The sequence below is a fragment of the Pyrus communis genome, chromosome 15 (genome assembly GCF_041283825.1).
Source record: "Pyrus communis isolate YQ-2024b chromosome 15, ASM4128382v1, whole genome shotgun sequence".
NCBI classification, from domain to species: Eukaryota; Viridiplantae; Streptophyta; class Magnoliopsida; order Rosales; family Rosaceae; genus Pyrus; species Pyrus communis.
Genome location: NC_142579.1, coordinates 8218753 through 8289676, shown reverse-complemented (window position 1 = coordinate 8289676; position 70924 = coordinate 8218753). Strand labels below are relative to the sequence as shown.

General features: G+C 37.7%; 7 protein-coding genes and 1 pseudogene across 11 annotated transcripts in view; 6 read left to right on the top strand and 2 right to left on the bottom strand.

The window, feature by feature from the left end:
* The window catches only part of LOC148690485 (cytochrome b-c1 complex subunit 9, mitochondrial-like), a 1793-nt gene extending 10 nt beyond the window's left edge, over positions 1 to 1783 (top strand). The window contains exons 1-3 of the mRNA XM_088686964.1: positions 1 to 110; positions 1054 to 1098; positions 1730 to 1783. The exon at positions 1 to 110 is cut by the window's left edge and continues 10 nt beyond it. Coding sequence (XP_088543090.1) covers positions 1 to 110; positions 1054 to 1098; positions 1730 to 1783 — 209 coding nt within the window. The remainder of the gene's footprint in view (positions 111 to 1053; positions 1099 to 1729) is intronic.
* A 20744-nt stretch (positions 1784 to 22527) lies between these two features.
* LOC137740521 (transmembrane 50A-like protein) lies at positions 22528 to 24579 on the top strand. Of its 2 annotated transcripts, none has more exons than XM_088686850.1 (5): positions 22528 to 22651; positions 22989 to 23141; positions 23232 to 23319; positions 23645 to 23797; positions 24274 to 24579. In XM_088686850.1, the coding sequence occupies exons 2-5, from the start codon at positions 23009 to 23011 to the stop codon at positions 24305 to 24307; spliced, it is 408 nt and encodes a 135-aa protein (XP_088542976.1). In that variant the 5' UTR covers positions 22528 to 22651; positions 22989 to 23008; the 3' UTR covers positions 24308 to 24579. The 2 variants fall into 2 exon arrangements, with proteins under 2 accessions (XP_088542976.1, XP_068336473.1); XM_068480372.2 differs by having other exon boundaries at positions 22555 to 22722.
* A 3710-nt stretch (positions 24580 to 28289) lies between these two features.
* Positions 28290 to 30182, top strand: LOC137746968 (putative eukaryotic translation initiation factor 5-2). Its single transcript, XM_068486974.2, has one exon. It carries the CDS (start codon positions 28591 to 28593, stop codon positions 29920 to 29922), a length of 1332 nt encoding a protein of 443 aa, XP_068343075.2. The 5' UTR covers positions 28290 to 28590; the 3' UTR covers positions 29923 to 30182.
* A 5450-nt stretch (positions 30183 to 35632) lies between these two features.
* LOC137709984 (auxin response factor 17) lies at positions 35633 to 39600 on the top strand. Its single transcript, XM_068448959.2, has 3 exons — positions 35633 to 36987; positions 37883 to 38626; positions 39361 to 39600. The coding sequence occupies exons 1-2, from the start codon at positions 35929 to 35931 to the stop codon at positions 38585 to 38587; spliced, it is 1764 nt and encodes a 587-aa protein (XP_068305060.2). The 5' UTR covers positions 35633 to 35928; the 3' UTR covers positions 38588 to 38626; positions 39361 to 39600.
* Positions 39601 to 42322: 2722 nt separating this feature from the next.
* On the top strand, positions 42323 to 45303 carry LOC137708984 (uncharacterized). Its single transcript, XM_068448136.2, has 3 exons — positions 42323 to 42763; positions 43297 to 43809; positions 44805 to 45303. Exons 1-3 carry the CDS (start codon positions 42494 to 42496, stop codon positions 44991 to 44993), a joined length of 972 nt encoding a protein of 323 aa, XP_068304237.2. The 5' UTR covers positions 42323 to 42493; the 3' UTR covers positions 44994 to 45303.
* A 4722-nt stretch (positions 45304 to 50025) lies between these two features.
* Positions 50026 to 54074, bottom strand: LOC137712062 (pentatricopeptide repeat-containing protein At1g19720). 3 transcript variants are annotated; one of them, XM_088686975.1, is made up of 2 exons: positions 50942 to 54074; positions 50026 to 50728 (listed from the first exon to the last, which is right to left on the bottom strand). In XM_088686975.1, the coding sequence occupies exon 1, from the start codon at positions 53917 to 53919 to the stop codon at positions 51703 to 51705; it is 2217 nt and encodes a 738-aa protein (XP_088543101.1). In that variant the 5' UTR covers positions 53920 to 54074; the 3' UTR covers positions 50026 to 50728; positions 50942 to 51702. The 3 variants fall into 3 exon arrangements, with proteins under 3 accessions (XP_088543101.1, XP_088543100.1, XP_068307312.2); XM_088686974.1 differs by having other exon boundaries at positions 50026 to 50628; XM_068451211.2 differs by having other exon boundaries at positions 50026 to 50573.
* A 5435-nt stretch (positions 54075 to 59509) lies between these two features.
* LOC148690484 (uncharacterized) lies at positions 59510 to 61351 on the bottom strand (annotated as a pseudogene). Its single transcript, XR_015956121.1, has 3 exons — positions 61130 to 61351; positions 59792 to 60112; positions 59510 to 59667 (listed from the first exon to the last, which is right to left on the bottom strand). The product of XR_015956121.1 is annotated as an uncharacterized LOC148690484 (transcript).
* Positions 61352 to 62763: 1412 nt separating this feature from the next.
* On the top strand, positions 62764 to 67577 carry LOC137746983 (serine hydroxymethyltransferase 7-like). The gene is made up of 4 exons (XM_068486988.2): positions 62764 to 63989; positions 65573 to 65978; positions 66751 to 66852; positions 67198 to 67577. The coding sequence occupies exons 1-4, from the start codon at positions 63039 to 63041 to the stop codon at positions 67416 to 67418; spliced, it is 1680 nt and encodes a 559-aa protein (XP_068343089.2). The 5' UTR covers positions 62764 to 63038; the 3' UTR covers positions 67419 to 67577.
* Positions 67578 to 70924: the final 3347 nt, after the last annotated feature.

Here is a 70924-nt window from a genome sequence, read left to right as displayed (position 1 = left end):
CAGCCAAAAAAACCAGCGAAGGCCTTTTCGAAGGGCTCTACAGGGTCATCATGGGCTGGAACTCAGTCTACGTCACCTTCGTCATTGTCGGCACTTTCCTCGGTGAGTGGGTGAGCCTCTCAACTCTCAGATTTACGGCTTCTTCACTAATTAGTCGTTTTGGTCTGTTTGGCGATCTGTTTTTGTAATTTTTTGTTTGGTTGCTCAGAAAATCTAAGGAAATGAAATTTGCCTGATTTGCTACTATGTAAACTTTGGCTAGTGTAGTTGCGAGCTCATAAATAACCCATTCGCTTTATTATGGATTAGTATTCTGTTTGTGAGAAATGGATTGAAAGTTGATATTGTTTTGTAGGGATTTATTCAATTTTTTTTTACCTTTAATTCGACTATTGTTAGTCATGTCATAGTCATATGCTTGCGCAAGTGAGAGATTTAAATTACGACAATATTTGGTTTCTATATTCTGCTGGTTGCGAAATTTTATGCAGTAATCTTATGCCGTATGGCCAATCAATTTCTAACCTCAATCGAGTTGAGGGTCATACATTGTGGAACCATTGAGATGTAATTCTTGGCTATCTAACGGAGACCAAGCAGAATTTAGGCCTCGTTTGGCGGCTAGGGGGTATTTTACTGGATTCAATGTTTGTTGAAGGAAGAGATGGGTGCTAAATTTTGTCCAAGTGTAAGGAAGAAGATGGGTTGGACATGACAAAAAGTTTGTTCCTTCCAAATACTACCAATTTTATAGGGATTTTAAGGGACGCTAATCCGTCTTAGACCTTGAATTGGAAGTTGACAGCTATTTGTTTATTCAACATACAATGAATCTTGTGAGTTATCATATCCAGTCATTGACACCAAATGAGGCCATATAAAGTCCGATTTTGTGCTTTAAAACGACTACCATGCGTGGTTCTGTATGTTTTTTTTCCTTTTCTTTCTGAATTGTTTTGTATTATTTGATGTGGCATTTGGTTTCTTCTCCATTCTTTTTACGAAAGAAGAACAATTTTCAGAGCTCTTATGTATTTCATTTGCTGGTTTCAGGCCGTGGATTATGGAGTTCACAAATTGTGGGAGTACAACAACATTGGGATATGTCCACGATTATCATTTTAGTATGTTATGCATTTTTGTATTGTTCAAAATATGTGCTAGATGTATACAAATATAGTTGATTGAAGAATTATATGTGTGCATGTATCTTCGTGATATTGTACGGGTTAGATACAGAATATTGTATTGCATCTACATGTTCTTCCTTCTTTTAGTGCATGTTAGTTTTTCTCCGAAGACAAACTTTTGCCCATTGCTGGAGCCGTTGCATACTACTAGGTCATATGCGTGTTTGGATGTATATTGAACCTGCATGTTCATGTTCGGAGAGCAGTTAGCCTGTTAGAGGAACTTTTATTAATCTAACCATCGTTGATATGGGTGGATTTTTTTTGCACATCCATGTCCTAGACAATGTATATTGAATTGCAAATGCCTTTCATGCAGTTGAGATTCTTTCTTCCATACTAAGTAGCTTTACAACATTCTTGATATTGAACTATTTTTGGGTAAATTACATTTTATACCCTTAAGTTTGGGCATCATTTTGCTCTCACACCTCATCTTTACAACATTACAATGCCATCCCTAAAGTTATTATTTTGTTGCAGTATCATACCTCCGTCATCCGAGTTTTACATTTGAACCAAATGTTCTCTTTTGAATGCAGAAACGGTATGAAGACATTCCAGTTTTGGGGCAAGGGCAATCAGAAGAATGAGTTATCAACTCTCTCCTCTTTCACTCTTTCACAAGGGCAATCGGAAGAATGAGTTATCAACTCTCTCCTCTTTCACTCTTTCATAGTCTTCATACTTTTGGAAAATTGGAGTATTCAATCGTGCATTAGGTACAAATTCTTGTTTCCGTAATAAAAGTTTGAATGGACCAGACTTACTAATCAAGCATGTTCCTTTCGATTGGGTGTTTCTAAGTGCTGAACAATTTCTGTATGCTCAGAGTGACTCTAACAATGGTTTTTGTTTACTTGAGAGATATTTTTTCAGTTCTTTGGCGCCCTCTCCCGCGTGCAGTTGTTCTGTTGTTTGCATAAAGGCTGATAAGAGCGAAAATAGGTTGCTCCAGTACCTCGAGAGTTGTTATTACCGCTCTAAAATAATTATAAGCCCTTCCTCTTCCCATACTTTTTACATTAGGTACATGTAAATAGACAATCGAAGGTTCTAAAAATAAATAAATAAATAAATAACATGATTGACATTAGGAGTAGAAATTTTATTTTGAAGAGTGATCCGCTTCCCCCCCTAAAACAAACCTTTTAGGTTTGAGGCCATGTGGTTGAACCATACCACAGAAGCTTGGTCCACTAGGTTCATATCTCTCAAAAAGTTACTGAATTTGCTACTGTTGCTCAGAAGCGAAATGTTGGTAGTGCATGGAAAGGATCCTTTTCACCAAGTTCACTCATTCGGACTATTAAAATTTAATTCAATGGTTAAAGTTATAATAACTTTTAAAGGGGTCCCTGTTTGTAACCGTTGGATCAAATTTCAATGGCCTCGGATAAGTGGACTTGGTAAACTTGGTGGAAGGGATCCGGAGAGGATCCCATCTCCATAGTGCATGAGTATTTTGAAGTGTCACAAACAATTGTTTCTGGCTACTACCATTTTGTTTCCCTGTGTTTTCAAATTACATGGTAATCAAATATTTTTCTTTTAGCAATTATCCTCAAAAGTGAATTCATGGAGTTGAAATATAGGAGGGGTAAGCTTTTATAGAAAATTATTTCTTTTATACAAGCGAGACGAGACGAGACGACTTAAGGTGCAAGACTGAATAAGGTACAGGCTCTTTTTGATACAGAAGAAAAAGAAAAATTAGAGAAAAATTTAATCAAGTAAAGTCCTTTTCAAATAATTCATGCACCTATTTTTATAGGAAAATTAATGAAAATGGTTTGAAAATTTTGAGTTTTAACGATAAGGACAAAATAAAAGGTAAAGTGAATAGTATCATGATTGACTTTTTAGTGTAAAAATGTGATTTTTTGTTAAAGTGAACAATACCAGGAGCTTTTGGTTAAAGTTCTCTATTTTTTTATCTCTCAAACACTTTTGTTAATGTTTTGCCAGTGATCTTCTTCAGTTCATTCGACCTGACGGTCAAAAATTAAAAGGGATTTGAGAAGTAAAGATCAGTGTGTGAATACCATTATTGTAACATCCCACATTGCCCAGGGGAGTGGATCCTATAAGCCTTATATGTATAGTCATATCTCTACCTAGCACGAAGCATTTTGGGAGCTCACTGGCTTCGAGTTCCGTCGAAACTCCGAAGTTAAGTAAGTTCGCAAAAGAGCAATCCCAGGATGGGTGACCCACTGGAAAGTCTTGTGTGAGTTCCCAGAAACAAAACCGTGAGGGTGTGGTCGGGGCCCAAAGCGGACAATATCGTGCTATGGTGGAGTCGAGTCTGGGATGTGGTGGGGGCTTGGGCCGGGATGTGACAATTTGGTATTAGAGCCAATCCTTGGCCGGAAGTGTGCCAACAAGGACGTCAGGCCCCTAAGGGGGTGGATTGTAACATCCCACATCGCCCAAAGGAGTGGATCCTGTAAGCCTTATATGTATATTCCCATCTCTACCTAGCACGAGGCCTTTTAGGAGTTCACTTACTTCGGGTTCCATCGGAACTCCGAAGTTAAGCGAGTTCGCACGAGACCCAATCCCAGGATGGGTGACCCACTGGGAAGTTCTCGTGTGAGTTCCCAGAAACAAAACCGTGAGAGCGTGGTTGGGGCCCAAAGCGGACAATATCATCCTACAATGAAATCGAGCTCAGAATGTGATGAGGGCCTGAGCCGAGATGTGATAATTACTCTTTGAGTAAAGCTGTACTTTTTGTTTTCCATCAAATAAAAATATTCAAACCACTATCCTTCGATTGAAATCGTTGTCCTCCACATTATAAAATATTGTTTGTAACAAAATTATGATTATTGACTATTGACAAAACATATATATTTAATATTTCAAAATTTTGGTGTCATGAAACTAATTTTATTAGAAACAATAAATAAAATTAAGTATAAGAAATAAATAAATAAAATTATTTAAATTGATATTTCCGTTTCCATTACTTCTTTACGTTAAAATTCTGTTACTTATCATTGATTTTTAGTTAATTGATCTTAAATTTGACTCGTAGGTGGTCAGGTCAAAGCACCTTTAAAGAATATGTCAAAATGTCAAAATCAACACTAATAGTAAAAAAAGGCAACAACAATGTTTTTTAATCAAAAAGTCAAATATGATATAGTATGACATTAATTGGCAGTCCTCACCCATGTTGCCAAAATTGACAGCAGCTTCAAATCTTTTTTAATTGATTATTGAATGCAATTTTATTAATTTGATTCTTTTTTTCTAATTGAATATTAAATGCTTTAATTTAACATATCGGGTGGAGAGTAAATCTTTATAAGATGTTAAAGTGTCACCTACATTGTCAAATTAAATTTTTTACTTGAAATTTGATATCTCCTTTAATGATGCTCTCAAGTGCTAATATGCCTGAGAGAGAGAGAGAGAGAGAGAGAGAGAGAGAGAGAGAGAGAGAGAGAGAGAGAGAGAGAGAGAGAGAGAGAGAGAGAGAGAGAGAGAGAGAGTTATACCAATTCATTATCCTAGTTGGCACCATTGGGTTGGTAACAAGAAACTAATAGTAATAAAATAATGATAATTTACTACAATAATAAATTAAAAGCATGACTTTGCCCTACGTTTATTGACACACCCCGACTGAAATCAAGGCGTACTGGCCATCACGTGAGGGTGACGTAGCTATGTGCACAGTGCGGAAGAAAAAATAATAATAATAAAATTATGAATAAATAGAAACCAACTACTAAATAAGCTAATTAAAAACCAGTTCAAGATTAAGTGTGATAAATATAATCAAAGCAAAATAACCTAAGTGCAGTCCAGAGGAACAAATACTAACTAAACACACCCAAAGGTGGTCCTACACTGGTGATAATTTGTCAGGGATGCCATGGATTCCTCGTAAGCCACCAAAAGAGCAATCCAAACTAGAACATGGAAGGGCGCAAAACAGAAAGTGTGAGTGGGCAAAAACAAAGCTTTTCAAAATCATTAAACTTCTCAAAAGTTCTAACCCCTCTCCATAAAACCTGTATAATTTCCTAGAAAATAGAATATATACATATATCGAAAATATGTTCAGAAATATGCCATGTCGAATGCCTCAACATAAAAATATAAGTAACCCAGGTAATATCAATCAATGTCAATAACATGTCAGCCGAAGTCACCTAATGTGACTTGTACGACTGAATCTAGAGCTCAAATCCACATCTCACTAACTCTACCTGCACACGAGTCGGAACCACCTAAAGTGGTTTATACGACAGGATTGGGTGTAAATAAATACACTCAAGTGCTACGATCACGTGAAGACTGGGCGAATAATTGCGGGTCACCTATGAGTCAGAACCACCTATAGTGGTCTGTACGACAGGACTGTGCACCTAACTTGGATCTAAGGTGAGCGTATGGTGCGGAAGGTGAACATCACGTGAAGGACTGTGCCCTAACTCTGGGCGGAAGCACTAACACCGAGGGTGCAGGTTATGAGCTCTCTATGCATCTTACATAACTACTACGTCACAACCATAAACTATAACTTACCTGGCACTTACCTGTGTGTCTGTAGCACCAAACATACATATATGCTACTACTCATGCATAAATAAATATGCAACCACTATGCATGGCATTTAAAACATATAAACATTCAATTTCATTTTCTGGGAAAAACCACAAGTATATAAGTATATACGGAAAACCAAAAGCCCACTCACTGATATGTGGAAGGGTCGTAACCCCCGAGCCTTGAGTGACTGCACTCGTCATCAGGATAGGTCTCACCTATATACGAAACAACTATAAAAACGTCAATTAAAGCACATAACCAAAACTAGGTAATAACTTCTCAAACAATGCTTAAATTGGGTGTTTGAATACACCAACGTGATCTACTCAACCTCACGAACATCCTCATATTTTTAAAATAATTTTCTAACCTCCCACGCGCCGCCACGCGCCGGCCAAGGCACGGCCAGACGTGTCTGCCATGCGCGGGCACATGCCTGGTATACGTGTGGTAACCCTAACGGCGTTAGGGAATATTTCATCCAAAAATGGAATATACCGTTATATATACCTGACGCCGTTAGTATATTCCGTCAAAATTAACAGAATATTCCTTGTCTTCTCCGGTGAGTCTCGCTGGTCGCCGCCGTCTGCAACTCAAATTCTCGTCGGAAACTGGAAAATTTTCAAAACTTCATATCTTCTTCATTTCTCAACCAAAATCCATGAAATTTGTACCAAAATGAAGCTTACAACTAGTAGAACAAAACGTTACCACTTTGAAGTCCCAAAAATCACAGAATCTCACAAGAGAAACTTCGAAATTCCGGCCACCTCTGTAACTCGCCACTCCTGGCTTTCCCGACGTCTAATTTCTTCCAAAGTACTTCTCCGAGCTTCGTGAGAGTGTACTAAAGCTTCCTATGACCTTAAAAACTTCTAAAAACCTCACGATCACGTGTGCATGAACAGTGCATGAAAACTGGGTTCTTGGGTTTTCGAGGGTTTCACGTCCAACCAACACCACCAATCGACTCCTGAGCTCGAAGGGAGTCCAAAAACACCAACAACAAACACAATCCGTGCCAGAAATGGTTGGATGGAAGTTGTCCGTACACTTTGTAAAGAAAATGGAAGAAATTCCGAGAGAGAAGAGAGAGAGAGACATGGGAATGATATGGGTGGGTGTGTGTGTCCTATAGAGTCAACCCCCAACATAACAAAATAACAACCCAAAATGACAAATAACCACCAAGGGCAAAATCATCATTTCACACCTACGGTATGAATGATTTGGGACCGGCTGTCACATTTACCTTCTCACATATGGCATATGAATTCTTGGATAATACTTAGATACGCACTAATGAGTATCATATATATCACTTTTTGAATGACTAGATAAAAAAATGACATGTGTTTCTTGTTTTTAAAGTCCAAGAAAAATTAAATCCTTCCCAGGAAAGGAAGAGTCACTGAGACATTTCAACATCCTTCTAACCACCATCGTGTGATTTACTAGCAGCATGAATCGAACCTAAACGTGTTGTATGAAATACAAGCATGAAATTCATTCTCAACCACTGCACCATCCATGATGGTTGTTTTAGAAAACCATGCATATGTTTTATAATTCTTTTAGATTTTAAAAATAAAAAATACATGTTATTTTTTATTAGTTTAAATAATATTCACTTATTATTTTTAAAATGGCAAAAATATGTGTTAAAGAAACCTTTAGGAAAAGGAATCTTCATTTTTAATAAAAATAAGGATTAGTTGTGGGGTCCACACCATATAGAATTTTAACGATTTGAACTAGGGTTAGGCACGGGTTGGGCCAAACCCAATTTTGAAGGGACTGGACTAGACCTGGGTTTAAAATAAACGGGCCAGTTCAGGCCGAGTCTATGAATCCTTTGTTTTTTTTTTTTTTTTTGTGAATAGTAGCAGAGATAGGAGATTCTGCCAGAGACAGCTGTGATAACTCCGAAAGGAGTAAGAAAGCTAGACTTCGATTGCACACATGCAACCACAAACCTAGCCCTGTCATTTATAAATTATAAATAAATAAGATATTGAAAACGTGAATAAAATCATCACAAATGAAAGAAAGTCTAATTATTTGATAAAAACTGTAACGCCCTGACCCGAAATTTTTTATTTCGGAAAATAATTACAGTGATAGGCCAAAAAATTAAACTCTCGTTCAATTAACTACCATTAATCACAATTCTTTATTTAAATTTCCTAATCACTCACAAAATCTATGACCAAAATTTATTTACCAAAAACATAAGATTTAATTTTTCAAATAATTCACCATAATTCCTTTTCTTCCTTCAAATTTCCAACAAAAGATTAATCTCAATTATATAAGGCTGCATCTAAACCCTGCTAGACTACCTACCCATGGGATCAAACCTTCCGTAGTTCACATTCATTCTTTTATCCATTTCTGAAAATATTTTAGTAACGAAAATATTCAACATTAGTTTCCACAATCAAATGACAACACATGGGTCCCAATTAGGGATTTAAAAATATCAAAATTTGCATGAAAAGGCAGCACCAACCCACCGGCCACACTTCGCCGCACGTGGCGGTTTTCGGCAAACGGAAACCCAAGTTTCTGACTAACTCTAAAAATTACCAAATTTTACAGGCAAGTAGAGTTCAATGAGAGAAACAACTTTCATACTTGGGCTGAAGTCCAATTCGGCCGAGAAATACCTCAAATTGCCCTCGAACCGCCGGAACCCTAAAATTGGGTGTGTTTCGATTCGACCTCCATACTCACTCCGACACCTCCATCACTTCTTGGGCTTTCTTCTTGGGGTTGAGGGGAGCCTATTGGTGGTGGTAATTGGTTGAGTTAGCTTCACGATTTGGGGAACGCCGCCATACACTCACACGGACCACCATCCGTTTTTCCCCAAAACCACCACCAAATTCCTTCTAATTTTGGGTGGAAATGGAAGAAGGAAGGCTAGGGAGATGTTTCCAGGTGGTGATTTGCCTCAAATCGCTGTGAATGCCATCGAAAAACCTTGTGCTGCCGTCTGGTCGGGCCAGGTAGGACACCCGTTCCCCTTCCTTTTTCGTTCTCTCTCAACCACACACGTGGCACCATATCCACATTCCCAACAAATTTGGAGCGTTCTAGATTAATAATTAAATTACCAATTTTGCCCCTAACTTCGTTCGTTATAACTCCGTTTCACAAACAATTTGTACCTACGCGTTCGTGAGATCGAGCTCTATCCAACTATGCCAAGAAATATGATAAAATATGTCCTCGTATAATTACGTTAAACCAACTAGGGCCATTTTCATCTTTTTCACTTATCGATACATTTTACGACATAAATTATAATAATTTCCATTAATAAAATTTTAAAATTTCTCAATTAAATTTTCACAACCATAAATCGATTTATTTTCAATTTTCTCCACATATTCTTAATTATGAATATCAACTCATATACTTAAAATTTTCAGGGTATTACATTCGACCCCCAATAAAATAAATCTCGTCCCCGAGATTTCCAACCATCGAATAATGAAAAGGGATTTAGAACTAATCACACCGTTCCATTTATAGTGAATAAAATCATAACCTCATTCTACGATTTTATTCAAGCTCAAAATAAATAATTCCACGAATTAATTATCATGATTTTCACGCATATACTCAGATTTCCAGCCACATTAATTGGATAAATATTAGAAACTCTAGACATACACATTGGCAAAATAAATATCAAACATCAAACCGCAATCCTTGTTGGCTAAATAAATACCAGATTATCCAACCATATCTACCATTTGCTAGATAAATGCTAACATAAGAACCCCAATCATCAATAAAACTACTTACTATCATTGGCTACACATAGCCGTTACCTTGATTCTTTCTCAAATTTTCAAGCCACAACCACTGGCGACACTAGACATTAAATTTTTTTTTTTTTTTTTTTTTTTTTTTTTTTTGCAAAAAAATTATCATACATTCCATCGTAGTCATCATCGGTCAAATAAATATAAGAATTTCAAGCCGTAATCATTAGTGGCTAAGTAAACATTACAATTTCAAGTGAAACCAGCATAATTAGCAACCCAGATGTCAGAAATTTCAGCGAAAATCATTGGAACTTCTAATCACCCGCAATTTCCGTTTACATTAAACGGACTCAATTTCTCATTCTATTATTCATGTCCTCCAATAATTCAACAAATGAAGAAATCTCCATGGTTGTGTTCCACCATTCCAATTATAATGATCAATTCATAACTTCAATTTATGATTTCTTCCCCGTTCGATAAATTTCATCTTGATTTTCGTAAATATTAAAATTTTCAGCCATAAATATCATTGGCAAAACAACAATTTCATCATCATTTTTTTCTTTTATCCCAAAAGGTGACTAGCAACTGGAAAAGATCGTAATATACCTGGTCGATACACATCATATTGATAACTCATTTTCACAGCCCACACATGGAGCTTTTCTCCTGGAAACACTTGGTCATTGTGCCCATTCAATTATTTCTCCACATTTCACGGGTCATTTCGTCCAAATCAACATTCACGGGCCACTTTGCCCAATCAAACATCCACGGCCATTTTGTCCAAACAAACATTCCTCCCATTCCATGGGCCATCACGCCCAAATTGACATCCACGGGCCTTTTCGCCCAAATCAACATTTCTCAATTTCACAGGTATAATACGACTTTCTCAACTACTTGTCACAATTAAACAATCCTCTTAACGTTCAACATTTTGATAATGCATAACATAATATCAACCTAATTCAAGATTAATCCGAGACTTTAATTAAGTGCTCATCTTCAAAGCTATAACATGAATACGATATTTTAAAATTTCCTACTCCCATTCAATTTAATTCATGATGATTCATAATATATGCATTCCACATAAATTCCTTCATACTCATTGAACTTATGCAATTCATAATTTACAATTCACATCCACAAACACCAATAATATCCCACATTGTAAGGTAGGATCATTTGCTCTGATACCATTTTGTAACGCCCCAACTAAAATTTTTTATTTCGGAAAATAATTGCGGTGATAGCCAAAAAATTAAACTCTCGTTTAATTAACTACCATTAATAACAATTCTTTATTTAAATTTCCTAATCACTCACAAAATCTATAACCAAAATTTATTTACCAAAAACATAAGATTTAATTTTTCAAATAATTCACCATAATTCCTTTTCTTCAAATTTCCGACAAAAGATTAATCTCAATTATATAAGGCTGCATCTAACTCCTGTTAGACTGCCTACGTACCCTTCAACGGGATCAAGCCTTTCATAGTTCACATTCAATCTTTTATGCATTTCCGAAAATATTCTAGTAATGGAAATATTCAACATTAGCTTTCACAATCGAATCACAACACATGGGTACCAATTACGGATTTAAAAATATCAAAATTTGAATATAAAGGTAGTGTTGGGCCACTGGCCATAACACACCCCGACCAGAAATGCTCACTAGGACTCCGAGTCGAGCTATACTGGTTGACACCTAGAAGGTGACGAAGCCATAAAGGGTAGTGATGTGGAAAATGTGAATAAATTTAAACCTAAAAGGGCCTATGTATAAGAGTGCGCTAGTGAGAGGGAATGAACCCATTTCACACGTGATGACAGAGCATAAGTACAGTATAGTAAATAGGGTGAGGAGTTATACCATTATACCATTGAATGTAATCATCTACACCATGACTTGCCAAGAATCCTCCTCTATACGAAAGTTCAGCTACTAAAACCTGGAAGGGCGAAAAAATAAGGGTGAGTGGGCCTGAAAATAAAGTTTTAATAAAAACCTTTTGAAAACGTTATAACCCATCGCCGTAAAACAAGTATAGTTTCCCGAAAATCATACTACGTATAAGTATGAAATCAAATGCATGCCAACAATAAATACAGAAATATGTGATAGCAGAATATCTCAACAGCAATATGAATATAATCATGTGCTCAACAATCTATACTAGTACGCAAGTCGGAGTTACCTAATGTGACATGTATGAATGCACCTATGGCTCATCAATCTATGCTAACACACGAGTTGGAGTTGCCTAATGCAACCTGTACGACAGGCTAGCACCTACTTGGATCCAAGGCGAGCATGCGGTGCGGGAGGTGAACATACACGTGAAGGACTGGCCCTGGCTCGGGATGGGAGCACTAACACCAAGGTGTAGCAATGATGAGCGAACTACATGAATATGAGCATGCCATAATGATACAACAATTCCAATCCACATAATAAACTTACTTGAACTTACCTGCGCATCCCGTAGGGTTACTTTAGCATTTCACAACAATACAATATTTATGAGCAGGTAAAATGGGCATGCATATGCCATGATAGTATATAAATCTCAACCACGTAACACCATTTTTAAAACTAAATAAATCATGGCATAATATGCATAAACCAATTTAAAAGCATTTGTGGCAACCATAAAGTTTATATATACATACTATAAAAAGGAAAAGACCCACTCACCTGAGGTCCGCACTACAACTCCCTAGCATGAATATCCAGGCATCTCGAACGATCGGCGTCTAGAACAATTATCAAATCACGTCTCATAATTCTTATCGGTAGAACACGTAACTTACATAAAACATATCCCCAAGGACATTCTAGAATGACTTGAAACCCATCGACCAAAAGTCAACTGTCAATCACAGGTCATCTATATGATCCACAACCATACGTAATTCGATCCGAAAGATCTGAATCTTGGATTTCTGATCTGTAACTTCCAAAGATCCACATTATGCTTCTAGAACATCATACTAAAATTTCATTACGATCCAACGGTTGAATCTCCACCAATTGCAAATTCAAGTGGCAGTCAACGTTTGACTTTACGAACTTACAAATCCAATTCGGGAAGATCCATACATCAAATTCCCGATCCATAAGTTTCTAATATCCTCAAATATTACGTACTATAACGTATTAAAGTTTGGTGACAATCCAATGGTCTGATCGTCAATTCATATAAGGATCAAGTAGCGGTTTCTATCAAAACTATGTTCAAACAATGAGATTTCATCAATCGGACTTCACCTATGGAATTGGGGTATTAAACTTAGCTTAGGAAGGTGAGGGGGTGCCTCGGCCACCCGTCGCCGCACACGGCGGTTGGCCGCCCCAACTAGCCAGAAAAATCAACTATTTCTAAAAATTCTCAAATTTCACAAAAATGAAGATCTCAATGAGTAGAGCAAGTTTTATACATGTGGCCAAGTCCAATTTGGCTGGAAAAAGCCTCAAATCGCCATGAACCTGTTAGAAACCCTAGGTGGGTGTTCATTGATTCGACTTCTCCAGTGTTCCAACGCCCCTATCGCTAGTTGGGTCTTGTTCCTGGGTCCAAGGGGAATCGCCGTCGAACACCTCCAGTCCTCCGTTGAGGTTCTACACGGTTTTGGACCTAAAAACCTTCGAATTTAGGTCGAGATGGTAGAGGAGAGGTTGTGGAAGAGATTGCAGGTGTTAGATGATGGTGGTTCGATGGGAAAAATGGTGGAAACCGCCGGAATTTGGTCGAGTGGGTGCACGGATAGGTCGACAGAAAGGGAAAGCTAGAAGTTTTCTCTCCTTTCTCCTAATTGGCTATCTCTCTCTTCTCTAATTTCTGATTGGTCATTCCCCCTTTAATTTGATTGGTTACAATTCCAACATGGTGGGAGTTTAGTTAGTTTATAAACTAAAATTTGAGTAAACAATTTCAAATATCAGTAACTATACCGTTATAATTTGGACTCGCAAACGGTTTTCGCTTATGCGTTCATAGCTTCAAGATCTATTCGGAAACATTAATTGTGACTTCGAACGGTCAACGAAAGTCAAACATCCTCACCTTTAAGGGTATTTTTTGTAAAATCACTATTTTAAAATTTATAAAACTTAAAATTAAGGACAGGTTGTCACAATCTACCCACCTTAAAAAAATTTGGTCCCCGAAATTTAAAATAATTTGTTATACAAGAATAGTGAAAAGACAATAGAAAAACAGTTATGTAAAGAAGATATCAAGTTAGAGCGGTTGCATAAAAGAGAATATCATTTCGTCGCGATCGGAGTGCAGTGATTCCTCTTTCATGCCCTTAAACTCGTACTTTCTTCTCCTTTAGCACAATACTAAAATATAATACTATAGTATAAAATCCTTTATGAAAACATCATGCCAAAAATAGATATACAGTAACATATCATCAAAATACATATATCATATAACGTGCCATTTAAAATAGTTGTACTGGAATCAAAACTAAACATAGATTATTTTTTTTCACCTATGCACTCGTTGCGTCACGTATTCCGAAGGTAAGCATGTAGTAACCTTAGGTCAAGACCAAACAATAAATAAATAACTAAACGTATAAATCAATAAAATCCTAAAGTAGACAGACCAAGATGTCCACTTGTTTAATGAATCCTACAAATAAGTTCTCAATATTATGGTATGCAGTCTGCAATACTAACAACTCACTATGTCTCGATAAGCAAGTAACAAATTCCCGAGGGTGCAATATTACCATCATGCCCCCCATTGGGAAATACACATACAACGTCTGATCAAAGCCATGATCATATTCACGCACTACCCATTTCGAGCAACATCATCAATATCATAAAATTTTATATATTTTAACCTCGGTTATTCAAATACCTGTTTACAATACTCTTTTGTCAATCATATAATGTGCATAAAGTCTCCATGCAACATTTCAAACAGTGCAATACTCAAAATCAAAATTTGTAACTATAGTTACATGCCTCTAAAATAAAGATAACTGCATTTTACAACCATGCTAATTGTAGAACGGACAAATTGCAACACGTCCACTAAGGTCTGAGTAGTTCGTTTCAGACTAATTGTTAGCTTAAAGGTAAAAATGTGATACTAGCATAATCTTAGTACACATGGCCTTCAAGAGGACTGCCAAAGACTTGGAAGTAAAACACGTGTCACAGTGAGATATAGTAGTGACACACACACCATATAGTCGAACAATGCAGTTCACAAAGTCATAGTGAGCCAATTCATGTAGAATTCTTCTCGAATTTAGCGAAGAACTATGTCAAAGGCTAAAAGAAATTTGAGGGTCAAAACAAGTCCATCAAATTTAGAGTTCAAGATATCTAGGTTGATTGCATGCCATCACACTACAAAAGCAACTTCCAGAAAATTCAATCACCAACGGTAACAACCCATTCAACGGAGTATTTGTTGGGTGATTGAAGAATTTATGATCACAACTAGATTTCAATATCCGAGCAATTCTTCTAAACATTCTACCTACCTTCAAAATAGTACGAATTGCAGTAGAACATACACGTACCCAAAGTTGACTAGAATGTCTTATAGCACAAAGAGGTGGTTAAGGCATCATGGTCAAAGTAAATGGTGATAAAAACGCCATAAAACCTGATAAATTCAAGAATGAGCAATTTGCCAAAAGATCTAAAATGTTGTTCATCTGGACCAACGAAAATTAGTTGACTTGTCAAGTAGATCTATAATCATCGAAACATCATCATAATCTCCACATGTACAAGATACCTCGTACCATGAGCTTATGGTGATATTTCCCAACTCCATTCATTTACAGGAAATAATTATAACCACTCGAACGATTTCTTAATAATTCAGAAATAACGTCAAATCGATGCTTGTGAACTCCAGCTAGAATGGGATAGGGAAAGCTGGAAATGTTCAAGTGTAAATATATTTTTCGTCACAGTGAAGCGTAATTACGTATGCATGACCAGGGTGATACACAATGGTGCAATCATAGATGTTGATTTGGTTCCTCTGTTGCCATTATCAGAAATCTAACTCTTTTCAAATGAATATGTACTTGAGATACACATTTCTCCACAGAGAAGTGTCATCCGGTTTTCGATGAAGGTGACAACTGTTGACTCTAGGTCATGCATAAGACGGTTCATTTCGAACGGTTCTAACCATTGGAAAGTATAAGTGACTCTCCGTTATACTGCCTTAGCACAATCAAAACATTTGAAGAACACGTCATCAAGGATTTCCAAAATGATCAATGTCATCGAAAGGTGTAACAAAAAGGTAGGTTGAGACAACAATTCGGTTCTCAGAAACTTTATTCATAACTAACATCACAACTAAAATAACTTTCCTCGGTTATGAGTGAGGAAAAACATTGTAGTCAAAAAATCGCTAACCAATTGTCGATAAAATCGACAAGACCAAAGATATCTAGAAATTCACAATACTTTGTGAGAATTTCTACTTTCTTCCGCTACAATCTTTTTGGAAAAAGAAAAGAATATTGTCTGCGGATATCACGTCTCCTGAGAAAAGTACCAATCTAAACAAAACTAACGTTTGAGAAATTGGGTATAAAGCTGATTGTCTAGGTTTAGAGAATTTAGCCTTACTGCCGAGGTAGATGAGAAAGTCATTGATAAGACCACTTTGAATTCGTCAGGCTATGGAAGAAAACTCGAGTTACAGAGGTTGGTCGGCTAGACCATTAATTTGAAATATGGGTATTAACGGTTTTATCGTCACCCGAAGAAGTTGCTAAAATCTAGGTATGAACCTAAAGTTTGATCTTTTGCCTTCGCATATAGGTTTGAGGTTCCCTAGATAAGGGGTCTGGTTGGATAAATTCCTAATCGGTAAATGTTAGTATCTAAGTTCTTGCAATGAACTAGGACTTGTTCGAAAAGTCGCAAGGAAAACTGATGTAGTACGAGAAAGTGGATTGATGGTGTACTTCACTTCACCATTTAATGATATCCTAGGTAAGATTTTGGAATATGATGCCCAAATGTACCCCCTCGAAACATACCATACTACTTCCTTTCACGACGCCACGAACTAATAGGTCTTCACAGCTTTCTTGATACTCAATTCACTCTAACAGTGAGCAATTAACTCGTACTTCAATTCTACTGTCTACCTGTGGAAGTGATCGAAAAGGTGACTAATCGGAGAGGTTCTGTTTAACTAGATAGGTGATAAGGTATAAACAACCATTCGTTTACTGTCCTAATACAAACCTTGAACCTAAGTTTCTTCGGCTCAGGTAGTAACTGTTAATTGGCCTATTAGTCGTGCAGCTAATTAACGCACATATGATTTTTTTTGATATTGTTCGCTACCCTGAAACCATGAACTAGCATTCTGGCATATAAGTATCACTCCCAGATACTAGTACCTGTGTCCGGTATCAGAAATCGTACAGCCTGAATACTGGTTGACAACTTTCGAGTATCGAACATTATCGTCAATTAGTAGCGCCACCATAAGCTGATTACAAATTAGAGCCCGCTCAGGTAGATAGTCTCGAATAATTGGTAAAGAACTGGTCTTGTGAGGTGGTTTCGTTGGTTCTAGGGAAGCTACTTACTACGTCGAGGATTTGTACTAATCGTAGAGGTAACAACTCGTACTCTCATGCTATACTCGTCGAATTGACGAATACAACACCAAAAGAATTTCTGGAAACTAGTATTAGTTGGAATGATCTAAAGCCAAAAAAGGAATTTTACTAATAGTTTACTTTAGAATGCACTTAAACGTAAGTTAATCTTCCTCTTGAAGATCCGGAATCATCATTAGTGCATTTGGAAAGATTAGTGCTATCAGGGACCAAAAGTAATTTTCCCAAGATGTTCCTTTGTCAAGTGCTACCACTTTAGCACCACATTGTCACACGAGACATTTCTGAAAATTTCCACGAAAAGGAAACTTCGTTGGGATTTTCAACAAGTGATATACTAACTGGTATTGCTAAGGGATCAAAATTATTCTTAGCTTCCATTCTCGAAACGGTTGGTAAAAATGACTAGATGGTAGTGGAATTGGTGGGTAAATCCCCCGTCAAGCACAACTATTAATATATTAGCCTGGCTGCGGGGCTAACAACTCAATTCCAAAATGGAATTTTCCTTGGTAAGGTGGTTTGTCATTTATTATCTAGGGATGGTCGCCAAAACGATTTTCTAGAATGTCGATAAGTCGTCTAATCACTCAAAACTTAGAGAAAAAGTTAACACATTTTTCTTATTCAACGAGGTGGCAAGATTCGAACATTAGGCTCAAGAACCTAGAATGCTTACAACATGCGTGTAATGAATGCAATATTGCCCAACTTATGCTCTGATACCAAACTAACACACCCTGACCAGGAATGTCCACTAGGACTCCGAGTCGAGCTGTGCTGGCCGACACCTAGAAGGTGACGAAGCCATAAAGTGTAGTGATGTGGAAAATGTGAATAAATTTAAACCTAAAAGTGCCTAAGTATAAGAGTGCGCTGGTGAGCGGGAATGAGCCCATTTCACACGTGATGACAGGGTATAAGTACAATACAGTAAATAAGGTGAGGAATTATAGCATTGAAGGTAATCATCTACACCAAGACTTGCCAAGAATCTTCCTCTATATGAAGGTTCAGCTACTAAAACCTGGAGGGGCGAAAAAACAAGGGTGAGTGGGCCTGAAAATAAAGTTTTAATAAAAACCTTTTGAAAAAGTTATAACCTCTCACCATAAAACAAGTATAGTTTCCCGAAATTCAAACTATGTATAAGTGTGAAATCAAATACATGCCAACAATAAATCCAAAAATATGCAACAGCAGAATATCTCAACGGCAATATGAATATAATCATGTGCTCAACAATCTATACTAGCACGCAAGTCAGAGTCACGTAATGGACCTGTACGACTGCACCTATGACTCATCAATCTATGCTAGCACACGATTCAGAGTCGCCTAATGCGACCTATACGACAGGCTATGTGTAATAATATACGCTCTAGTGTTACAATCACATGAAGCTAGTGCTATGCGCGGTCACCTACGAGTTGGAGTCACCTAATGCAACCTGTACAACAGGCTAGCACCTACTTGGATATAAGGCAAGCGTGCGGTACGGGAGGTGAACATACATGTGAAGGACTAGCCCTAGCCCGGGGGGGGGGGGAGCACTAACACCAAAGTGTAGCAGTGATGAGTGAGCCATATGAATATGAGCATGCCATAATGATGCAACAATTCCAATCCATATAATAAACTTACCTGAACTTACATGTGCATCCCGTAGGGCTACTTTAGCATTTCACAACATTACAATATTTATGAGCAGGTGAAATGCGTATGCATATGCCATGACAGTATATAAATCTCAACCACGTAACAACATTTTTAAAACTAAATAAATCATGGCATAATATGCATAAACCAATTTAAAAGCATTTGTGGAAATTATAAAGTTTATATATACATACTATAAAAAGGAAAAGACTCACTTACCTGAGGTCCACGCTACAACTCCCTAGCACGAATATCGAGGCGTCTCGAACGACCGGCATCTAGAACAATTATCAAGTCAATTCTCAAAATTCTTATCGATAGAACACGTAACTTACATAAAACACATCCCCAAGGACATTCTAGAATGATTTGAAACCCATTGACCAAAAGTCAACTGTCGATCAAAGGTCGACGGTAGGGTTCACAACTCTACGTATTCTATCCGGAAGATCTGCACCTCAGATTTCTGATCTGTAACTTCCAAAGATACACATTATGCTTTTAGAACATCATACTAAAATTTCATTACGAACCAACAGTCGAAACTCCGTTAATTGCAAATTCAAGTGGCAGTCAACGTTTGATTTTACGAACTTACAAAGATTCATACGTCAGATTCCCAATCTGTAAGTTTCTAATATTCTCAAATATTACGTACTATAACGTATTAAAGTTTTGTGACGATCCAACTGTCGGATCGTCAATTCATATAAGGTTCAAGTAGCGATCTCTATCAAAACTATGTTCAAACGAAGAGATTTCATCAATCGAACTTCACCTATGGAATTGAGGTATCGAACTTAGCTTAGGAAGGTGAGGGGGTGTCTCGGCCCACGCACTGCCGCACGCAGCAGTAGGCTGGCCCAGCTCGCAGGAAAAATCAATTATTTCTAAAAATTGTCAAATTTCACAGAAATGAAGATCTTAATAAATAGAGCAAGTTTTATACCTATGGCTAAGTCCAATTTGGCTGAAGCTCAAATCACCACGAACTTGTCGAAACCCTAGAATGGGTGTTCGTCGATTCGACTTCTCTAGTGTTCCAACACCCCTATCGCTAGTTGGGTCTTGTTCCTAGGTCCAAGGGAAGTTGATTAGGGGTGGTGGTGGGTGGTGAAACTCGCCGGAATGGAAGAATCACTGTCGAGCACCTCCGGATTTAGGTGTAAATGGTAGATGAGAGGTTGTGGAAGAGATTGCAACAGGTGTTGGATGATGGTGGTTCAACTAGAAAAATGGCGAAAACTGTCGGAATTTGTTCGGGTGGGTGCATAGATGGGTCAACGGAAAGGGAAGGCTGGGAGCTTTCTCTCCCCTCTCCTAATTGGCTATCTCTCTCCTCTAATTTCTGATTGGTCATTCCCCCTTTGATTTGATTGGTTACAATTCCCACATGGTGGGAGTTTAATTAGTTTATAAACTAAAATTTGAGTAAACAATTTCAAATGTCCGTAACTATACCGTTATAATCCGGACTCGTAAACGGCTTTCGCCTATGCGTTCGTATCTTCAAGATCTACTTAGAAACATTAATTGTGACTTAGAACAGTCAACGAAAGTCAAACATCCTCACCTCTAAGGGCATTTTCATAAAATTAGTATTTTAAAATTTATAAAACTTAAAATTAGGGACGGATTGTCACAAGCCACGTGCCTCCGCACGTGGCGGATTTTCGACTAATTCTAAAAATTATCAAAATTTACAAGCGAGTAGAGTTCAATGAGAGGAACAACTTTCATATGTGGCCAAAGTCCAATTCAGCCAGGAAACACCTCAAATCATCCTCGAACCGCCGAAACCCTAGAATTGGGTGTGCTTCGATTTGACCTCCATACTCACTCCGACGCCTCCACCACTGCTTAGGCTTTCTTCCTGGGGTTAAGGGGAGCCTATTGTTGGTGGTCATTAGCTGAGTTAATTTCATGATTTACGGATCGCCACTGTACACCCACACGGACCACCGTTCGTTTTTCCCCAAAACCACCACCAAATTCCTTCTAATTTTGGGTGGAAATGAATTAGGGAAGGCTAGGGAGATGTTTCCAGGTTCGTCAAACAACCTTGTGCCGCTGTTGGGTCAAGTCGGGTAGGACACTCATTCCCATCCCTTTTTCATTATCTCATTTCCCTCATATTCCCCCTCCTTCATTAGCCATCATCCTCCCCCTCCCCCCCTGTTCTGATTGGTCTTCCCCTCAATCTCAGCCACACACGTGGCACCATATCCACACTCCAACAAATCTGGAGCCTTCCAGATTAATAATTAAATTACCATTTTTGCCCTTAACTTCGTTCGTTAATAACTCATTCGTTATAACTCTGTTTCACAAACGGTTTACGCTTATGCGTTCGTGAGATCGAGCTTTATCCTACTATGCCAAGAAATATGAAAAAATATGTGAGGATAAAATACATCCTCGTATAATTACGTTAAATTAACCAGGGCCATTTTCATCTTTTTCACTTATCGATACATTTTAGGACGTAAATTATAATAATTTCCGGTAATAAAATTTTCATAACCATAAATCGATTTATTTTCGATTTTCTCCACATATTCATAATAATGATTCTCAACTCATATACTTAAAATTTTTAGGGTATTACAAAAACCCACTAGATCAAACTACATACATTCCAAATAACAATTAGCACAAGAAATTATGCAAAATATGGGAAGGACTATGTTTAGATTTGGTAAGTTTAAGGCTTTAAGCATCAATTAACATCAGAGGTTAAAGAATTCACCTGACTGGCTTTTGCGATGGAGTGTTGGTGGTCGCGACGGCAGTGATGTCGTCGAGGATGAGAGAAGGAGAATCAAGAAGATGGGTCTTGCAGGTGTTTGGGTTCTCTATGTCTGGGATGTTTTCGAGGACATGAGGTGGACAATCGAGGTTGTTGGGCTGTCATAGTGGTCGCTAGAGCCTAGACTCGCGATTGCTGTGAAGTCGGGGTGGTGGAGGAAATGACTAATGGAGATGTCGGTGAGAGAGAATCGAGTTCGAGCTTCGAGGTCCAGTCCAATGAAGAGTCGAGGACTTGACGAGAGAGAACCTAATGTAAAACTAACAGTTAAGATTGGATGGTAGGTTAGGGTTCAATCTCGTCCATCCATTGCAATTACAAACGGGGCCGATCTGGGGCCTCGTTTTCCTATACATCTGGAACCGACCCGCCCTTAAAATTTCAAAGCCCTGCCCCGTTTCTCTTATTAAAAAAATTAGAACCGACCCGTACCCGCCCCGAACCTTGATTACCTATCCTGACCCGCTGTTCTTATACCCATTTGCCCACCCCTAATTTGAAGGAAACTTTAACGAAAAACTCCCAGTATTGTTCACGTTAACGAAAAACCACATTTTTACAGTAAAAAGTCAATCCTAGTACTATTCACTTTACCCTTTATTTTGTCATTTTCGTTAAAACTCAAAGTTATCAAGCCATTTTCATTAGTTTTCATTAATTTGAACTGTCTATTTTTTAAGTTGCACGTCATAAATCATCCTTACAAAATATTAGCCAAGTCGAAAATATTTGAAGCATCTAATTGAATTCAAAGAAATTGACGAATACTTTATTTTCTAATAAACATCGAAATTTCATCGATATAAAGTGAATACCACAACTTTTCGCTATTTGTAAAAAAAATATGAAAATCCCTTTAGGTTACCCTTAAAGTGGTGTCGGGCTAAATGTAAAAAGTGAGTGGATTTGCTCATTAGTGAGGAAGTAATATCCTAATTCCCCTCACGCAGCACAGTCGTCCGACGCGAAGCATCGCCCCCCACCCCCGGTACCCTCTCTTTCTCTCTCTAGGGTTCTTCTTCCATCTCTCCCTCCCTCGTCGTTTTCCAGGATAACAAGGTATAATCTCTCCCGATAATCTCTGTGCTCTTTGATCTTCGATTTCGTGAACTAGTTTATCTGCGATTATTGTTTTTGATTGCGTGAGAGTTTGTGTTGTTCGATCCGAGCTGAAGCTTTTACGTTTCTGGATCGAGTTTTGTGTTTGTATTGGAAATCGGTACAGATCTGTGGATTTCAGGGTTTATCTGTGTTGCTTGGATTTGGATTATTCTTTCACTTTGTGAATTTTATTGACCTATACCTGAAATTGCCTTTTATGTCAGGGAAAGTCGTATTGTTATAAATGGATTTGTCGGAGCTCTGGGGGATCTTCGGTCCTGGCGTTGCCGGAGCCGTGTTCGGGGCCGGCTGGTGGTTCTGGGTTGACGCTGTCGTTTGCAGTTCTGTCAAGGTCGCCTTCCTCCACTACCTCCCTGGTCCGACCCGATCCGAACCAAATTTTGTTTCTGCATATTTTTAGATTTCTAGGGTTTCTGATTTGTGTGTGCGAATGTGATTTTTTGCAGGCATATTTGCGTCGATAGCGGCGCTGATGTTCAATTGCGTCAAAAAGGAGGACATTGATTACTCCCCTTATGAAGAAGGCGAGTGGAGGTGAGCAATCGAATGCACAGCTCAGAATTAGGGCCAAATTTATCATGGTTTTTTTTTTTTTTTTTAAGTTTCAATTTGATTGTTTATGTAATTGGTATTCTTGCTGTCTTAACATAGACAATTATTTTAAGTTTAGATTATTTAATGTGGGAATGTTGATACATTGGATATGTAAATGTGTTGTTATTTCAATTTGTGAGGTTGAATTAGGTGAATTGAGTAGGGTCTCTTCCATTTGATCAATCCTCTGGGTTATGAGAATGGATTTTATTGCCCTTTTGCGTGGTCCTGAATTGGTTCTAATTCTTCTGTGAATTTGCAACAGATTGAAGCTTTGGCTGTTCATTGCTTATGTTGTTGCATTTGTATCTCTAGCTGCATCGGTGGGTCTGTTAATACAAGATTCTTTAGTGAAGACTGGCCCTTCAGTGTGGACTGGAACTGCTGGTGTGTTGCAAGCAGTTTTTGTGTTGATCAGGTAAAATCGTCTGCCCGAAACCCCCATTTGTCTTTGACATCTATAAATGAGGGCGCTAGTTGTTGATATTGACAAGCATGTTGTGTGTATTTGCTCTATTCATGTGTATATGTATATCCTTCGTGGATATATATGTAAGTGATGCATAAATAATTTACCTGCAGAAGTAATTTCTCCTCGGATTACTGTTGCTTTTATGCATCTCGATAACTTTGGTTTCAGCTATTGAATAATTGGGGTTTGTCAGAACAAAATAAGTTTTTGACGAATATAGGCATATTTCTGTCTTGGGGCACCCTAGATCTAGAGCAACATTCCTCTAATGGGATACACACTGAGACATGAACCTTGAATGTGAACAAGTTATGCTGGCCGGACACTGATTTTGATACTTTAAACTTAGTTTCATGTAACCCATACTGTTCTGCATATCATGCTTTTACCAGCTAGTTTAACTGACGTTCGGTTTCTTGTAGTGGGCTAATTTATTGGACTGCTCACCCGGAGTAAGTAGTGATCTACCAGCGGTACCATTTTCCTTGGAACCTGGATTTCGCAAGTGAGGAAATTGGCCGTGCATGTATCATTTAAACTTCCTCAAGCATTTGGACCAAGGAGACAGGAAAATGAATAGTAAATACGGTTCAATTTGCAACTCCATAGGTAATATGGAAGACTTCTTGACCTTTGTAAATGTTTGTAATGTGATAACAGTCTTGGTTAATTTGTTAAAACTAAAGTAGTGTCTATTCAAAATACAATTTTTCCTCCCTTATTCGCAACCCGACGATGTGAAGATGTGAAGGTTAACGTTGATTACATTAAAAGACTTGGTCGTGACACATTCAGTTTATGTTTTTCTGCAACTCGGGGTCATGTACTGGAATCAGTTCAATTCGTTCCAAGAAATTGTTCCGGTTTTGGGGTGGTGGCGTTTGCTTGAGCTTTAAAACCCTCGTTTACTTGCAACTATTTTATATGAGAACCAAACCGGGGTGGAAACCAAAGGTTCTTTAATTTGTGAGGTCCTAGCCTTACATCTTGTGCTAAAGTCTTATATATGTCTTTATTTTATTAGCACGGAATGTAATTGTGATAGTGTATTTGTGTCATGTAAGTCTTTCTCCCCATCTTTACATCTTTGCATCTTGTGTTTAAAAAATTTCTTCTTTTGCCACCAAATTTTATCTTTCGTTGAGTAAAGTTACTTTTCCAAAAGAAATTTGATTCGTTGGCCAAACTTTTGTCGAGAAAATGCCATTTTCTGGCAGTGTGAACATCACCGACACGTTATAATCTATGTATCATTTTTTGTAAAACTGTAATCTATATATCATTGAATCATTGTATAAATATAACTTATGAGATTCATGAAACAGGTAGATTAGGTTTAAGGTCGATTGTAACCTCATACAACATCTTTAAAATATTTTAATTTCATACATTTAATTATCATTTTATTTCAATTTCATACGTCTATTAGGAAATTCGTTAAGTGATGACGTAATAAATATGAGATCTACATTGTGCTGATATGGCTGCCAAATTTGTACCACGTAGAAAAAAATAATTTTTTATACATTTAAAAAGGTAATAATTTACCCTATTGAAAAAAAAAATTTAAAAAAAACCCCTAAAACCAATCTTTCCCAACCCACCTTCTCCCTCTCCTCCACTCTCTTCACCTCCCCTCCCTTCTCTCTCCGCAGGAACCTACTCATCCCTCTTCACCTCCCCGACCCACCTTCTCCCTCTCCTCTACTCTCTTCACCTCCCCTCTCCAGATCAACGCACCCAACCCCAATCCCCAAAAAAATTTAAAATTAAAAGATGGAGGCCGGAGAGAAATGAGCTCGGCGTCGGAAGCGACGATTGAGGACCGATAGAGTGGGCAAGTCTGCTACGACTAGAGCCACGTGTCAGAAGATGGTGTGGAAGGCATGGCAGCAGAGCGAGAGGAGACGGAGCTTATCACTCGGCTCGAATTTCGACAGGCAAACAACGCTGTCGGCGGATATGGTGGTGGATGATCGGCGAGTGATGGAGGAGAAGGTGAAGAGAGGGAGGGTGGGCAAGGTCACCAGATTGACGGCGAGAATCGGAGGATGAGACGGCGAGGGAGGGCACAAGGTGACGGATGCATTGACGGTTGTGGTGGCGGAGGATGAGACAGAGGCAGATTGAGGCCACGAGTGTGGCTGTGAGGATGACAATGATGATGGGAGGGTAGGTGAAGAGAGTGGAGGAGAGGGAGAAGGTGGGTTGGAGGAGATGGGTTTTAAGGTTTTATTTATTTTTTTAATTTTTAAATAGGGTAAATTATTATCTTTTAAATGCATAAAAATTTATTTTTTTGCAGCATAAATGTAGATTTTATATTTACCATGTCATTACTTAATGGATTTTCTAATGGATGTATGAAATTAAAATAAAATGATAAGTAAATGTATGAAATTGAAATGTTTTAAAGATATTGTATGAGATTGCATTCGATCCAAACCTGAGGATATAATTTACCCATTAATCAAACTTACCTTATGGCAACAACGGGTAAAATCTATTATATATACCATATGCATGTAGACAAGTATATCAAATGAAATTATATTCTTCATATTTCCGATTGCCAACTAAGGTTCGGAATTTAGGCGGATTGGGTTGATTCGTAATGGGTTGCCCCAACTTAGTTAAACCTAATTGTGTTCCGTTTGCCAGCCCAACTGAACACATGTTTCCTCTAATCCGGTCCAATAATTTTAGATTAAAGTTTTTGGGCAGATTTGGGTTGAACCGACCAGTCCAACCTGCTCTCCTTTAATAGGCGAATTATTCACGTGATCATCTATCCAATTTATATTTTCACTTAGCAGTTTGGTTGTTGCTAATATCTCTATGTTTGTTAGTTTAATTTGTAATATAAATTTATCAAATTCTCTTCAAAACAAAAACATAGCAAAACAAAATAAAAAAATAGTTTCTAATATCTATCCCACGTTTAATCTAAGGAATGCTAGTAACTTTTCTATTTGAACTTTTCTAGTTTTATCACTCTCAAAATGCGATGTTATTATATGCATCCGGACAACCTCAAAGCATTTCCAAATGAGGTTGTAATATGATGTGAGAATATGATTTTTCAGGACCGGAGTAATACGCATACCTTAAAAGTCCTGTCATGAACCAATAAACTTGATTGCAAAGCTAAATAAACAGAGTAACGATACCATCATCATTATTCTGACCCAAAAACACCACCCGGTTGGTAGCGAGAAATCAATAATAATAATGATAATAACAAAATAATAAATCAAAGGTGGTGAGTTGCCCTACGCGTGCCTTCTCGCCCCCAGCACACCGCATATAAATTCCCCGCTTTGTCCATTCCCCTCACCCATCAGACGCAAAGGCATCGCCGCATACCCTCTTTTTTCCTCTCTCTAGGTTCTTCTTTCATCTCTCTCTTCGTTTCCCATCCAGGAGAACAAGGTATAATCCCTCCCCCACAATCTCTCTGCTCTTTGATTTTCGATTTCGTGAACTAGTTTATCTGTGATTATTGTTTTTGATTGCGTGAGAGTTTGTGTTGTTCGACCCGAGCTGAAGTTTTTACGTTTCTTCATCGAGTTTTGTGTTTGTAAATCGGTACAGATCTGTGGATTTTAGGGTTTATTTTTTGTATTAATTTGTTTATTCAGTGCTTCTTGGATTTGGATTTTTCTTCCACTTTTGTGATATATTTAATTGTTATTGACCTATTCCTCTGTGAATCGTTACGATATATATGTATACACACACACATGTATGTATGTATGTATGTATGTATATGCTTAGTATATTGCCTAAACAAGTGAATACGTTTGGTTCTTATAAAATGTTTGTTTTCCTTGATAGGGAAAGTCGTATTGTGTGTTTATATATGCTGCTAAAACTGTGTCTACGGATATATAATTCCTTGCCTCTTATATTTTTTGAATTGCTTAGTTACAAAAGAATAATATGTTTAGATTCGTGTTCATGTTTGTGTTGTAAACCTTGTCCAGGTTTCTTCTCGGATCACAATTTTGCTTGATTGTTTGGACTTCGAAATTTGTGGATTGCGATTTTGTTGTACTAGCATAGGTTGAACATATATGTGTCGTTTTACTTCAGGTTAGCTCATAACAATGTAATCACTGCGCTTATTTTTTGTGCTGGAAAGTTTATAATTGCTGGACATGAAGGGAAAATTAAGTTGTATTTTATCTGGGATGTAGTACATTTCTAGGCTTGTGGGGACTATTTTGGAATTGTTCCAAGGAACTTGCCTGCGTGAACGATTCTTTTGTTAGGTCTGGTATCGGGATTATCTTTTCGTTTTCCTGCTGCTGTTAGAAGAAAAGTATGAGTTGGGAGCATGAATAATTTTGTTTTGGTCTGTTTTTCTTGATTTTATATTATTATCTTACTCTAACTAGTTTTCTAAACAGCTATATTATGTTATTGTAGGAAATTGTCAGTTCAGTCTGCTGTATCTGCAATTTGTCAAAGTGGAGCGTGTGACGTCTAGAACTTATTTTATGTCTGAACGGGCCACTCTTTTTTTATCGTCAATTGGATTACTCGGTGAATATAGTCCTACATCTAGAAAAAAGAGCAGAGCTGCTTCTGTTGAAGTTGAATGCATACATCTTGGTTTATTAGAGGGGAATAACACAGAGTTTCTTGGTTGCCAATTTATGCAACCCTGTGGTAAAGGAGGATTTCTAGTGTCAAGAGGCAACACCCTTCTGATATAATCTATCATCTCTCACACCATGGCTCTACAAAACATTGGTGCTTCGAACCGTGATGATGCCTTCTACAGGTATAAGATGCCAAGGATGATAACGAAGATTGAAGGCAGAGGAAATGGAATCAAGACTAATGTGGTTAATATGGTTGATATTGCAAAGGCCTTGGCTAGACCTGCTTCATACACCACAAAGTATTTTGGCTGTGAGCTTGGAGCCCAATCAAAATTTGATGAGAAGACTGGAACTTCCCATGTGAATGGTGCTCATGACACTGCAAAGCTTGCTGGACTTCTGGAGAACTTCATTAAGAAATATGTGCAGTGCTATGGTTGCGGGAATCCAGAAACTGAAATTATTATAACCAAGACGCAGATGCTAAATCTGAAATGTGCTGCATGTGGGTTTGTATCTGATGTTGATATGAGGGACAAGCTTACGACTTTTATCCTCAAGAATCCTCCAGAGCAGAAGAAGACAGCTAAAGAAAAGAAAGCCTTGAGGAGGGCTGACAAAGAACAACTTAAGGAAGGGGAGGCCGCTGACGAGGAGCAAAAGAAGCTTAAGAAGGAGGCAGCAAAGAAGAAAGGAACTTCTGGTTCAAAAGTATCAAGCAAGAAGAAAAACACTGGTTCCGATGAGGATCGCTCCCCTACTCACAGCCAGGGAGATGAGAATGACCAAGCTGCTGAGGAGGACAATGACGACGATGTCCAGTGGCAGACGGACACTTCCTTGGAGGCAGCTAAGAAGCGAATCCAGGAGCAGTTGAGTGCTGTTACTGCTGATATGGTGATGCTTTCTACCGTTGAAGAGGAGAAAAGGTCGCCAAAGAAGTCTCCTGATCATGAAGTGAAGAAGCCTGAGACGAAGAGTCATCAGAACGGTGCTGATAATAATACCCATGAAAGACTTGTTAGTGAGATCAAACAATCCTTGCAAAAGGGGACTTCTGCAGCTCGGCTTAAATCCTATTTGGGGACTCTTTCTGGCACACCCCAAGAAGTTATGGACGCCCTACTCGAGGCTCTCTTTGAAGGTGTTGGAAAGGGGTTCTCTAAAGAGGTTTCCAAGAAGAAAAACTACCTCGCTGCAGCCACCCAGACAGAGGGATCTCAGACGGTTCTATTGCAAGCTATCGAGTCCTTCAGTGGGAAGGCAAACCCTGATGCCGCAAAGGAAGTGGCTCTGGTTCTGAAATCATTGTATGATGTTGACATTCTGGAGGAAGAATACATTATGAAGTGGTACCAACAGGGCTTAGCTGGGAACAACAAGAGCTCCCCTATTTGGAAGAACTCCAAGCCGTTTATCGAATGGCTCCAGAGCGCTGAGTCGGAGTCAGAGCAAGAGTGACGGGCATTTCTCGATCGTTATTTTAAACGTCATTGTGCTGTTTCTTTGTTTGCTTATGCTTGTCATTGTATCTTGAAATAATGGTGGATGGCTGTTCTGGCTTTTCAGGCCTTCTGTTCACCCCTCGGCTGCGCTGTTGTTGTCTTTGGTTTTAACGTCGAGTGCGAGTCATTTGGTGGTGGTGGTGTCTGTTTGACCAACTATTGTAAGTGACATTGGTTTTCTTATGCATTTGCCCTAATTATGTCTTTTCATGTTGACCTTTTGGGTTATGATTTCATTTTACTTTGTTTTTCTCTTGATTTGATGATTTTCGCGGGACTTGTACACTACTACTTCCTGTGCCAATGATACAACGTACGTGTAGAGATCATGTTTACAGAAATGTTATATTGACGCTTGCAAAACACACGCGGTAATTCTGGCTTTCACTTGGGCCTCGTTTGGTGTTTAGGATTTGAGATTTGAGTGGATTTGATAACGTTCTAGATCCAGTGTATTTTGAATTTGTCATGGTTGAAAATAGAAGATGAATATTAACCAAGAAACTTATACCTTCTAATCACCACAATTTAAAAAGGATCGGAAGGGATAAGTTTTTTTCTTGGTTAATCAATCTTCTACTTTCAGTTATGACACGGATAAGAGTTTGACATGCACCTTTTTTTTTTCTTTTTTTCTTTTTTTGTAAATTTTAGAAAATTATCCCATCTGTTCTGTAGACACCAAACGAGACCTTAAGGTTGTAAAAGGTACACGAAAGGAAAACAAAGCGCAACGAATTATGCGTGTTTGAGTGCTTAACACTGATTAATTTGTTCTAACTGTCTGACGTAAGACAACTTTTACTGTAATATAATTTCATCGAAGGCTTCTTGTATCCCACACACATCTCATGAATTGCTGAGCCCATGGGCCTATAATAACCGCTAGCCCATGGGCCGATAATAATTGGGTCCAGAAAATTTTGGGGAAGACAATAAACAGGGTATGCTGAGGAAGATGATGAGCATGCGGTAATTACTTACCAAAAAATTTTTTGTTGGAATAAGATGTTTTATTCAAAATGCCGTAAGATCGTACCAAAGACAGTCCAAAACTGTATTAAAAGCGATAAAGAACGCTTAAAACTGCCAAAAACTAAGTATTCCAGATTAACATTGTAATTACATAACATGGATTTTAATTGACAAAACGAAAATAATACCTTTGAATGATTTATTTTCTTCCATTTGCTATTGGATTCGTTTATTGTTCTCAAGACAAAATCATCTTTGATCAATTCTAACAAAACTCTTCCCTTCTATCGTGATTGGCATTCAATTCAAGAGAGCTGCTCTTCTACGGTCCTCATTTTAGGATCTGTGGGGTCATTTTTTTACTTAAACCTTCAAATTACTCTTACTTTAGATTATGCTGACCTAATTAATTCTTGTTACAAGAAAATAAAATACTAATTGATAAAACAAAAAATAAGAAGATAAAAGAAGATTTCATGCATGACAGCGTGTGTTCAAACCCCGTCAATAAAAAAGAAGATTTCATGTCATGTCGAACCACATTCATCTGTAAAACCTAGTCTCCTCACCAAATAATAAAATCCAGCAAATCCAATTGCGTAAAACCCTAATAATTTTACACACCCAATTTCATCTAGTCTTTTATCAAATAATATTCAAACCCAGTTAGTTACAGAGCACAAAAAAACTTGAGATTGTGTGGTTTCAAAAATTGAGATCTTCTTCTTGATTGCACCGGACGATGAAAAATATGAAACATAACCCTCTTCCTTTTTCATACGCGAAAAGGATATTAAAAAAAAACTTAGGATAAGAGAATGGGAATAAACGATGGAGAGAGACTGTAGGGGAAGAAGACTTAAGGTTTTATGTGAGATTGTTTTTTTAATTTATTCACTTTGTAGAATTATTGTGTTTTGATGTAACAATTATTATTTATGTTGATAGTTTAATCTATCATAAGATTAATCTGATGAGTCATATGAAAACGAACCTCAAATATTCTCAAAATAAGAACCTTAGAAGAGCAGTTATGTTCAATTCAATTATATCCTTTAATACAATGTTAGGATTGAATATCCCCGTGCTCGAAAATTAACGTATTTTGAGATGATATAAGTTCATTTTGGCAAAAATTCTTTACATATATTTTTATGGGAATTGTTATTAACACTCAAAATTATCTCATTCAACACTCAAATTTTTCTATATTTAGAAAGAAAAATACACTTGTGAGGAGTATATAATGAAATTTTTGGAGTGCCAATAACACTTTCATTTTTTATTTATTATACAAGCGATAATAGAAGAGTGAGAAGAAACCGATGACCTTACAAATTAATTTTGTCATAAGCTCTCAACCATCAATGGCTAAAATCCGTTGCAAGTTTTTATTGTCAAAATCATGTATACACAATTTTAGTAAGGTTTTGTTATTTATACACTCACTTTTAGTTCTTACACACTATTTTCAATCTTTTACTGTCAAATTAAATGAATTAAAGAAGTTCGATAAACATTTGACAGGAAAAAAAAAAAAAAGGAAGAAGAAGAAGATTGATAAACAGAAAATTAACACCAAATTTTTCAAAACAGAGTTTAATGAATGTGCTTTTAAAACTTAATCCACTTCACATTTTTTTTCCAAAACTTTTGACTTCAAGTACAAGATGACAACAATGACACGAGTCACGTCTATGTCATTGTACATGACAAAACAAGGACAACAAAATGGCAGTCTTGTCAGTCTGATATGACACGTGACACGCGTGTCCTAAGTCAGAAAAATAATATATATTCAAGCTTAGTAATTATTAAACTAACCAACCCCGAATTCAGGCTTTATGTGCCCATTTTTAAACAATTTATTTTTATTCTACTACCAAATAGATAAAAATCGTGTCCACGTCATAGACAAGGTATTTTGTTCTCACATTTCGTGAGAGAAGTATTCTCTCATTCTAATTTTGTTTTTATTTGAACAGTTCCAGTAAAATCACGTCAATAAATTATATTAATTTTTTTATATAGATAATAAGATAAAAAATAAAGTATGAAAGGAGGGACGAAAGGAGATAGGAATAAAAAGGGAGAGCATCCTACTTTTTTTCATCATGGTTTCTTTTTTAGTACGAATTTTTAAGTTTAATTCGTATAAACAACGAGTTTAATTTTTAATTATTATGATTGATTTATTGTATGACCTAGTTTTAATTTTTCTCATCTCATATTAGAATATTGTTGGCTTTGATTTCATAAAAAAATTGATAAAGTCCTTTTACGAAAAGAATTGATGTATATTAAAATTTGTTTTACGTACATAAGTCTTCCTAATATTTTAATATCATTATAAATTGATCGTAATCTTTTCAAATGTTCAAAATAGATTTTCAATCTTTTAAAAAGTCAAATTTGTTACGCTAGTTAATTTTTTTTTTTTAAGTGACGGCAATGATGCTCCCACGTTTGGGCTTAATTTTTCCCCAAAATAATCAAAATTTTCAATTAAGGTATTCTTTTGTAAAAATTAGAATGAAAGAAAAAACCCACTCAACCCCACAACCTCTTCTTGCCGCTGTCCACCCATCAACAGTCACTACCACCCACATCACTTCTAAACGCAACGCATCACCATCGACTCCACCCTACACTTCTAAACCCAACGCATCACCATCGACTCCACCCTACAACTCAAGCTATCAACATTGAGAAGAAGGTCTTGGACATGGTATCAACCATGCACTGCAACAGTGCAACCATAATTATTATGAGCATGGGGGAACCAAGTGCTTAATGTTTGATGAAAATCTAAAGGCTCTACTAGCTGAGAATCGACAAATACGGAATTCGCTTGAGCAGAATCTTCCCTTTTTAACCTATTTTATTTATTTATTTGGTTTATTTGGATTATTTTAATCTTCCTTTTTTAACTTGTTTTATTTTATAATTTTGTTGTCCACATAAGCTTATAAGTTGGGACCATCGTCACCACACGTACAATTTAACTGAAATTTTTTAACTAAGACTTAACGAATCTGACTTTTCTAGTAAATTGGATACTTTTTTGAAGTATTTGAAAATTTTAAAACTAACTCGGAATGACAATAAAAGGTTGGAAGTTTTTATGTACTTAATTCTTGAAATTTTGAAAAAGGTGATTCAGTAAAACCTTCTTTATGAAAATAATATAATAAACATAAGTCGAGAGAGCATGATAATTGTTTTGAAAATCGTTATCTATCATGAATAAACTTCAAATTTGAATATCATGAAAATATTGAAATTACTGCAAATAAAAGTTTAAGATGGACTCAAATATTAGTATTGAAGAAATATTTTTGTGCCTTATCATTACAAAACGTGTAAAAACAGAATTCAAAACCCTAACTTATCTGATTGCCATGCTTATCTTGTTACGACAGAAAATTAGTTCATAAACGTAGAAAATTGAAAACGTTTAAATAACAAAATAAATAGAAGTAATAATTAATTAAAACCTAACTGCGTTTATAATTATGGAATTTTGATGATGCCGAGAGTCCTTGTCTACAGGCAACACAACAGCTACGATTAAAACCCGGTCCGTGCCATCGCTACCCTAACATCAACTCATCATTTTTTTTAAGAAAAGAAACGACATCGTGTTTAAGAGGGCGTCCTGTTACCCGTATAGTATTATGTGGCTGCAAGGCCTTCTACCACAGTAGTGCAAAAGAATATTATCCTTACGTTACGATATGGATTATAATTCCATCAACTTTTTATTATAACATCTAATCTAACAAATATTTTGTTAGAAAAAAAAAATTATGAGGCTCTTCGAATCAACAAAAAAATAGAATTAATGCTAATTTATGCGCCAATATTTTAACATTTCATAAAACATGACAAACACCAGAAGCGATTAAACTGTGGAAGCTAATCCTTCATTTTTATTATATTTCTGAAATTGTATAAATTTTATTTGTGATAAGGACAGTTAAAACATAATTTAATTGAAAAAAGAATCCCAAAAAAATTGAGAATAAAATCGTAACAACCTGATATGTTGACTTTATTGAGGCAGTGTCAGTGTGGCATTCATTGACTGAGAGTGAGGGCACACCAAATGCTGCTGCCTCTGGGATTTTCAAGTACAATAACAATCATCTCGCGCAGACTGCAATGGCATGCTCTATTCTCTACTGGATTTACTTTTGTCAGCTCCCGCTAATTGGTTTGTTCCATAACGTGACTATGCAGATATGATGCTATTTAAACATAAAACAGTCTCTCGTAAATTTACATGATACGATTTTGACACGGAAGCACTAAATTTGGGAGTTTTATTCTTTTTTTCACTGCATTGGCAACATAGACTTACGTTAGAATCATTAATATCAACACGTAACGTTTGAATGTGTCGCACATGCGTAAATAAATCAATACATATGATGAATCGTGTATTTTTTATTTTATGAAAGCGATTTGACAATATAGCATGTTTAAGGCATATTCCTTTATTGGCTTATGACTCGGAGTCGGGTATTAATCCCTGTAACTGAAATAAGAACAAACTTTTACGATTATTGGGACAGTAAATTAAGAAAATGAGCTCATTGGGCAATGGTAAAACGATGTAACAAACAGTGAGGAGAGAGAAAGAGAGAGTACATGGCAGTTGGTTGGAATAGGAGGCGGTTGCATTTCTGTGGGCAGGGCAACACTGTAATATGGTGAGGACCATTTCGCCCCGAAGCAATTTATATCGCTAGTATTCTATTGCCCTTGGGTATTGGTTGCGTGCCGGTTCTCCGACCCCAACACGAAGACGGCACTCTCTCTCTCTCTCTCTCTCTCTCTCTCTCTCTCTCTCTCTCTATTTCTCTCCCTCTCTCCTCCTGTCACATACTCTGAGGCAACCACCACCAAATCAGACACACTCCCTCTCTCTCTCTCTCTCTCTCTCTCTTTCCTCTTCCCAAATCCCTAGCCGAAATAATCCAATATGCCTCCGCCTCACCGTCGTTCGATCGACCCCAAAATCTGGCGCGCCTGCGCCGGAAACTCCGTCCAAATCCCCACCCTCAACTCTAGGGTTTACTACTTCCCTCAGGGCCACCTCGAGCAATCCTCCGCCTCCTCCGCTGCGCCTATCCTCCTCTCCCCTCTCCTCCTCTCCAAGCCTCTCATTCTCTGCCGGATCTCCGACCTCCAGTTCCTCCCTGACCCCACCACGGACGAGGTCTTCGCCAAGCTGCTTCTCGTCCCAATCCCCAATGAGTTCCCCAACGTCAAGCAGCCCAATGGCGACGAACTCAACGCCGACGATAATGGGGACTTGGAACGACAGGATGACAGAGTCTTTTCGTTCGCGAAGATACTGACGCCTTCGGATGCTCACAATGGCGGTGGATTCTCTGTTCCGAAGTTCTGCGCGGACTCCATCTTTCCTCCGCTTAACTACCAGGCCGAGCCGCCGGTCCAGGCGCTCTTCCTCACCGACCTCCACGGCGTCGTTTGGGAATTCCGGCACATATACAGGGGTACTCCGAGACGGCACTTGCTCACCACTGGCTGGAGCAAGTTCGTCAACCACAAGATGCTCGTCGCCGGTGACTCCGTCGTCTTCATGAGGAACGGGAGGGGAGAGATGTTCATCGGCGTCCGTCGCGCAGTCAGGCCCAGCGCCAGCTCTGACTGCGCCAGGTGGAACTATCACATTGGAGGCGGACCGACGAACTCGATGAGGCTGAAGACAGAGGATCAGGACTGTTCTGGAAGGAAGGTAATGTCCGCGGAGGCCGTGGCCGAAGTGGCGGAGATGGCGGCGGAGGGGAAGCCGTTTGAGGTGGTGTATTATCCAAAAGCGGGGTGGTGGGACTTTGTGGTGAAGTCTGAGGTGGTGGAGAAGGCATTGAAGGTGTTTTGGACGGCTGGGATGAGAGTGAAGTTGGCTATGGAGACGGAGGACTCGTCCCGGATGACTTGGTTTCAGGGCACTCTGTCGACGGCTTCGGTACCGGACAATGGACCTTGGCAGGGCTCACCCTGGCGCATGCTTCAGGTATTGGTTCTTCAGCTTTTAGTCTTAGTTGATTTTAAGCTGTTATTATCTCCCAATTGATGCAAAATTAAGAAACTCATTTTGTATTTTGAACGGAAGAATTGGGCATTAGTAAGTAGTGTTAATCCAACCTCTTTCCATTAGGGAACATATCATGGTACTAGTTTATATCTATCAGGAAGCAGATATGGGATTTAAATTTAAAGGAAACAGTCGATGCTACCACCGCGGCATTCTAATATGGCTCGGTTTGGCTGATTTTGCCGTTGGATTATAGTCCTGTTCAATTACTGGCATTTGTTAATGGATTATAACAAATAGCCCACTTCTTGTTGCGCTTTAATTCTGGAGTAGAAGTTGACAAGAAAGAGCAGTTGATAGTTCGGTATTGCATCGCATGACACTGACTTTTCTGTAGGTTTTGGTTCAAATACTTGATATCAATTATGTTAAAATTCCTAAACTTACATTTCTCTTGCTGCCGAGAAAAGGTTGCTGCCAAACTTACCGTTAAGAAAAGAAATTCCGTGTCAGGATAATCTGATTCGAGTTGTGGGCTGTTATCTATTGTGTTGAGGCACTGGTCCGTTTAAGTTTGCAGTTTAGCAAAGTATAATGTTTCACAGCAAATCCTAGCTGAGTTAAAGAGGCGATTATATCAGGCATACAAACCCAAGAAATGAAATTTAACACACATGTACATACACGCGCACGGAGAGAGGGGTGTTTATTATTTACGGTTAAATTTTAAGCCAAAATACATACACACAATATTGCAATTTTCTACATTTTGTTACATTCTGATACTATTGTTCTTTCTCTTCATTATTGACTGATGTTAAGTTTTATAATTCTTGCCAAGCAATTAAAATAATTAATAACCTCTGTATTGTAGGTTACATGGGACGAACCTGAAGCTCTGCACAATGCTAAGAGGGTGAGCCCATGGCAAGTCGAATTTGTTGGATCAACACCTACAATTCAGACAACGTTTTGCCCCACAAAGAGATTCAGAGCTCCTTTGAGTCATGGGCTGTTGATCAATGCAGAGGAAGAATTCTTCTTTCCTATGGCAGGAGCAGCTAATTCAGCAATGGGGCCATTTAGTGCATCCTTGTTGAACTACAATTTTCCCGCGGGCATGCAGGGAGCCAGGCAAGATACATTCTCTGTATCTAATCTATCCCACTTGTTAAGTGAAAACACTCCTCAGGCGTGCACTTACAATTCCTTTGGCAACAATGAGGTGCCAAAGCTGAAGAGGGTGTGTACTGAGTTGAACATTGGTAGTTCACAGTCTGATGAATTGTCACCAGATAGCCAGAGTAGTGTGCCATCCTTTGGGATGGAACTTGATGGAAACCGGTTGCAGACAAAGGTTGGCACAAGTTCCTTTCAGCTGTTTGGTAAGATCATTCATACAAACCAGTCTGCTGAAGGTGGTTCTGATGATGTTGGTTGCACCGAGGACAGTGGCAACAATGAGTACAATGAAGCAGACGGAGGGCACAACCAACTGGATCTTAATTTTACCGAACTTCTTGAAAGGATTGATATTAAATGTCAAAAAACCTCAGCTGTTGATTCTTGTACTTTGTGAACTGTGCTGGTGGCTGCTGTGCCATAAATTGCTGTGCAGGTAAAATCTCTTCTCACTAAATCACATTGAAAAGTCTAATCTACACGTACGTTATGATTGGATTTGGATCTGGCATGCTTCATTCGTACAGTCATGAGTTTTGAATCTTTATTCCTTTTATTGGACTTTGCATGCATAAATCCTGTTTTGCCACTCCCTTCAACAACCACATCCTCATGTACATAATATATTCTTTGTGTAACCTTAAAGCTATTAAAATATAACACCACCATACCGAACAGTGCTCTTTCCATACTTCAATTGCATTTTCTTGGGTTTACGACGATGAAATCGTTTTCATCATCAAGTTCTTTGCTATTTTATTATTCAGTGATTTTGCTGGTTTGTTAGATTTTTTATTACAGTATACGAGATTGGAAATATTCCTTCACAACTGGAGTATCACAACACAACACAACAGTTTGTAGAGCCTGTAAATTAAGCATTATGTGCATCATTTGTATCCTTTGGCATTTGATTCTCCAGCCGCAACTGTCAGTTAAGCTTTTCTGAAGGAACAAAATGTTATCCAACTGAACTGATTTGAACATCTTGTTAATTGCCTGAACTTATTACTCATAATTAAACATAAAATCGAAAGAGACCAAATACTGTGGGGACTATAGTTATGATTTGTTGAAAACCAATGGTTTCTAGTGGTTATGGTTTGTGCAACCTGAATTTGTTTACAACCGAGCTTTGCCTAATGCTCGTTCTGCTTCCTCTGTTTGCAGGTGCTCAAGGCCGGCAGGAAGCTGACTACTAGTCTGACCGTTGAAGTAGTGAAGTGTGTAGTGTGGGGGGTTTGTTTAGTTTGTGGTGTTGGACGGTTAAAACGTTCTGTGGACTTGGTTTTCCATGTTCCAACCAGATTGATGTTAATGCTTGATTGTGACCTTTGATTGCTTCAGAGTTGAGACATTGCTGTTCATTGTTTCTTTGATGAGTTAATTCTATTTATTATTGTTATGCAAGTGTGATGGTTCTTCATGGGATCCTATTATGGTTTTCGTATTAAGAAGCAGCCAGAAAAGGGTTATGATATTGTCATGGATAAGAATTTAGCTGGAGTCATCATATCAATGTGACTTTATGACGAATTGTTTGTTCAAATTACAATTTGACCTAACCTGTCCCATTAACTGCAATAACTGTCGGACACAGCACGAATTGACATTAAACAAGGTATTTTCCTTTTTAGTTATCTATGTTAGGGATGTGTTCGGATTGTTTGGTTTTTTACCAAAACTGAAATCGAACCAAAACTTTGGTTTGGCTCTGTTCAATTCAATTTTCTTTCGGTGTTTTTTTTGTTTGGTTTTTTTTTTGTTGGTTTGATTTTGTTCGGTTCGGTTTCCGTTTTTTTTAATTTTATAAAATTTGTTCTTCTTTTAATATGGAATTTTAAAAAGAGGTTTGCATTGGTAGATTAATTATAAGAAAAAAGGAAAAGTGGGAAGGTAGTTGTACAAATACAAGATCATATAAACCAATCTTACTCTATCAACAACATCCAATTACTAAGAAAAATAATCACCATATCCTTTCATAAAGCAAACAAATAAAGAAGCTTTTTCAAGTTCCGAAGCCTTCCAAAACTTTCTTCTATAACCAATGGAATGTCCTTCCTAATAGTACACTCCTTGAAAAAGCCCTAGGCTTAGTTTCAAACTTGGCAACAAAGTTTCACAAAATAAACATTATGGGCATACATCCATAAAGTGTAAAGGATTTGGTTTGGTTTGGTTCAGTTCGGTTTCCGAACTTCCAAAATCAAAACCGAACCAAAAGGTTTGGTTTTTCCTTTTTCGGTTTTCAGTTTTTTTGGACCGACCCTTAATCTTTGTTGTCATGGTGATTCTGAGTTTAAACCCTTTTTTCTTCCTCAAGTGTAAATTAAATTGGTAATATAGTTTGTATTAAAAAAATCTACTTATATGGTATGATAATATTTCTCTTTACCTATAAGTGAGAAGTCTCATATTTAATTTCTACTGATGACGTTGATATCAAATTTAACTCACATAAATAACGATAATGTATATATTTATTTTGAGTTTGATATTTAATTAGTGACTGACATACTCATCCCCTAATCTTATGGCACGTTTACGTAAGGGTAATTAGAATAAGGAAAGGGAATTGAATTCCGATTACGGAGTATTTTGGTGTTTACTAAACATTAAGGAATCAAAAAAGTGGTGGAGCCCACACGAAACAAGGAATCCAATTCTTGAAGTTGGAGGAACGGGATTCCCTAGTTTTGTGAGGTATTTGAATTCCCTGAGGGTAAGGGAATCGGGAATGGATCTTTTGTTCCTATTATGCCCTCACTTGTTTCTTATTATCCCAACATTGCCCTTCATTTGACACTCATCATGTCATTTTTAATAGATAAAAAAAAACTTATTTATATATTTTTATATAGATAATTTTATTATATAAATTTAATTAAGAATTTAATAGAATTAATTTGTCACATCCCCGCCCAGGGCAGATCACTTCCCGGGCCCGCTCCACCACCGTAGCACGATATTGTCCGCTTTGGGCTTACCATTCCCTCACGGTTTTGTTTTTGGGAACTCACAAGCAACTTCCCAGTGGATCACCCATCATGAGATTGCTCTCACGCGCTACTCGCTTAACTTCGAAGTTCCCATGGAACCCGAAGCTAGTGAGCTCCCAAAAGGCCTCGTGCTAGGTAGAGATGGGAATATACATATAAGGTTCACTCCCCTGGACGATGTGGGATGTCACAATCCACCCCCCTTAGGGGCCCAACGTCCTCGTCGGCACACATGCGGCAAGGGTTAGGCTTTGATACCAAATTGTCACATCCCGCCCCGGGGCGGATCACTTCCCGGGCCCGCTCCACCACCGTAGCATGATATTATCCGCTTTGGGCTTACCATTCCCTCACGGTTTTGTTTTTAGGAACTCATGAGCAACTTCCCAGTGGGTCACCCATCATGGGATTGCTCTCACGCGCTACTCGCTTAACTTCGAAGTTCCCATGGAACCCGAAGCCAGTGAGCTCCCAAAAGGCCTCGTGCTAGGTAGAGATGGGAATATACATATAAGGATCACTCCCCTGGGCGATGTGGGATGTCACATAATTAGTATGAAAATAATTGATTTATGTAAGGGCAATTTAGTCATCAACTTAGTTTTCATTCTAATTGAAGTGAATTAGTGAACAACTGATATGGACTCAACATCATTCTTGCTATCTTTTAATAAATAAATAAAACCTATTTATATATGCTTATATAGATGAATTTTATTATATAAATTTAATTAAGAATTTAATTTAATTAATTGGTATGAAAATAATTTATTTATGTAAGGGCAATATAGTAGTCAACCTAGTTTACATTCCGATTGAAGTGAATTAGTAAACAACTTATATGGACTCAACATCATTCCTACTTCGATTCCAAACAGTTTTAGTAAACAACTTCAACAGGAATCTGATTCTGATTCCACCTCATTTCAATTCCTCTTCAATCCAATTCCTCCTCAATTCAATTCCTCTCAATTTGATTACGAATTAGTAAACGCGCCATTAGAGTAAAAGTTGTTCATTTGAAGAAAAAAGAAAGACATGGAACAGTCCTGGGTGTCTCAAGATCGCCTAGAAAGGTAGTGGGTCTTGAGCCCAAAAGACAAAGACTGATGGATCCTGAAGCCCATCTCATCCAGCTCTCTGCAAAACTAAAAGAAACCAAAACTACAAACTTGCCACACACCATCGTCGTTTCTTTGCCTCGAGAACTTGAACCTGCCTCAGCTGCCGTGCGGCTGCTTAAAGGCCTCGAACGGTCGGTCACCGCATCTCTACTTCACCAACTATCCGTCTGAATTTTAATGGCGAATTCGTTGTTTCTTCCAAATCACACCTTGGTAGCTCCGCTTCCTCGTACCCTCTCTGCTTCCGTCTCCTCGAAACCCAACAAACCCCAACCACCTCTTCTTCCTTGTCCTCCTTCTCTTCGTCTTCTAGGGCTTAGCAGGTTCTCTCTAACCACCACCTCTTCCTCCTCCGTTATTAATCACAGCAGTGGCAGCAGTGGCGGCAGTAGGAGGCGTGTCTCTTCCATCAAATCTCGTCTCACCCCTCAAGCCTCGGTTACCCCAGTAAGTAGGCTTTCTTCATTCTCTTATTCCTAACTTCGCTTTCTCCATAATTTTTAATTTCTTTCTGTTTATTTGCGTTATTCATCTCTAATTAGTGGAAATTGGCTAAATCGTTATCTGTTATAAGTTGAATTCTCGATTTGGTGGCATTTGAGATTACTTGGCATCATCGCAACATCGTTTTGGAAAGTTTTGGTTCAAACTGAAGCAGCAATTCTAGTTACTTTTGGTTCCAGTCTAACAAAACAATCCAGCATTTCGCTTTTCGTAGATTCTGATATGCACATTTTAATGGACTCAGACACTCGTGATGAATCCCTACTTCTCTTAGGGTTTAGGGTTTCGAAATCTTCCATGTTTATATTTACATGATTCGCTCATTTTGTATTAATCAACACTCTTCAGACTTTTAACTATTTGTACTTCTTTTGTCTTGCTTTGATCCTTTGTTTATAACTTTATATGGTTGTGCTATTTGTTTTTCGTTTATAATTTATATTCTTGCTTATTTATCTTTATATTTTTATGGTTAGTTGAATTCCAGAAAGGAAAATAGTAAGGGCAATGCAGGATCTTCTGAAAGCGGAGCAGATCAAGAGCATTTTCCCCCTTTGAAAACCCTCCTTCAAATTTACAAGGAGGCTATTTTTAACGGAGATAGAAAAACTGTTTCCGAAGTAGAGGCTATTATAGAAGTAATAGAAAACGAGAAGAATGAATTAGTCAAGAAAGTATCTTCTGCATCAGCAGAGATAACATCTGGGAAGGAGAAACTTATCCGCTTGCAAGCAGATTTTGATAATTGTAGAAAAAGATTTGAGAAGGAGAGGCTTACTGTAAGGACTGACGCCCAAGGAGAAGTGATTGAGAGTCTTTTGCCCATGGTTGACAATTTTGAGAGAGCCAAACAGTACCTTAAACCCGAGACTGAAAGGGAAGAAAAGATTGATGCAAGTTACCAAGGTATTTACAAGCAATTCATTGAGATTATGAGGAGCTTGCATGTAGCTGTCGTTCCAACTGTGGGAAAGCCTTTTGATCCTTCAGTAAGTGAAAGCTTTTGAGAATTACTTACTTCAATTTATACTACAAAAATTAAATTATGCCTGTTTGCTTATTTTTTCTGGTCAACCATATTTAAGGTTAAAGTGATCTTAGAATTCAATCTTGACTATGTGTACCGTTTTAAGGATTTAATATGATATCTTTTCTTGGGTCCAAATGATGGAAAAAAAAAACTCCATGTTTAGAAAATTGGAACGGTGTTTGAGGTAGGATGTCGATAAGGGAATGATATGGAAAAGAACGGATGAAATTTTTTTCCCTATGCAAATTTTGGAAGATTATTTTTGCTTAAGTCCCTTGCCTTTCTATACTGTCTTCCTTCTACCAATTGAAGGAAAAGCTATCTTTCTTTGTACTTTTTCCTACCTTCTCCCTTCCAAACATGCTTTCCGTAGATTATTGTTTGTTTTACTTAGGGGTGAGACATTCTTATGATGGAATTATTGTGTATATGGGCTCAGTATAAATCTTGATGTATGCATTCAAATTTCTTTACCCGGAAAAGATTGGGACAACCTTAATGTGCACTAAGGCCCCAGTACATGCTCTAAGATTTTTGCAGTTTCCAATCTCCACTATTGCTCAAGGGACTTATCAAGAATCAAATTTTCAGAACCTTGAGTGAAAATTACTCGTTTGTGTGTCTACTGTTTACATCCGCCTGGTTAGGAGATTGTCCTGTCCCTGCCAAACAGCATTTTATTGAATTCACTAAAAGCTATTTGTTATTGATGTTAAGGGTTATGCAGAGTGGTTAATTTCCCACTTCGCATACCATTATTATGTGTTTTGCTTCTTATTGATTTAGGCTCCGATGGATCGAAATTTTCTTTGGTATGTGTAGAAGATATAATATTTTTCTGACTCTTGTACCTCAGTGATGAGTGGTGAAAATCTTTTACTCCCTGCCACCAATTGATCTGTACCTTGATAAACTTTCCGATGCCAAATCTAAGTTTTTAACTTTCTATTACAGCTGCATGAAGCTATTGCACGGGAAGAGTCTCAAGAGTTCACGGAAGGGATTATAATTGAAGAAATCCGCCGTGGATTTTTACTCGGAGGTCGGCTTCTGAGACCAGCAATGGTTAAAGTCTCATCAGGGCCTGGCAGTAAGAAATCCCCTGTGGCCACCGAGAAAACAACTGCAGGAGTGGAGAAATGATAAGCTTTCTCATGGAAGCTGAATTAGAAGTTAGGATACATCTGCTTTCATCGGCCAATCTGGAGTTTTTTGTCGACGGCTACGGTTCTTCGAAAGTTTCCGAGGTATAAAAGTTCAAATTAAATTGTCACAATTGGCATGTACAATAAGCCAGGCTCATTTTTTGAAAGTTCGATTTAAATTGTCACATTTGCAGGTGCTATACTTTTGTTTCACAAGAAAGCACTCGTTATTTGTAATTCTGGGAATGTTTTGTATTAATCACATGGTTCTTGATAGCAGAATGAAAATGCAGCTCATTGATCTCCAACATGCTAAATTGTGCTGCATAATGTTATATACATTCGTTAAGCTTCGGGGCCATTTCATAACCATTTCATGTTGTCTTTGGCTTTCAGTTCTTGGTTTTTTTTTTTTTTTTTTTTTTTTAACTAAAATTTTGTTTGGTAACTACATTCAGTTTTCAGGTTTTAGTTTTCAAAAACGTATAAACTTAATTTCAAAAAGTGAAAATTCATGGCAAAATTTGAAAATTAGAGAAGGTAGTTTTCACTTTTCATTTTTTTGAAAATTGAAAAGAGTTACTAAACATGATTTCAATTCTTAGTTTTAAAAAAAGTAAAAATAAAATTTAATGGTTATCAAATAGAAGAAATCTCAAACACAAATCGCCGGTCATTATTCTAATAAAAAGTTCCAATGCTGAATGGTATTACATTGAAAGGGCCATTTGGAGTTATTCACTTATTTGGTAGAAAGAATAGTGTGCATCCATTTAATCTCAATATTACAAATTGAAAAAAAAAAATTGTTTTGTTTTGTTTGGCTATTTGTACTCATTGTTAATAAGATATTGCATGTAATATATATGTAAACAAAAAAAGTTAATCTCATTGCACAAGTTTGAGTTCGTCATAAATAGGTCGGCTCACGTGAGCTTGTTGTACATTTTAATATGAAAACTAAAATAATATTGACAGAAAAACAAAACGCGAAAATCATGGAACTATCTAATCATACTGAAGTATGCTAGCCTAGAAATCCTAATCCTTGTTCTAGAAGAAATCTCAATGCAACTAGGATTTACCCACTTTTTCCATTTCCTATTAATACTACTTTATAAATCACAAACTTTAGGGTAAATTACTGTTTGCACCCTTAAGTTTGTCAACAATTTTCTAATTATTCCGAAAGTAATAGATTTCAGTTTGTAGAAGTAGTGGGGAGGGTTGTTGTCTGGTTTTGTGTCTTAGTTTTGTGACTGGTTTGTGCAATCTTGCTCCTTGTTTTGTTTATGATTTATTTGTTTTTAAGTTTTAACAGCCAAACGAAGTTGTTTGAGATACTCTAATGACTAGAAGGAGCCTTTGCTATATTTATTATTTTTGTTGTGTTTGTCCTGGGCCAATCTATTTCTGCAATTTTATTTAGCAAAATCCATGTGGATGTACATAACAAACTTACCAAAGGCTGATGTCGAATTCACTGCAAGTCCAAGGACAACTTGGGCAATCATGTACTCTCTCCCGGCGGCACGTACAACTTTACGTTCCACAACAATTTATGGGACATAACCCTCTACTCATTGATCTTTATTAGTCTCATTGCATTTTTATTAACATATAACTGAAATATTTTACTATTGGGACACATTGTTCAGAAATACTTTTAAATTTCTAGTTTTTGTGAAACTTAATGATGTAGCTCTTTCTTGTTTTGATTGGCTATTTGTACTCATTTTTAATAACATATTGTATGCAATGTTAATATAAACAACAAAGTTAGTCTTGTACAAGGTTGGACTCTTGTACAAGGTTAGGCTCGTCATAAATAGGATGGGCCAACCCAACTTGTTACACATTCTTAATCTAAAATCTAAAATAATATTGATAAGAAAACAAAACGCCAAAGTTAAAAGAATAACCTATTTATAGAAGAGTATGCTAGCCTAGAAATCCTAATCCTTGTTTTAAAAGAAATTTCAATCCAACAAAGATTTACTTAGTTAATCTCTTTCCTATTAATACTACTTAATAAAACATAAACTTTAGAGTAAATTACTGTTTGCACCCGCAAGTTTGTCAGCAATTTTTAAATTATTTCAATGGTAGATTTCGTTTGCAAAAGTAGTGAGGAGGGTTTACTTCTAGTTTCGTGTCTTGGTTTTACGACTAGTTTGTGCAATCTTGCTCTTTGTTTTGCTTACGATTTGTTTGTGTTTTACATTCTAATAGCCAAATGAAGCTGTTGGAGATACTCTAATGGCTCGAAGAAACCCTACTATATTAATTATTTTTGGTGTGCTTGTCCTAGTCTATTATGTTTCTGCAAGCTTGATTGGGAGAATCCATGTGGACGTATAGAACAAGCTGCCAATAGTTGATGGCGAACTTCACTGCAAGTCTAAGAAGGATGACTTGGGCAATCATGTATTCTCTCTTGGCGAAACGTACAACTTTACGTTTCACAACAATTTATAGGGCATAAACCTGATGGCAAATGAGCCAAGGCTGCCTTTAGCATATACAAGGCCAAGAATGATGAAATCGTTGCTTGCGTCGTTATTGTGGGAAAATTTATACAAGAACTACAATCTTGAGGATGGGGCGAGTTCACCAAATAATGCTCTGGCCAATGCATACTATTCATGATCTTTACTACACTTATTGCATTTTTATTCATTGTAATGTATAACTGAAATGTTTTAGTAATGGGACACTTTGTTTAGAAATACTTTTAAATTTCTAGTTTTTTATGAAACTTGATGATTTAGCTCCTCCTTGTTTTGTTTGGCTATTTGTACTCAGTGCTAATAAGATATTGCATGTAATGTATATGTACACAACGAAGTTAGTTTCAATGCACAAGGTTGGGCTCGTCGTAAATAGGTTGGGCCAGCCCAGCTTGTTGTACACTCTTAATTTGAAATATAAAATAATACTAATAAAAACCAAAACACCAAAGTCAAACAATAACCTATTTATACTAGAGTATGCTAGCCTAGAAACCTAATCCTTTTTCTAAAAGAAATCTCAATCCAACTAGGATATTCCCACTTAATCACTTTGCTATTAATACTACTCAAATAAATCACAAATTTCAGGATAAATTACTGTTTCCACTCTCAAGGTTGTCAGAATTTTTTAATTGTATCGATCGTATTAAATTTCAATTTCTAGGAGTAGTGAGGAGGGTTGTCGTCCGATTTTGTGTCTTGGTTTTGAGACTGGTTTGTGCATAGTTACAAGTGGAAGATAAAAGAAAAAGGCTTCCTTTCCTTCAACAATCAGAACAAGCTGTGGAAAAATCTCCACAAGAACTACACTCCTAAAGATAGAGCGAGTCCACCAATGCTCCAGCCAATGCATACTACTTTTCGATCTTTATTACTCTCACTACATTTTTATTCATTGTAACATATAAATGAAATGTTTTAGTAATGAGCCACTTTGTTCAAAAATACTTTTAAATTTTATATTTTTATGAAACTTGATGATGCAGCTCCTCCTTATTTTGTTTGACTGTACCCAGTGTTAATGTGATATTGCATGTAATGTGTATATAAAGAACAAAGTTAGTCTCATTGCATATGGCTGGGCTCGTTGTACAATCTTAATCTGAAATCTAAAATAATATTGATAAAAGGTATATTTGTCGATTTGCCCCCAAACTTGTATAGACCTGTCAATTTTTCCTTAATTTTAATTTTAGCCGATTATCTCCTAGACTTTTATAATTAGCCAATTTTCCCCTTGAACTTTAATTTTAGCCGATTACCCCCCTTGAACTTTTATAAATAGTCAATTCACCCCTTGGTGCTAGATTTTAAAAATTTTCATCCAATTTTCCATCAATTTTGATCATGCAGACAACACACGACAATTGTATGGGACAAAAAGAATGGAAAATTAGATGAAAGATTTTACAATCAAACAGTAAGAGGGAAAACTGACAAATACCTCTTGTTAAAAAACGAAACGTCAAAGTCAAAGACTAACCTATTTAAACTATATATGCTAGACTATAAATCCTAATCCTTGTTTTAAAACAAATCTCAATCCATCTAGGATTTACCCACTTAATCCCTTTCCTATTAACAAATCACAAACTTTAAGGTAAATTACTCTTTATAGGGTCTAGGGTTTAGGATTTAGGGGTTTAGGGTTTAGGGCTTAGGATTTAGGGTTGGATTCAAAATTCCGATTTCGATTTGAGTTGGGAACATCCAAAATGAATTCGACTTCAGAACAAGTGTTAAATTTTTGTTTGTGGAATCCGAAAAACACTTTAAGAATGAAACTACAGAGGAAGAAAAAGGGTCTCACGTTGGATGCAATGATGTTAGATCCATGATTTTCATCTAGTTTTTTAAGTACTTTTTAGTTTTTCCATAAAATGGTGTTTTCGAATAAGTTTATTAGAACTACAGGTTATTGGTATTTCTCTTTATTTGCAACTAAGAAGTCTCATGCCCTACTTACAAAAATTACGAGTTTGAAACCTAGTTATTATGGTTAGCTCGTTGTGTTTTTAGCTCAAATCTCCCACTTAAAAGGAATAGGGTTAAATAAAAAATAAAATAAAATATGTTTTGAATATGAAATGGAGTTTTGAGGTTCTTGATTGTGAAAGAGTCATAGGGTTTTTAACCCAATGACCATCATTCATGAGATTTGAATTCATAATCTCCTTCAACAAAATAAAGTCTAAAGGTCACGAGACTAATTCATCATTGATATTACCTAAAGGCCTTGTTTGGTACAAAGGATTTGAGGAAGAAATGAAAAAAGTTATCCCCAACTTGGAGACAGAACGTGGATTAATCATGAAGAAAACTTATTCATTTCAGTCTCCCAAAAAAATGAAATTAAAAGGAAGAAGTTTTCTTCATGTCTTAACTATATTCTCCAGAAAATAAAAAAAATTATTCTCCTCCACTTTCGATACAACTTGAATTTAGAGAATTATCCAGTTCAAAACTACTACACTCCAAACAACTATTGCATGGCTTAAAACATGGAGATACAAACTATTGGCATAAAACTTCTCTTGGGGATATTCTTTGATTCAATGAATGGAGATACCAATTGGCTAAGTAGATTCTATACATGTTTTTTTTTTTTTTCCTGATTTAAAACATCCAAGTGGAAAGAAATGACGCTTCTTCCACATTGATTCCATTCACTTTTAATTATCAAATAATGATACGAATGACAATGTATACATACATGTCCAAACACCCTATATCTCTATGCCTCCACAAGTGGTTTTGAGACTTCAAATTTCATAATCGGTAGCATGAAAGTCTGGTTATGCAGATTTCTGGCTTTGCTTTCAAATCTGAGCAACGAAGCCCGTGTTCCTTGCACGTTGTCAAACAAGGGCAGCCAGACAACAATAGAGAGTGCTAAAAAAGTGTTGAAGGCTAGCACTGAAAGACAGGTCGGAAGGTACTTTGATCCCAAGCAAAGGAGCCCTGGCGGACCCATCCACGACGTTACTAGTTCTTGGCCATAATCTTCGGAGCTTCTGATCAGCTGAATGTGTACCAATGCCAGGGGGCATAAATATACTTGAACCCTGCAAATAGTACTTGGCTGTAAGACATAATGTATATAGTCCCGGGAAGCACAACCTGAACAGGGATGCAACTTATGCTCAGTGAGTAATATAATTCTTGTGATTTGTGTTGTGTTCATGTGCACCCTGATTAGTAAGTGAAGTTTCAATGTGATCTGAGAGGCAAAAATGTTTAGTTAGTTCACTAAGACCATGGTTTCATAAACATTGATCCAAGCATCAGTCGGTAAAAGGATAAGGTAACTATTTGAATTAAATTATAGAATACAATTAATATTAACAATGTAGTCGGCTAAGTGTATTTAATATGCAAAAATACACCCAAAATAAAAGTAGATGAACAAATAAACATGAAAGACGAATACTACCTTCCCTGTGTAGCGTCTTATGGGCCATGAACACCCAGGAGAATGTCACGGTGAGTGCTTCCTCCAGTGGAAATCTGCACTTAACTTACAAATATCTTCTTAAGAGAAAACTTGGAAGGTCACATATCCGCAACAATGTAGGAATACAAATAGCCAAAACCTCTTTAACAAGGAAGATAACTCTGTTGTTTATGCAGCCTCCAGCCGGTAAGCTTAGAGCATGACCGGTGCAGGAACCTTCTAAACTCGCCTTTTCTGTATGCTTGTGATAATTGTGCACAAGAACTCTGCCTTGATCAAACAACATCGAAGCTCAATTTGGAAAAACACCAACTTTTGATGCTTCCCCAAATGTTTTTTGTATGCTCTTTTGACTCCAGCACAGATGTCACCATTGCCAGGAAGTAACTTCCAAAACATATAACTTGGGCATCTCGCTTCTTATGGTGATAGAAGTATGAACATCTCCCCTCTCATCAATCTTATATAACTTTGGCTGATCTCCAGCAGTCGATAGATATCAAATTCTTAGACATATAAATTGGAGGATTAGCATGTGAAAACTTTTCCATCTGCTAATTTTTGTTTTCCAAAACCTGATTATGGGGAAATCAAAACTGGCACTACCGAAATAATTAACCATCTATATGCCTGAAAGAGAAGCTCAAACAGCACGAAGTTTATTCTTCAATCATTAGTGACATTTTCATCCTTCTTCCACTAAGCTATCATGATCACAAGCTGAAAGCCTACAGTAAAGGTTATAACTCAGGCTCAACCCCCGCCAACTGCATCTCCCCAAACCAGGCAATGGCCTTCTTGGCTGTTCCGTTAGTTGAATTAGCAGAAAGCATGGAGTTCAATACAGAAGCATCCCCTTTAACTTCATAGTCAAAGACTGATTTGGCGTCCTTGATACTAGCACAGTTAGCATACATGCCTATCAAGGCACTTGCAAGGCTATAATTAGACTGATCAAGATGACTCTTTATGATATAACCGTGCAGTTCTCTTCCAAATCTCAGAGCTTCCGTATCACCACAAGTAAGGAGAAGTATCATAAGCGTAATAGAGCTTGGTCCAAGACCTTCTTCCAGCATTTCACTGAAAAGTTCAAGAGCTCGGTCCAGCTGCTTGTTGTTGACATGGCCTGCAATCAAAGCATTCCAACAGATTGTGTTTTTATCCTCAGTTCTCCTAAATACTTTAGTCGCTGAAACAATATCAAGACATTTTGAATACATGTTGATCAATGCGCTTGAAACATAGATGTTATGCTCAAAGCCAGTCTTCAACGAATATCCATGGATTTCCTTCCCTTGGCATAGTAGATTGAGATCAGCACAAGCTGCAAGAGCACCAGCAATAGTAATGGAGTTCGGTTGAATTGACTCATGGAGCACATCATTCCCAAAGCAACCACTTGATGAGGATCGCATGGTCTGGAACAGTTGTAAAGCTTCAAAACTAAGCCCAAATTGTTGAAAACCAGAAATTAAAATGTTGAAAGAAATAATATTTGGCTTCAAATCCATCCGGACCATCTCATAAAGCAACTCATATGCCTCATTTATTTGCCCGCTTCTTGCATGGCCGGTCAATATTGTGTTATAAGATACCACATCGGGTTTTAAGCCATGATGATGCATCGCCCTAAGAAGCTCTAACCCCTTATTTGCTTCTCCTTCATTTACATAAGCTGCAATCATCTCATTCCACATAGAAATGCTTTTGCTCTCAGCCTTGGAAAAAATTCTCTCTGCATATTCTTTCATCCCACTTTTTGAATACATATCAATTAACGAACCCTCCACATGAATGTTCCCACAAAGCTGACGCCTTAGAGCAAATCCATGAACAGCCCTGCCTAAGTTTAAATCTTTTAAGCCTGAACAAGCTGGTAAAATGCTTGCAATTGTAACAGAATTTGGATCCTCAGGGAAACATATCATATTATAGAACACTTCCAAAGCATCCTCGAAAAAGTTATTCTGAACAAAACCGGAAATTATCCCATTCCAAGTACCAACCCTCGGCCTCAACCCTTCTTCCTGCATCGCTTCCAAATACTGAAGAGCTAAATCAGTCTCTCCATTCCGTGCAAACCCCGATACAAGCGCATTCCAAGAGATCAGGTCAGGCTTGACACCATTCAGCTGCATGGACTTAAAAACCTCTATTGCCTCTTCAAAAATGCCTTCATTCATGAAAGCGGAAACAAGGGCAGTCCACGAAACCACATCTCTTTCCCTCATTGCATCAAACACACTCATTGCAAATCTGAAGTCCCCGCAATTGGCATAAAAATCAATAAGCGCATTCCCCACGTAAACATCGGAATCCAAAGCCTTCCTTATCACAAACCCATGAATCATCTTACCAATCCTCAACATCCTCACCAGAGCACACGCTTTCAGAACCGTAGGCACAACATATTTATCAGGCATCGCGCCCTCATCAACCATCAACTTAAACACCAAAAACAAATCTTCCCACCGCTCCGACCGACAATACGCGCTTATCAACGCCGCATAAGTGGGTACAGTTCTGTTGGGAATATCATTGAACATTTTACGTGCATAGTCTAAAAACTCATTATTCTTAGAGTAAAGCATAGCGAGCTTGTTTCTTACCCAACCATTATCCTCAAACGCTTCCAACTTCAGAACTTGGGCATGAATTTGTCTACAGTCGGACAAGGGGTTGCTCTTTAGCAAAGAAAGGCAGCGACTAATCTCAGAACTGGGTTGAGCAGCTACTGGGTTGTGGCTGACTTTGGCGGTCTTTTTGGCGGGAAGGGGGAGATGGGCTTTCGGGTTTGGTGGGTTTGAGAGTGTGGCGGTGGCGGAAACGACGGTAGTGGCGGTGGAAGCTTGAAATTTGAACTTGGGCTTGTGAGAACTGCTGGGTATTTGTGAGAGGGAAGCTTCCGCGAGTAGGGGATTGCTGGGAAGCAAAGAAGTCCGAAGGATTCCCATTTCCAGAACGAAAGAAATCGATGATGAGATGACAAATCCGCCCAGTAGAAAGCAAAGGAAATGGATGAGGAGGAGGAGCACTCAGCAGCACGGTTCTGCGGCGCCCGAAGATACAGAAAGAAGAGGCCGAGCAATGTAATGGGCTTGTCTTTTTCTGTTTTTGAAGTTTAAGATGGAGGGTTGGGTTTTACCTCTCCAACGAAACTCTGTCGTTTCAGGGTTATCTTCACTTAGGGTTTTTTTTTTTAAATTTTTAATTTTATCAAATTTGTTAGATTACTTGTTATATCATAGAGCCAATAGGGTTTAAACTCACGTTATGATGCAAGGGCAACTCTCCTTCCTACCAATGTAGTAGAGCGTCACTTGTAGTTTGAAACAAATAATTTTTCCAATCTCTACCGAATATACTTGGACACAAAAGCCCTGAAGCAAAAAAAATATCGCAGTTTGACATTAAAAATTGGAGAACAACTCATATGGGCATTTTCGACAAACAGTAATTATTTTAAATGGGTTGAATGTAATTTGGTTGTCTAGGATATTCTTTTGGTATTTTCATTTTGACAATCAGATGTGTTAGTAAGTTAAATTGTTAGTTGTTAAAGAGAAGAGATTAGTAGAAATCGAACTCGCACCACTATGCACAGACAGAATTGCTTTCATTAAAAGAGCAAGTTATAAAACAGAGACAACCACATCAACAAAAACAGAAACATCCACATAAGCACAAAGCTACAGATTTAGGGCTGGTTTGGTATTGTTGTGCTTTTTAAAACAAACTGCTTCTGCTGTGCTGTGAAAATTAACAACTGTAAAAAAAAAGTAGTCTAGTGTTTGGTAACTTTTTTTGTAAAAGTGCTTTTAATAAAAATAAAAAAATACTATTTAAGTGTTTGGTAAACTTTTATATAACACTGATGTGACAATGTTAAATGACGAAAAAGGGTATGATGTTAGATGTTATACTTTTTTATTCATAATGTAACTCTTTCTATAGGCATCCAATTTTCTCTCTACCCCCCTCTTCCCTTCATTGTTCTAAAAACCCTTGCCTAGCGCCGCCCTGATTAATGCCTGGACGTTTGAAAATTAAGAAAGGGCTCATAGACCTACTAAGACGGCCGCCTAAACCGCCTAGGCACCCGCCCAGACCCACCTAGGCACCCGCCCAAACCCACCTAGGCATCGACTCACTTAGGCAGAAAATAGATAACTTTCATTTTGCATTTTTTTTTTCAATAAATTGTAAGAGACTTGTCGAATACTTAAATGAGCACACATTATATGCTTGTTCCCTATGTTTTCATTATGTTCCAATACTTCATAATATATGTGTCAATCTATTTTGTAGTTTATGATGAAATTATATATATTTTAAGTATAAACATACACTTATTTACATGAAATATAATAGATTTAGTTAAATCCGTCTAGTCCACCTAGGCGCCCACCTAGACCCCACCTAGCCGACTATGTGCTAAGCCCCAACTCATTGCCCGACTAGCACTTAGCGTCTTTTAGAACCTTGTCTTTTCCACATCTTCCAGACCCCTCTCCACACACCTGCAACCATCCCCCACCGTAGCACCCTTGAGACCAAGATGATCTCCCCAAATTTGATAATTTATTTTCTAAAATTGGTCGGGCTCGATTCTATAATTGCAGCAAAAGAATATGCAGATTTGGTGATAATAAGGTTTGGAGTGTGAGGGTTCAGCAACTCAGAATTGACGAAGCTTAAAAATTCAAGAAGGTGTGGGGGTTCAGCGACACCAAGGGCTACGACTTCATCACCCCCTAAGACAGAAGCGAGTATTCACCAGTCATCGGTCAGATCCAATGGCTTCCACACCGTCGCTGAAGGCGAGTCCATAACAGTAGTTTTGAATTTGGCAGTGGTTGTGGATTCAAGAGAGGAGGTGGGCTGCGGCTATGGTGGGTTGCGTGAAAATTAATGACCAGTGGGTTCGGAGAGGTGGTCATGGTGTTAGTAAGGGGTAGATGTGGTGGCTGGGGTGGTCGGGGTTAGTGGGTGGGTGGTGTTTAGCACAGAGAAATGGAGGACATTACAGAGATGGAGGACAAAGATGGCCTTTTAGTAAAAACGGTGGGGGTATTATTGGCCTTTAGAAAATTTCATTAAAACTTCACTGTAGCTCCACATGCTTCTTTTTGAAGTAGATTTCTCCGATTTTTGAAAGCAGGGTCAGAGTAGCTTCTTGATTTCTGCTTTTTATCACTGCGCTTCATGAAAAAGCTGCTTATTTTCCAATTACCAAACGCTTGAAGGATCCAAAATTTTTTAAAAAGCTGCTTTTTAATTAAGCACCGCAACGCCAAACTGGGGCTTAGTCTTGACATTCTTCAAATAACAAGTCGAGGATGATATGTGGTGATTACTCAAACCAACAATATGTTTGAAGTCTTCCATAAAGCTGGGTGTGCTAGACGATGGGCGGTTATGTTAGCTACAACGACGCTGGATAACAAAACTTTTGCATCCTCTATGATGTGACCGATAGTGGATAGGTACATAGAGTGCTCTTGTATTGCTGATGTGATCTGGAGCGAGTCACCTTCAATGACAACTTTTTGGAGACCACTTTCGGCATCCAAGGCAATGCCACTTCTAGCTGCTAACGCTTCGATTTTAAGGGGGGAGAATACGTTCACAAATTTGGTATAGTAGTCGTGATAAATTTTCTAGATGTACATAGGATAATGATTCCAACGCTGCCTCCAACCTTACTTTCCACGCTCCATCTACATTAATTTTAATCTTTCCCAGGAGGCGACTTTGATCACCTAATCTCAGTTTTGCCAAATGCTACTAGCTAAATTGGGGTAATGTTGAGGCCTGGAAACTTGTGTTGGAAATCTATAAATAAACAAGGAATTCGTTATAAGGACATACCTAATTAATGAATTTCGGATCGTTGTCTCATTCCCATGAATCGTTGCACGAACCACAAACAAGAAACTCACCAAAAGGAGAATTTTGTTACATCAAGTCCAACTAGATTGCCTACGTACCTTATGCCAATACACAAGGATCAAACTACCATAGTTCTTAGTAGCCTCCCAATCCTAGGGTCAAGGTGATACCTTAGAGGCTAAACTAAGAGAGAAAAAGGATACTATCATACTAAAAGGGTAGAAAGATTGATGTCTCCCCTCTAGAGTTAAGAGAATTATTTTTCTTGGTGTGTTTTTATCATTCTCCAAAGCCTTTTTTATATAGTGGTTAAGAGGGGAGATGAAAAACGAAACGGTCAATGTGGGCAGTGCCGGACCGATAATGGTACTTGAGTGGTCCTAGAACTCCTCTACGATTTGAAATCCTTACTTGAAATGTCCAGAGGAACCTTGGAAGTTGAAGGCTCCACCTTTGGACTTTGGCTCTGTGTTCCAGCTTTGCACTAGCATCTTCACAGAGAAGACAACTACGAAAAAGAAGGGAATTTTATTTTTTTTAATTACTTAGCCCAAAACAATGTCGTTTTGGCCAAGTTAATTTATTTTTAAAAAAAAATGACTTGGCCCAAAAAGATGTTTTGGCCAAGTCTTCTATTTTTTGGAGCTTAAGTCCCAACCCTAGATCCCTCCACTTCCCCTTCCCCAATCCCTATTCCATGTGCGTAAACCCTAATTCCCCAAGGTCCAAACCCTGAATTCTCAATCACAATTCCATATTTCATATCAATGTGGACAACTTAATTAGGATTTTGTAGTTTGTAATGCTGTATTGAGTGATTTATAAATGAAATGTAATTACATTTAACTTGCCAGTATTATTTTTCTCTATTACTCCTTTACCTCTGTTATTGAGAATCCTGGAATTTAAAATCTTAGATCTGCCACTACCTTTGTAACATGCTTTCTAATTGAATTGGAGTCGATCACGACTCGTTCAAGTTCAATCCCAGGGGCGGACCTATGTGTGGGCAAGCCTTGGGCTGTAGCCCAAGTGAAATATTAGTCGTAGGATTGAGAAGCTCCAGTTCTTCCCCTATATCACTTTATCACGCCATGTGAAATGTGGCCACCAACTAACAATTGAAGATAATCGCAGTAATCTTGTATTTCTAACTACAATAATAGTGGTATTCATTCGTATGCATTTAAGACTTATTACGTCTCCCTGATCACGTGTATATTTCTTGTTATTAATGAAAGCCCTTCGTATTGTCGAGTTTTATAATAACAACATTATTTTGACGTTGTTATTAGCACTCTAAAAACTCATCATGCACTTCTCACAAGTATATTCTAGTCGCATATGTGGAAATAACATCAGGAGGCAATTTGACAGGCTGTAGGTTACGGATACAACCCAATGGGGAAAAAATTTCCTAGCTTCGTCCTTGGTGCTTTGTGAATCGTTCTACTTGTGATTGGGAGCACTTTTGGTGATACGCAACAATGTGGACGGCAGTATTGAACAATATTGCCAACATATAGACGATATATCCAAGACATCGATAATTATAACAACCCATATAAACAATCTATTGGTGTTATAGACAAAATTATGAATACACACACATTATCGACATCGTATCAATACTCTTATCTATGAAATCTACACCATATCAATAGTGTATCTATTTGGGTTGTTTTAGACATTTCACCCTTTCAATACCATTTCATTCGTATTCATGTAGTTCATGTCAATATTTCTATTTGGGCGAGTAGTGTTTGTAACCTTTCTATAACAGCTAATTTCCCAAATATTTTGCCATCCTTTTGACTTGAGGAAACTATTGGATTTGGACAAAAGTAAAATACCACATTGATGGCTTCCTTTGCTTCAAAAGTTTTAAGATATCCCATATTGGAAGGAAATATTGATAATTACTTGATAGTTTAGTGTGACAGCACTTAAATTAAATTGAAGCAAACTCTATACATCTTGGATTTCTGGAAAATTACATGTAATTCACAAACTTCTTGCATCACAGAACGAAGAGATCAAATAAAATCTATATATACACAACGTAATCTCCTGGCGTTCAAGTACCTGAATTTCCAATGACAATTTGTTTGTTGCATCAAAGAAACAAACTTTGGTGTTCGCAGTCGCTTGCCCTCCAAATACACAGGAAACTACCGAGTCTGCAATACGATCAGATCCCCTGATTAGATTTCTTGAGTCACATATCTGATATCCCTATTTATTGCAAGAAGCATTCAATGACACTGTATTTAAAACTATGATGAATTTATGAAATTGGACTTTTGACACTTCAATCCCTTGTGGACAAATTCATCAAAGACAATGCTGCCCAATGTGTTTTGAAAAAATCATCTTTTCCAAATGTTCTTGGTTTGAATGCAAAGCAAAAAACATATGACGCATTAGTTAGCAACAACATATGACTAGTACCAGATTAAACCGCCGCACAACACAGATTATACTCAAATCCTTACTTACATCTGATTTTTATTCTCCCTTATACCCAACCATTCATGTTTCTAGCACAAAAGTTATCCGACATCAATTTTTGGACTTGCAGAAGCAGAAATTATAAATAAAAAAAACAAAAACAAAAGAAGGGTATAAAAACAAAAGGTAAAATAATTTTTTTTACCATTTAGAAGCTCAATTGTGGGCTTCAATGGTGTTGTAAAATTTAGAAAAGCGACGAGTCGGGGGTTTGGGCTGGACTGGCTTTTTTCGCAACCCGAAAATCTCTTGAACCAGAGGAACGTGAACCAAAACCAGCTTCCACGCCAGCCACCAACCTGAAAATTCGATCATGTACAAGAGTTGTCACCGATCCAAATTCTCAATTCACATTCAATTACCATCAAAATTCCCGAACAAGTTGAAATTAAAAATTGGGAAATCCAGAGGAGCAGTAATTACCGACTGAGATAAATGAGAAGACGACGATGATGGCAAAAAGAGGACGGAGGAGGAGGAGGCTGAGGTAGTCCCAGTAGGAAAGAGACATATCCGAAGAAGACAATACTCCTTTGATGAGCTCAACAAGTTTCCAATGCCTTTTGGTTTTGGTTTTGTGTACCGGGTTTTGACTTTAGGTTAAACAAGAAAAAGTGTCTGTGCTCCGCTGTGGGTTTAAATTCGTAGTTTACAGCAATTACGAATCATTTCCGAAAAAAAAGAGACAGTTCCGATAACAGCACATAATAATGAATTGATACTCAAAAGCTAGCAGCGGCTTAACTGCATTCACAAACACATATATCTCTATACACAATACTATGTATTTTACTTCTAAAAATCCCATAAAACCACAAATCAATACATTCATCTAAATATTTAAAAAATTAACAGAACAACTAAACCAACATGGTAAAATAAGTCTTTTAAGTTAAATTTAAATTCTATGTGCTTTACATCAAGAGCATATGTGCAATCCAAAGGGGAGATTTCTAAGTTACAGTTATATACATTTCCAAAAGTTTCCCACAATGATTAGTCCGTTCAGTTTGCACCTGCATTTTACTGACTCTACGTTAAGAGTTCTATGTACAACCAAAAAAGCAGATATCAACGACTAAAAGGACAGACTTTCATACAAACAAAATCTGCAGAGAGAGAATAGCAACACAAATAATCTTCACAGAACACAGCAAATACAGTTAATGTTCACAGAAGACTGCAAATTAACATGTTCCACCTAAAAAGGATCACCATAGTCTTCTTCCTGCCATTATGTTCACTAACTCATACCGTGTACTAAAGTACAAACATGACTAATCGCATAAGATATGACCTGAAGATATAATAATATTCATATGAAAAGCAACCAGGATCCGATCACAGCAATATGCCAAACAAAATATCATTCAAGACCACAGCAATATGCCAAACTACGGCCCATCTCATCTCGTCGTTCCAAAATTTGTGAAAAAAAATCAATACCAATTCAAATTCAAATGCCAAAATGATCAAATAATGGTTTAAAAGATTATAATTTTTTGTTTTTAACTGAATCAATTAGTTTAGTTTCAATGACCTCCTCAACATTTTGGAAAGGCAAGAACTTTGCCCAGAGAGCCAATATCTGTCTACAAAAGCTCTACCTCAAGTGGGCAAACTCCCAAAATAATATGAAAATTACCCAAAATCCTAGCAATCGATATAAATTTGAAACCAAAAAAAAAAAAAAAAAAATAGGGGGAGATTAATAGATAATCCAATTTACTTGAGGAGATGAAGAAGGCAATTTTCGCTTACCTTCAGTCAAGAGGAATTTGTAAAACGTGGTGGTGGATGAAGTGGTGATGGCGGCGGCTGTGTGGGTTTTGGATGAGCAACAGCGATCTGGGTTTTGGGTTTAGAACGATGTGGAAGAATATGGGTGGTGAATTTGATTTGGATGAGCAGGTTGTCGTGTGAATTCCAACTGCAGCAACAAGGAAACGTCGGAGGAGGAGGAGGAGGAGGAGGAAGAAAGCTGCGATCAAAAAAATATATAGAATTTCGGTTTTGGGCTGATGAGATCACGGTTGCAAGCCCAATTTAATCAAACAAGATATTTATTGGGTTGGCTTGAGTTGGTTAGCTTTCTTATCGTTTTTGGTCCACTTTGCTTGGTAGAAAGGCCCAACCCAATTTCACAAGTCGACCTTCAAATTCAACTTCAAACTTGTTGACAAACAGATAACGTGAGTGGAAATTTACAAAATTAAACTTTTCATTTTATATTAAAATTTAATGGAATTAAATTTTTTTTTTATTATACAAGATCAGTGATCGATTTTTAGGTTTCGTCATAAACCTAATTGGTTACCATGGACCTCGGCAAGAACCTCCAATTGCTTAGGGGTCGCACTCTCCCACTTGGTGGACGAAATCTTCTCCCAGGTGGCGCACTACAATTGGGTAAACCACATTTTCTTTAAGTTCAATGCATATTTTGCTCCCGTCCCCCTATCTATTAAAGCTTGCTAATTAAATTTACAATTTATATAGGGAACTGTTATTAGCACTCCAAAAATCTCATTCTACACTCTTCACAACTGTATTTTTCTTTCAAATTATAAAAAGTTTGGAGTGCTAATAACAATTCTCTTTATATAACCTATCCTTGTATTCATGGTTGAAATGACCAAAAAGTTCATGTCACGTTAGCTTCGCTAACACTTTTCTTAACTCACTTAACGAAATAAGTAAAATGCGATACAAAATAAAAAATAAGATAAAACAAAATAGAATATCACTTTTATGATTACGAAATTACGTTAATAAAGTGATAAGACTACAATAAAGTGAGATGTTATAAAAAGCACGATGAACATAGCCAAAAATAAGACGATATGTTGGTTTTTTGGTGAACACATTTTTTTAATGTATGTATTATTCATAAAAGTTGTAGCAACTTTCACATGCTATCCAAAAAAAAAAAAAAAAAAAAAGAATTTCACATGCTATCCGGATGTCATCATAATGTTAACTCGTGTTGAAGGCACGAAAACCATCGCTTTCTCTAATCTTTGCGGTTATACGACGCTCCCACTTTATCACCTCCGACAGTTGGACGGTTCTGATCACTCCACAATAAAGAATACCTCCATCCACCCTTCAATTTTTCTACATTTTTAAGATCACTAAAATCTTCTCGCGTCACAGCATCACAACTGGTAAGTGTGGGCCCCACTAGCGTGGCAGACGCGGCAAAGCCCGCCAAATCTCTTCTACCGAATCTGGGCGTCATCCCGTCCTGGTGGACCAAACGTCCACAAGTCCCTGTCCCACTACTTGCTTTCACTTTTCATTACCGAAACCAAACCCAACGCTACCGCCTACTCCCGGTCGCCGGTTAACCCCGAACCTGTCCAGGTTCATCCCCCCGTCATCTCTCACCCACCATTTCCAATATATACGCAAATGGCCCAATTCTCTCGTATCTCTCTCTCTTCTCACCGGAACTCGCTACCAATCTCCGGCGACTTTTAGGGTTTGTGCATGGAAAACTCTGCCTCTTCACCGGAGACTGCTGCACGATCGTCATTCTTCCGCTGTTGTCGCTGCTACTGTTGTTGCTTGTGCAACAAAACATCCATATTCTCTTTCGAGACCCTCGACATTTTGGTTTTTAAATTTTAGCCCCTGGTTTTTCAAAATTTGACAAATTTTGGTGCTGATGGTTTACACGGAGGCTCAGCCTGGTTTATTTCTCGGGTTTAACTCCCATCACAATACGACGTCGTCGAATTCAGTCCAATCCGTCCCGCTCCAGCTGCTCGATCAGAACGAAGAGAAAATTAGGGCCGAGAACGGGGACGATCGCGACGGAGACGAGAAATTTAACCTATTGGGGCACTCGATTTGCCCGAAGAGGCCGAGGGACGGGTCTGGGTTCGGAGCGAACCCGGCCAAATGTTTGGCGGTTGAGTCCGGTGGGCTCGAGGCGAGGCGAGCGGCGGTCCGCTCTTGGGGGAACCAACCGCTCGCGGTTTCGGATCCGGAGATCCATGAAATTATGGAGAAGGAGAGGCATCGCCAGTACAAAGGCATTGAATTGATAGCTTCCGAGAATTTCGTTTGCAGGGCTGTGATGGAAGCTCTGGGCAGCCACTTGACGAACAAGTACTCCGAGGGTTTTCCCGGAGCAAGATACTACACGGGCAATCAGCACATTGATCAGATTGAATTGCTTTGTTGTGAACGGGCATTGGCGGCTTTCGGTCTCGATTCGGATAAATGGGGTGTCAATGTCCAGCCTTACTCGTGTACCTCTGCAAATTTCGCAGTCTACACTGGGCTTTTGCTCCCGAATGATCGGATTATGGGGTTGGATTCTCCTTCTGGAGGGCACATGAGTCATGGGTATTATACCCCTAGTGGGAAGAAGGTCTCGGCTGCCTCGATTTTCTTTGAGAGTCTGCCTTATAAGGTGAACCCACAAACAGGGTACATTGATTATGATAAGATTGAGGAGAAGGCGGTTGATTATCGCCCCAAGATACTTATTTGCGGTGGGAGTTCATACCCTCGGGAGTGGGATTATGCCAGGTTTAGGCAGATTGCGGATAAATGTGGAGCTGTGTTGATGTGTGACATGGCTCATATCAGCGGTCTTACGGCAGCTAAGGTTTGAAATTTGACATCCCAACTTTTGTTTTACTTTGTTTAGCTGCTGAATTTGTTACCTATTCTGTTAATGATCGATGCTGTTATTGTTGCTTGAGAGCTAGTTCGCAAGTTGTAGGCTGTTTGTTGTAGGAGAGAGCGATTGTTTCGCAGTTCATTTACTACTTGGCAATAGAGAAAACCATACATAGTATTAATGTTAAAAAATAGGCCGAAAATGTGTTTAACTAGGAGTAACAGTAATTAAAACATTCCTTCGTTTTTATCGACGAAACAAAAAAAGGGAAAACAATTAACTGAGCCATGAAGATATCATATCATGTCCTATTTGGCCGCTACTAAATGCTATTTGAACTGTTTCATCAATAAGAAATTCTGTTGAACGGTTTTTCATAAATGATATCAGATGCAAATGCATTAACTTAAGTGTATAGACTTGTTGGGTGTCTAGAATTGGATTGGATTGGATAACCCACTATATTCAAGGAAAGTTCAAGGAGGAAATGAAATAATAGTGTCTAACTTAAAAGGTAGGAAACGGATTACACATTAAGGAAACTTATCCATTCCTATCTTCCCAAAGTGTTAGGATTGGTAGGGACAAGTTTCCTTTATGTCTAATCACCTCAAATTGAAAAATCATTCACCACTACCATCAATGTACCTTGACTTTTATTAGTTACCCAATCAATTCCAATAAGCTAATTCAAATTGGTTTTAGATTTGCCATGTTCCATTAAAGTGTTCTTTGGGCTTATTTTCTTGTACACTAAAGAATTGCTGGTTTTTGTTACGAGTGATAGATTTTTGTTTCTAAGTATAAATCTTGTAAGCTGTAATGTGAGAGGGTACTCATCGAAAGATTAGATTTGAATGCGAAAAAGTTTTTCCACTCCCTTCACAATTTTATAACATGATGGAGACTTTGGAAAAATCAAGTACCCTAGATCTAACCGATATATATGGGCTTCCTGATTTTCCAAAGTCATATCTACCATGCTCTTAGTTCCAGTGTCTCATTTGTATACTCTTCTGCTTTCTTCATCTTGTTGTTTCTTGTGTATGTGAAGTCTTCTTCATTCCAGTGTGAGATTATCTTGTGTTATTAAATATTCATATTTCATGAGTGTTCTAGCTGATATTTTGACATATTGTGATATTGCTAATCTCTTCGGAGGGATGAAGGATCTCTTTTTAATTTTTTTAAGCCTTCAATCATTGATTTGTAGTACATATGTTAGGCCACGCAAGACGTCCTTTTGTATGCAGTATCTTTTTCGTGCTTAAGAATCATCAAATAACATTATTTGGCTATTTGGAACTTGGTGTAATTTTGTATATTTGACTAGTCTTTTCTTCCATGAGCTTGTACACAAGTTGTAACATGTAAGGTGTTCAATTCCCCAGAGATACAAAAGAATTAAAGTGCGTTGTTCATGTTTATTTAGAAGCTCCCTTTTCCATGTGAACGATAATGAGCTGACATTCTAGCTATATATTAATCTATTGGACTCATAATAATTGTGAAAAGAAATATGCCAAATGCGTTCTTAGTTCTTACTTATTTGCAATTCTTTATTGCAGGAATGTGCAAGTCCTTTTGATTATTGTGATATTGTCACGTCAACAACTCACAAAAGTCTTCGGGGTCCAAGGGGAGGCATTATTTTTTACAGAAAAGGCCCAAAATTAAGGAAGCAAGGCATGCATCATACTAATGCGGATGGTAGTAACCATTATGATTTTGAGGAAAAGATAAACTTTGCTGTTTTCCCATCACTACAAGGAGGGCCACACAACAACCATATTGCTGCTCTTGCCATAGCCTTAAAACAAGTAGCTACTCCAGAATATAAAGCATACATGCAACAGGTGAAGAAGAATGCACAGGCCTTAGCTAATGCCTTGTTAAGAAGAAAATGCAAATTGGTAACTGGGGGCACCGACAATCACTTGTTGCTTTGGGATCTGACCGCTCTTGGTTTAACAGGTAGTATAATATTTACCATCCTAATTTTCACAGATCTGATTGTAAAATTATATGTACATGAACATTTAGAGTAACTGTACTGTTTACCTGTTGAGTTTCACGATGATTTTAGACCCATGTCTAATCAATTTGTAATTAGGCCAACATTTAAGTTTATAGCCCAATTCATTTGGCAATAGAAATACATGATAGCTTTTATACGTCAACAGAAGCTGATTAACTTTAATGTCAACGGAAACGTCTTTTCGTTAGTAGTGATATTTTGGTTATTTGCAATGTTAAAAAAGAAAGAAAACACCAAGTGACCAGAGCTGCCAGGTTGGGTTCTGGTGGTCAAGGTTGCTAAATGATTAGGCGAAGTTACAATTTGTCAATCACTGCTTTAAACAATTGTGCCCTGAGACCCTTGACTATATTAGTTTTTGAAGTTTTTGAGGGGGACGGTCTTCCCCTGATTTGCTGTACAAATCTGATGTTCATAAGTGATAGCTTCAGAAGGAGCAAAGGTGTACTCCCAAGTGTGTTGTAGTTGGAGGTCTTATGTTTTCAGTAGTTTAATAAGCATCATTCATACGAGCATGTATCTGTGTTCCAATTTTACAGGCAAAAGCATACATCTGCACATAACCAAGTTTGGAATTGTTTCGCTATATCCGCTTCCCTCGTTTACTTTCTTTTTGTTTCCTTAGACTTACCGTAATATGGAATTTCAATTTCTAATTCAGCACTTCAGTATCTAATCCCTTTCCTGTTCACATTCTTATTGATACAGGGAGGAATTATGAAAAGGTTTGTGAGATGTGCCACATTACTCTCAATAAAACTGCTATATTTGGTGATAATGGTGCTTTTTCTCCTGGGGGAGTGAGAATCGGTAAGTTGTCTTTGGCATTTGAACTTGATCTTCAATATTCTGAAAGCTGCAAACTAGGGTACTTTCTGCTTGAATTCATTCACACGGTGGAACCTCGATAATTTAATACCCAATAGATTAATTTATAGAGGTTTAACTGTACGCGGATGTAACTATTAAATTTCATTAGTCCAAATCTCCTTTCATTTTTTCTTTCTTTCTATTCTGATTCTTTTTAAAATTTCGTGGTGGAATAATTCCGCGACGCAGCTTTGTTCAACGGTTTTCTTTTTCAAAGTACATTCACTCTCAGGTCATTGTATTATAACGGAAACTAAGCTTGCCTTTCTTTGTTGGTCTTTGCAGGTACTCCTGCTATGACTACCAGAGGTTGTGTGGAATCCGATTTCGAAACGATCGCAGATTTTCTTCTGAGGGCTGCCCAGATCACTGTTTGTATACAGAGGGAATATGGAAAACTCCAGAAAGATTTTATCAAAGGTCTCCACAACAACAAAGATATTGTCGAGCTCAGAAATCGGGTCGAAACATTTGCATCCCAGTTTGAAATGCCAGGATATGACTGACATTTGAACATCTTCATTTCTTATTTCTTTGCCTCCATTAATCTCTTGTAAATTAGAGGAGAAGGATACGATATTGACATTCCCGCCCTCGCTTTTTCTTTCTGATTTGTATAAATTATAGAAAATAAATGATTTAACATTTTACTTCTTTTGAACAAACGATAGTAATAATTTGGTTTAAATTCGTTTTTGTCGAAAATTGAACATAAAACTTTTCATTTACAAATAAAAAAGAATACTAGTAAACCGTAATGCCATGTGGTTATATTTTGTTTCTTTTGGTGAAGGTGTAATTAACCAAATTTATTGAGCTTGGTTGCTGTCTCTCTCCTCCCTTTCTCTAGCCTATGATGTTGTGGATCTGGATTGTAGATAAAGCCGTAATTATTGAAACTGCATTCAATAGAGTTGTACCTGGTACTTTTGCCCATCTGTCATCCAGACAGGCTTCCTTTGGGTGGTTGTCAATTTCACTTGTAGACCCTGCTTTTCTTGTGTTAACCGTTCGTACATTCATCTAGTTGGCAATTCTTCTGGAGATGACAAAGAAGGAATGAAATGTATGACGATTTAGTATAATAATTTATTGTTATGTGTAGGTTTTTTCACGTGGCAATGTATTTTGGAATAGAAAACAACGGTGACGATGAATCTGTTTTATGTGAGTTGCTCTGCTAAAAAGAACTTTTCAATCCAACTTGGAATGACTAGTGGTGTTCGAGATCAATATAGGACTTTCTATCATTGGTTCAAGACGCTATCCATCCTTTAGGGACCGTTTGTTTCTCGGTTTAAAGGCTTGAGAAAGGAAGTGTGCAAAACGCAAGAAATGAAGTCTTCAATTCTCATCCCCGAATAGCCTTATTCCGAGAACCAAACGGAGCCTTAGCAATTGCAGCAGTTGATGCAACAAAAAACTCAAGTGCATTCACTCTTGAATGCAGCAGAGGCAGCCAGAGACTGCATTTGTCGGAACTTATTGAACATTTCTGCAGATTTTATATGATACCTCCTCTGTCAAAGAAACTCAAAAACCTGTCAAGCTGCACTTTTCTTTTTCCCTTTTTCCTTATTTTATTTTATTTTTTAAAAAAAGGAATCATAATAATTGATGGTGTGGGTTTTTTATGGATGAGGATCCATCCGGATCCAAATGGTGGAGATTCTAAAAATCTTCATATTCTAGCCGTTCATCGTATATCATACGGTTAGAAATCATTTGAATTTTATTATTTAAAATTAAACATAAATAGTACCTGACGAAAACTGACCGTATGATATACCATGAATGATTAGAATGTGAAGATCCCTAGGATCCTCACTATTTGGATCCGGATGGGATCCTCATCCTTTTTTTTTTTTTGGGGTGGTTATGAATTTTAAGCCGTTGTTTGCTGCTTTAAGGACGATACAGTTTTGTTGGGTCAGAGAAACTCAAAGAGCTGCCACTTCTGCTTTCTGCTGTTGCTGCTTCTGCCAAAAGTGCTTCTTTAAGCTGGTTTTTTTCTTTTTTATTTTTCCTGATATTATGATTTTTAATTTATTAAAATAATAAGTATTCTTTTAGTTCTTTGATTTGAAATATTATATTAGTTGTATGTTGACTAGGACAAAGTCAAGAAAACCTCTAAAATTATTTCAATATTGGAACTTGGACAGTTTTGTTTACGTTGGACGCTGCTATGGATCCCCTTGGAAGGAGGCAAGGCATGAATTTCCGGCATGGGACAAAAAGCATGAGATACGGTTGACAAGCAAAGAAAGTGACCCTCAAGTTTCTCCCCCTCCATATTTTAATAATATTTCCAAATCCAAAACCCCCCAAACAAGGGGAAGAAAGAACAAACTTATCTGCGTTACAGTAAGAGAAAATCTTACATAAGTGATGACGGGTTTATTGATATGTTTATCTCTGCTACTTTGTCTTCAGTAGTCTAGACAACCAAGTATTCTGAGTTTTTAAACAATCTTCACGGTTCTATTTTTTACAGTCAACCGTTTAATTTCTTAGAGTCAATTATCACTGTTTTTCTCAGATTACCGAAGAAATATTGTTTTGCCTATCGATAAATGACTGATCAATAATTGAATTTTTTTTATGGCTATGAGGAGTGATTAAACTATTACGTGACTAATATTTTATCAAAAACCTAAAGAAGGGAGAAGAAGAGAAATGCCTAAACGAGGGAAGACAGATTCGTAAGTGTGGTCGGTTTCATATAATTATATGTCTATAGCTCTTATTACGTGATTGACGAGAAAAATAAGTCGGAAGGAACAGAGAGGGTGATGTGGGGAGAAGGTTTGATGAAGATCAAGACCATTGCTTTCAAGGGGAAGCGAAGAATCATACAAAACCTTCCTCCCAAGATGAAAAGGTGGGTTTCTTGACATAAAAGCAAAGCCAGGAATCATGACTCATTTACTATAACAACTCAACTCAGGGACTCACGCACCCACCACCACCCCCCCCCCCCCCCCCCCCCCCCCAAAAACAAAGTGTAAAAATAGTATAACAAGAATCTCCCTTTCCATTCGTTTTCCTATCTTTGTTAACCCCATTTTTCTTCTTCTTTTCGTTTTTTTAATCAACTTGTAAGATCTTGCACCTGCTTGAAAACTAGTCCTCAAATTGGATTTTCCACTAGGTCTTCTCAACCTAGAATTGCAATTTTCTTTTAATTTTAACTCTAGTATTAAGTTAATGGGCCATAACTAAGGCAAAAAACATGAGTCTTAGATGGTCTTTACAGATCTGGAAAAAGCATATGATAGGGTGCCAATAGAAATTCTTTGAAGGATTCTAGAGAATAAAGGAGTACGAGTAACATATGTTCCAACAATAAATGATATGTATGATGGAATAAGGACTACAGTAAGAACTTATGAAGGAAAAACTGAAAGTTTTCCCATAACAATAAGGTTGCACCAAGACTCATATTTAAGTCCTTAACTTTTTTGCATTGGTAATAGATGAGTTAACATCACTTGTTAGATCCCACATCGCCCAGGGTAGATGATCCTCTATGCCTAATATGTACATGCCCACCTCTATATAGCACAAGGCCTTTTTGGGAGTTCACTGGCTTCGGGTTCCATCGGAACTCCGAAGTTAAGCGAGTTCGCGAGAGCAATCCCAAGATGGGTGGCCCACTAGGAAGTTCTCATGTGAGTTCCCAAAAACAAAATCGTGATGGCGTGGTCGAGGCCCAAAGCGGACAATATCGTGCTACGGCGAAGTCGAGCTCGGGATGTGGTGGAGCTCGGGTCAGGATGTGACAATTTAGTATCAGAGCCAATCATTTGTCGGAAGTGTGCCGACGAGGGCGTCGGGCCCCTAAGGGGGGTGGATTGTTAGATCCTACATCGCCTAGAGGAGAGGATCCTCTATGCCTTATATGTACATGCCCACCTCTATATAGCACGAGGCCTTTTAGTAGCTCATTGGCTTCGAGTTCCATCGGAACTCCGAAGTTAAGTAAGTTTGCGCGAGAGCAATCTCAGGA

Bases quoted from the DNA above. Each gene is read 5' to 3' on its own strand.
- LOC137746983 (XM_068486988.2), top strand. From the start codon at position 63,039: ATGGTTTACACGGAGGCTCAGCCTGGTTTATTTCTCGGGTTTAACTCC. The intron at 63,990-65,572 runs GTTTGAAATTTG...TCTTTATTGCAG, and splicing joins GCGGTCTTACGGCAGCTAAG to GAATGTGCAAGTCCTTTTGA. The intron at 65,979-66,750 runs GTAGTATAATAT...TTATTGATACAG, and splicing joins GACCGCTCTTGGTTTAACAG to GGAGGAATTATGAAAAGGTT.
- LOC137709984 (XM_068448959.2), top strand. From the start codon at position 35,929: ATGCCTCCGCCTCACCGTCGTTCGATCGACCCCAAAATCTGGCGCGCC. The intron at 36,988-37,882 runs GTATTGGTTCTT...TCTGTATTGTAG, and splicing joins CACCCTGGCGCATGCTTCAG to GTTACATGGGACGAACCTGA.
- LOC137712062 (XM_088686975.1), bottom strand. From the start codon at position 53,919: ATGGGAATCCTTCGGACTTCTTTGCTTCCCAGCAATCCCCTACTCGCG.
- LOC137708984 (XM_068448136.2), top strand. From the start codon at position 42,494: ATGGCGAATTCGTTGTTTCTTCCAAATCACACCTTGGTAGCTCCGCTT. The intron at 42,764-43,296 runs GTAAGTAGGCTT...TTTTATGGTTAG, and splicing joins CTCAAGCCTCGGTTACCCCA to TTGAATTCCAGAAAGGAAAA. The intron at 43,810-44,804 runs GTAAGTGAAAGC...TTTCTATTACAG, and splicing joins GAAAGCCTTTTGATCCTTCA to CTGCATGAAGCTATTGCACG.
- LOC137740521 (XM_088686850.1), top strand. From the start codon at position 23,009: ATGGATTTGTCGGAGCTCTGGGGGATCTTCGGTCCTGGCGTTGCCGGA. The intron at 23,142-23,231 runs GTCCGACCCGAT...GATTTTTTGCAG, and splicing joins CTTCCTCCACTACCTCCCTG to GCATATTTGCGTCGATAGCG. The intron at 23,320-23,644 runs GTGAGCAATCGA...AATTTGCAACAG, and splicing joins TATGAAGAAGGCGAGTGGAG to ATTGAAGCTTTGGCTGTTCA.
- LOC137746968 (XM_068486974.2), top strand. From the start codon at position 28,591: ATGGCTCTACAAAACATTGGTGCTTCGAACCGTGATGATGCCTTCTAC.